We start from the raw sequence: 72,089 nt of genomic DNA on the forward strand, positions 1-72,089 counted from the left end.
AGATAATTTAAATGGCATTCTTCCGTAATTTTTCAAGATCCAAGTGAAGCAGTATCCTATCAGCTCTATGGGACATCAAGCGCCGATTATTTCCAAAGGAAAAAAGCAATTCAATCCCCCGGATGATAGCTAGAAACTAAAAGAGTCCATGAAACAAGAAAGCTGAATCCAGTTCGCTTTGCAGCTGTGGTCCACCCGTGATGCAGTTATGTAATCAACCTTGCCTGGAAAGCTTTGGATCATGCGATGTGCATCGCCCAAGATTGTATTACATTCTACTCAAGCATTGAATCATGATCTTTAGATGATCTGGCGTGCTGATCGGCTGCTGCATAGGGCTTCATTCGAGGGCACCGGCCGGCCACGGACCACGTTTCGGAAAATCAGGTTCATCTCGACTCCAACGGTCGTCAAAAGACGGCTTCCACGTGATCTGTAGAGGACTTGGATCCCAAGAAGCATCAAAAGCCGGTTCTGGCTGATCGTTGGGACATGTTACCCACTCAATCTCTTGAAACCGGCTTCTGTGGAAGACATGATGATGGTGATGATAGTGGTGGTGATGATGCATCGTGTGTTCCTCTTCCTTCTTCGACCTGAGCTCCGTTCGATCGGCCCGTCTCTGAGGTCCGGGAATTCGCTTCAAAACGCCGAAGAGGCCCCAAAGCGATGATCGTAACCCTGCTTTTTTCCCTGACGAAAGCTTTCGTGCACTCGAATCATCTGCCGAACGGGCGGACGAGTTGTGAGGCATTGAGAAAGTCCGTAAACTTGCTAGTCGCTCTAATGGAACATCTGGATCCAAGACACCACATAATTTACGCCCTTCGTCCTCGGGTCTGTCAAAGCTTCGATCCAGCCGTTGTTCTAAATCTTGAAGCTCAAATGCATCGTAAAGCTTACTTTCGCAATCCCACATACCGCCGGCCATCGAAGACTTCATAGACCGATTCGGACCAAGTGAATTTTTCTGGGCAGCTTCCGCTTTGAAGCGAGATTCTGGAACTTCGGCAACTCTCCTAGGCGACATGGGTCTGCCAGCCGTGTTCTCAGTATGCTTTCCGTGCATATACCAGGCCCAAGCAGCTGCTTTGATGCGAGGATGATCCAAGCAGTCGAGAGGGCTAGTCACACACTGAGCATCAACGCCACTGCCACAGAACGCAGGACGGCGCATTTCTGGGGAAGTCGAGTGTTGAACTTAGAATAGAAAAGAAGCTTCTAAAGGCCTGCGTATTTCAGTGCAAGTTGCGCTTTGATTGGCATAGAAACGGTGATCAAGAGAGGAAGAAAACAAACAGCTATGGCGAACAAGACTCACAATATATATACGTACACGTTTCTGGCAAGTCGATGATTGAGCGGGGCGGTAGACAGAAGGACTGCTGGCCAACAAAGTGAGCAAGCGGTGGTCTCCTGGCATAATTCAAGAACGGGAAAACGCAAGGTAGGTGTGGCAGAGAAGTAAAGAGGCCGAAGGCAAATGGCATAGCTTGTGAAAGCGGCAAAGTGTGAGGCTCACGCATAGCAAATTGTTTGTGCTTTGGAACTCACGATAGCACCGCGTGATGCCCGCCCATGGCTGGCGACGGAAAAACTAAACTAGAAAAACTCATCGCCACAGTTTTGGCTATATATATTTTAGGTCAAAAAAAGATTTGAACCATATTTTTTCTTAACCTCGTGATGAATGACTAAAATATTGCAACATGCATTGATACACTCATGTTAATCAAGAGAAAGTACCGTAAAAAAATTTAGTCATGCTAAACATGTGAAGGACTAGCCAATGAGATGAGGCTATGTGGAGTTGACGAGAGGTCACATTCCCCAATAACTAGGAGTATTGTGCTTCTCATGGCATCTTTCATCAACTCACTAGGAGTATTGTGCTTCTCATGGCATCTTTCATCAACTCAGGACTTTGTACACTCCTTGGAGATTTGCCCATGATATGCTTTTTATCTTAGTTCTCTTGCTTATCACTTATAAATTGTAAACTTGAAAGTGCATGACCAGGACTTTGTACACTCCTCGGAGATTTTTCGTAATATGCTTTTTATCTTAATTCTCTTGCCTATTACTTATAAACTATAAACTTGAAAGTGCATGACTGGATCTACCCATAACATGTTTTTAATTTTAATTTTCTTGTCTATCACATTACAAAGTTTGAATTGGAAACTCAAATGCATAGTTGAAATCTACAATTTTGATGGCACTTAAGAAAGATAGATCTTAAATAGATGTTGGAGATCTAAATTGAATAATATCCTTATGTCGTGTATTTATTGAAACTTACACGATTGTTTGTCTCAATTTGCAACATCAACGTTGCTCTCTATATATCGCTTAGTTGTTTTTGATGTCAATGAGATGGCTATAAAAATAATTGCCATTATAGGGTGAATACGATTTTAAAATGCAAGCCTAGGCTTGCTTGTACAATGTTTACACTTGGCTCAAGTGCATTATTAGTTGCATTGATGGTTGTCAGTCAATTTGACCGACTTATATCCTTGATTTGGAATAACATTGTTCAATATTAGAGCACATAATGAGAAACTTATCTGATTGTATTCTTGATAAGCTTGCATCTTGTTGCATGCATTTATTGATTGAATCGGATGTCGTATAGTTGCTATGGGGACATACTCGCTCTTTATTCCTATTTGTTTTGGCCAATGGAGGCTAAGTAATCTATGTTTGTCCATGGTTTAATATATTTTTTGCATAGGTTAATCTTTAAAGCTTATGTCTAAGAGGGGTGCATATTATATTTAAAATTCAAGAGGAGACTCAAAACTCATAATCTTTTATTTCACATACTTGAGCTCCACCACTAAGCTATAGAGTAGTATAGCGTCCCTCCATGTCCCTTCCTCTATAATGCCCCCTTCACAAGTGGTCCCTCCTCCCCTCTCCAACCTCACCTCACTTGGCTCCTTCTTTAATGCCCCCTACGTCCATTATTCGTTAATTGAAACTCCTTTCCTCCCCCCTTTATCCCTTTAAGTAAGTTTAAGGCCTTGCCATCTTCCTTTCGCCCCACAACTAATTATTAGGAATTTCCATTTTTTCAACATCTTGGTGACATACTTACTAATTTAGAATTAAATCTAATTTTAGCATTTTCTTAAGGGATGTAGAAAAAAAACTAAAAAAATGTTAGAGACTCGACTCGACATCCAGTCCATAAGACTTGTACATGCGGTCCATAAGACTTGATCGTGCCTCTAAAAATCATGGTTAATGTTTTTATTATTCATGATGGATAAAGACCAGTGATTTTTGGCAATTGAAGCCCAACAAATACATGAATAAGGAATGGCTTGCATGACCTTGTGAGTTCTCTCTTTGATAACATGAGTAGTTAAACCCGTCTATGATAGGTTTGGGTCCCATTTTCATGATGCCGCAAGTGTGCAATCCAACCCTTTGCAATGGCAATGCTTGTATTCCACCTATATCTATGAACTATAAATATAAAGATAAAACATATACATGCCACTGAATTTAATGGAGGGCTAGTAGGCACACACCTTTTTTTTCATATCGATTAGTGGCCACATTTAATTCAATTGAAACACATGTGTGTGTGTGTTTGTATGCATAAGAAAACCTTATAACACAAAAAGAAAAAGAGATAAACATCACCAACCTGATGTAATGAAGGAGGCAATGAGAGTTAATGGTGTGCTAAGGGTTGGTGAACCAACGATGATTACATGGGAGTACCTACAATGAAAACCCAAAAAGCAAGGGTTAAGTTGCGTGTGCATCTATATGTGTGTTACAGGCGTGCGCGTGCACACACACACATTATCGTTCTTTGTATGTCTCTTAGTGTAGATACATATATACATGGCACCTAGGTTGATGGAGTTTAAACATAAAAGATAAGCATATACATTAAAAAAATAAATAAACTTATTTACATGGCACATAAATCAATGAAGGGCTAGTAGGCAAACATTATTTCAATTTTAAACTTAATGGGTTAGGGGGGGGAGAGAGAGAGAGAGAGAGAGAGAGAGAGAGAGAGAGAGAGAGGGTGGATGGCTAGCACTGGCCTTTGTTGGTGTAGCGCCTTCCTTTGAGCTCACTTCGAGAAGTCCAAAATGAGTGCTTTGCCTCTTAATAATATAACTATCTAAGTTTCTATTGGAGGACTACTCTCTCACGTCCATGACATGAAGCAACTTATTATGTGGACCATGTAGGCTTATCTTTCATTGGTCGTGAGATCATTTTCTATATTTTTAAAGTATGTAGTCACCACAGACGTGTATGTCTTTGAAGTTAATGTTTAATATGATTAATATAACATTGTAGTCATTTGTGAATAGCTGCTTCTTTCTCTCATTGATGTTCATGTTCGTCTTGCAAGTCTTACACACTCTCAATATCACAATGCGGTGTTAGAGATTGCAGCAGTCAGGTTGCAGTTTCGAGATAGAAATAGAAAAAAAATTAAGGAGGGTCAATAAAAATGAGGGATAAATGCTTTAAGCTTGGCTGGGATTTTCTCCTGCACAAAAAAAGTGTGATACATGCTTAATTGTATAATGTGAGCCCTAGTTGCTATTTTTGGTGAATGTCGAGCTTCTAATTATCATGAAAAATACGTTCTTTATCCTTTGACAATACCGCCTTAATTATCCTTTGACAATACCACCTTAAGCTACTGAACAATTTTGCCCTTTAGATGTTCCGAACATATTACCTTAGCGTATCAACTTTGTCACCTTGCTCGACCTGTAGGAGCACTCGTCGATTGCAACAATGAAGGGCATCCTAAGAAGTGGTAACGTATTTTGATAGCTAGGTTTTAAAGCTATACTGGCTCGCCGATCTCTAAAATGTAGAATTGAGGGAGTGGAATAGAGTGTCTCTAGTGTACCATGTAACTAAAAGCTGCAAAGAAATGTCACTGCAAAATATGACAATTGATTTGTAAAAGAATTAGGATAGACAATATGTGATCCTAAACGTCATACATGAGCTGAATGGGTAACCTATCATGGGCATTGCAAATATGAAACAAATCATTAACTTAAGATGGTTTCTTTCCATGCACAAAAAGCAAAGCGTCAAATTTAAACAAATATTACACCACTACTCATGGTCTGCTAATTTGAAATATTTTGGGTCCAAATAATCGAGCTTGCGCACGTCGTCTTTGCCTTCGTACGCTAGGCCTTGAAAGCTCTACATTTGCCTCAAAACCGTGGCCTTTGATTAAGGTAACTTTCAACATCACTTGTAATTTGCCTTTGTGGATCTTAAAATAGCGCAGGAGAGGCTGAAAATCCTTGATTCGTTTGAGCATCGGTGGTGGCAGAGAAGGAGAACACTTGACTTCAAGGTCCTTCTGAGTCTACATAGAATTAAGTGTTTGATTTTTTGAGGATCAGTAGAGGGATAGAAAAAGGACGTTCAACAAAGAAAAGAGAATCATCTGAATTAATGTATGGAAGCGAGCGACATTAGAAGAGAGCGAGAGTCGGAGAAATTCTTTTGATTTCTTGGAATTATCAAAGGGAGAGTTCATGGTGGAGCAACAATGAATGTGGGTAGATTTCTGAGAGGAAGGTTATAGCAAGCAGCACAAAAGAAGAGAGTTTTAGGAAGAAATAATTCGGACACAAATCACCAAATCATAGAATGGAAATATCGTGTATGCGGCATCTGCTACTCATCGTCCTGTTCTGTATATGCGGCTTTTCTGTTGGCATGCGCTTCGACATGAATGCCAGTGACACCAAGTTTTTTATGGAAGAGCTGGCTGCTAAGGCTCGAGTGCTAGACAACCATCGTGTGGTCTCCGAAAACGCACCTAGAATCTCCATCAAGATTGGTCGATATTTGAGGTCCACATGTGTGAAGAGAATGTCATTGTCACTATTACCAGTGACTGCATTTATTTCCTCGATCTTTACTTTTCTTTTGTTCTCCTTAGGACTCTCTTTCTTCTTATTTGCATCCCAATTTGCATTCTTTTTCTTATTCTTTTGCTCTCCTTTTAGCTTGTAGCAATCCTTTTTCATGTGGCTCTTCTTGCCACAATGGTAACACTCAATGTTCCATACCCTGGATTTGGTACAAGACTTCCCTCTTTCTTGGGACTTCTCCCTGAACTATGCTCTGCCCCTTTGCACATTTAAGGTTGCATCCTGTTTGTTGCTATTCATAGACTTCCGTCTAATCTCCTTGGCCAACAAGCTACCCACATCATCATCAAACTTCAGTACTCCACCAGGTTCAGAGTTACAGACAGTTGTACGAAAGGTATTCCATGAGGATGGCAATGAACATAAGAGGAATATTACCTTAGTCTCTGCATCAAAATTCAACTTCAGAGCTTAAAGCTGGCTCAAAATTATATTGAATTCATTCAAGTGAGAAGCAATGGAGACCAGCTCAAACAACCTCTTCAGGAGGTAAAATTTATTAGAGGCAATTTCTTTCTCAGAAGTGGCACATAGTTTCAAGTCTTACAATAGACTTTGCTAATGCATCCAACTCATTCCAATCATCCTCAGACATAGATGCAATTCCTTCCAAGGGTTTAATCTGCTTATTTTGAATAAGCCCATCTCTTATCTGTTCTTTCCACAGAGAAAATTTTGTCCCATCAAACTTTTAATGCCGAAAAACTTTTTCAAACATGGAAGAGAATGCCATGATGCAAATAAAGAAAAATCCCAAATACTAGTACCTGCAAGAATCACACCAAATACCAGGTGTACCAAAAAATGTATGCCAGAATGGAAGGTAATATCACCAAACCTCCAAGGCTCAAAGTATCAAAATGCAACTGACTCATGTGCAGATACTATGCATCCATATGAGCAAATCTGACCGAAAAGAAAATGTCAACCTACAATGACAAAACAATGATAAACCCAATGCCAATAAGGGCAAAAAACCTCAAGCATAAACACCGTCCATAGGCATATGCATCAATAATATCTCATCCAAAAGAGCATAGCACAACCAGTGCATCCACTGAAATATGTCATAGCTTTCCGTCAGCATAGAATACCATCTGTGTGCTAAACGTCCATCGATAAAGCATATCCCACAACTCAATCTGGGCCTATCAACGCATCCCACAAGAATCTCAATGCATCCAAATGGCCTGCAAAGCATATACTCCAATCCAATGCAAACCACAAATGAGCGCACACGGCTTAGACTGCAACCAAAGTGATCTGCATAAGGTATATAAAAGAAATCATGGTCCTACGATAATGACCACTAGTGAAAATAGAACCTGAAATGCCTCAAAACATGGGTGTCACTGCATAATCAGACTTAGCAAGAATTCTACAATAATCTCTCTTCTATTGGAACTCCAAAATGCCAATCGACGGATGTGAAATCGAGACTCAATCCTTAGAATTTACCATCAAATAAACCTTAGGTAACTTAGACATTAGCAAAAATGCCATGTGTTACTTGTGTGAGAGAAAATCAACAACAACAAGGAGAAAAACAAGTACACAGAGATCTCTAACTCCTCGAATGCTTTACTAAATTGCCTCGAATTTTGCAAGTAACAGTTCTAGCCTGCCATCCTGGATCCACTAGAATAGATGGAACGAAAAATGATAGCGTGAAGGAGTGGGTCCAAACCACGGGCATCTAGATGTAGGAGGAGATCAGAGAGCACAAAAAATGATAAAATGCTTGCTTCCTTCCTTCACACGGGCTACTCGGAAGCTAGATGGAAGCTTCGTAGTTGCCTTACGAGTGAAATCTTAAATTATGAGCACACGAGACGGACTGACATAGATTCACGTAGTAAGCTTTTTCTTTGCTTCAAATATTTTATAGAGCTCATAAAATTAGTAGAGTCCTAAAATAGTGATTGCCAACACCCACGAGGTGGTTCACAAGAGAAATAATCTCTTAGAGAAATCGTCACACAGAAGTAAAAAATGAAATTTTGCTCAAAATACCACTCACAGCTTCAAAATACCACTTTAAGAGTTTCAAAAACCACTCTTTCAAAGATTTTTGCTCACCAAATGAATCAGAGGATCCAAAACCAGGGAATGGCTACACCCACGACTCAAAACGGCTCACCCACAAGCTCAAAATCATTATAGACAAAGAAAAAACGACTTTCTTGGCTACAAAACCACTCAAGCTTTACAAAAGCATTCTAAGGATCTAAAAATCACTTTTCAAAAGATTCCTTCTAGATCTTTGCACACCTAGGATGGAGATAAGACCACCCACAGAGCTCCTCCTTCCTCCCATAGATCTACAGTAGTAAGCTTTGGTCTTAGCTAGACCACCCACACTCTGATACTAGTTGAGGGAATTCAATAAGGAAAGCGAAAATATAATAGAGTGAGAAGGAGAGCCACACACAAGCTCCACTAGACCACCCGTGCTTCGATACCAGTTGAGGGTATTCAATACACATACACGAGCTTAACTAGACCACTCGTGCTCTGATACCAGTTTAGGGGATTCAACAACGGAAACGGAAACGAAAACAAAAGAGGGTGAGAGAAAGAGAGCCACACAAGATTTGGTAAGTATAGAACACCCTAATCTTCTATGTCATCAATATATATATATATGTATGTATATATATATTTGTGTGTGTGCTTGAGTATTACACATAATAAACATACTGACCTAGTGCTTTGAAGAAATTTATAACAAGAATCGATACCTCATACTCTAGTCCAAATGGAAAGCATTGTTTATACTCCCCAAGCTGTCATACTGGTGCCCTTTTTTACTAAATTTTTTTGTATTTCCTTAAAGTTGATAGGTTTGTGTAGTATCTTGTATAGTGTAACTGAAGTTCTAGATGTGTCACCCTCTCCTTTCTCCCTTGCCCTAACACTCCCGATTTTTGCACTTGCTTCTTTTTTGCCTTCACTCATTTCTGTCTTTTTATCTCCACTCTCTCTATCCCCCATGTTTGTCCTTTAGTCACCACTTGCAATACTTGTCTATATACTATCTCCACCTTCTCTGGTATCCTTTCCCCATATCTCCATTGCTTCTGCTGACTTGCCCCTATACCATCCCTCCTATCTCTGTTTCCTTTTGACTTGCCCCAGTATCCTTCCCACTTGGCCCTATGACCTTACTACTTGTCTGTATTTTCTTCTTTTTCTTTGTGTCTTTTGATACTCACAAGCTTGTTCCCTCACCTTTGGTTATCATACTTCTCTTAGATACATTTGCCCTTTATGGTGTCTTCTTTTATTTTTATGGTTACAGAACAAAAAGCATCCAATATTTGGTGGTTGGCACGATTCTCTAGGTCAACATTCTAGCCCCTAGATGCCATTGTATAATCTCCAACGACTTTCATTGTAGCATGCTTGTAGAAAGTTGGATATATCCTATCACCCGCTACATGAATGCTAAGGCAAGAGATGATATCCTTCTCATAAAATTTTCCGTCCTCTATTACTTTAACTTGTCCCACGTCTTCAAATTTTGCTCCGCGAAGGTTCATGAAACAATACACTTTATGGAGCTTCTAGAGCTCATTATTAAACAAGTCCAAATACCATCCTTTTTCAGATGTCACACCATCAAAAGGAGTGCTTAACAAGGATAAAATATTAAGAAAATGAATAAAATGATGAATACTCAAAGCATTTTTAAATCATTATAAAATATTCCATCTTCAATGAAAGCATAGAGGCTTCCTTCGTCTTCCAATTGTCACCTTGTTCAACACATAAAGAGAATCCCTTGCAAAACAAGAATTGTTGCATCCTTCGTCATTGGTCTAGGTGTCAAATGGATAATGTCTCTTAGACAACCATGCAAGCAAAGACTCCACAACAGAAAAAGAAGCTTTCAATGGAGGCATCTCCAAACACATGATCCTATACTCTGATATAGACTTGACTTTAGGTCTATTAACTAGAAGACCAATAAGCACTTAAAGCAGCTTCAAGCACAAGCACAATTTTGTTCAGTGGAAAGAAAACTACTGGCAAAGAAGTTTCCAAAGAAGTAAAATCCACTTCGACCTCTTAGTTCAACTTGAGGGAGAAAAAAAGAACACTACCTATCATTTGTCAAACAAGCTCAATTGACTCATTAATTAAGGTGACAGACGAGAAGCTCAAGGTGGAGACTAAAATATGCCATAAATACTAAAAGAGGGGGACACCACCAGGCAGAACATTCACCCATGACAAGCTCAACTATAACAGACTCAATTGAAGAGCCAACCGGACTGCAATCACAATCAACAATAAGGGGCAAGTAAAACTTGTTCAGCCAGAAGCTTCAACTCAAGAAACCACCTGGAATGGGTTGTTCAGCAGACCAAATGATTAAAATACTTTGTGCAATGGCAAACACTCTCCAGAACCTTGAACCACCGCATGAGGTTCCACGAACTGGCCAATGAGGAGAATGAGGTTTACTGTCTAAACACGCGCGAGGAAAAGGGCACAGCATCAAAACTGGACCTTCATCCTCAAACGGGCCGAAAATACATTTTGGAAGAAAGAACCTAACATTTCTGAGCCATTTTGCACTTCCATTTCGTGTATCTGCATGCAATTTTGAGTATAACAGCTCTGTCATCTGAGACAAAACGGACAAAACCAAGCATGCCCTCTTAAACACTTTGGGTGCTGGAACAAGCACAGACAACAGCAGCTACAGTGCGTGGGGAGAGGAGGAATGAAGAGAGGGCAGGACACCGTTGCCCAGCTGTTCAAGATGAGAGCGCCCAGTGAGGAGGGCCTGGGAGGAGCTGTTGGTAATGCAGTAGTGCTGGCGACAATATGCTGGAAACTATAATCACCTTACTATTATGGGACCCCCTTTCTCCATTACATCTCTTGAAACTCTCAAAAGATGATAAAAATTCACAAAAGTCAACAAATTTACTCCAGAAGTCCTGTATCCTTTACACCTGTGTCCAACGAAAAGGAGACATTTTACTCCAAGGTTCAAATTGAGGTAGGTACCACTAGCACATTCGTTAAGGCAGTACAAAATAGTTCTGAACTACAGAAGATTAGAACGTAAAGCAAATATACACAAAATGGGAATGAAAAAAAAGAAACCAACACAAAGTTTAAAAAGGACAGGTAAGAAACATCAGAAACAAACCAGTCGTGCAATTGCATGAAATTCAACACTAGTTATATAGCCAAAATTCAACCTGAGGCAGATATATTTGCCATCAAATTGGATTTGGAAACAGAGTTTCTCTTTGCAATGCATCCATGGCAAATTCTGTAATTAGTGTAAGCAAACCCCTTATAGGGAATCTGTACATGCAGCCCTGTGAACATTTACATAAACAGCTTACCAAAAACCTTTCTTGCCTTTCATGTGCTACCGTGCCTCATATTGGACAACTGCACAATAAATCGAGGTAAACCAGTCAATATACAGGGCTTCAATATTTACTGTAGTGTGAGTTGTTAAATTTATAAGCACTTCTGATAGCATGCATGTCCATATTGTGTACAACTAAAATGGACAGCACAAACACTCAACAGGTCTGACAACTAAAAAGCACAAGTTAAAAAACATGGGTAAATATAAACCTCACTTACTTCGACGTGTACGCTTCTTGTAAAGGATACGATAACCACATTCACGACATTGGATAACATCTCCTGGCTTCAATGCATTATCTGCACCACAATCTGCATTTCCAGATATAGTATATTAATGGCCTATCATATACTTTTAACAAAAAGTGAAAATGAAGCAATTGCTTATGATCAAGAAAAATTAACATGCAAAAGGTATGCAGTTCTTTGCTTCCTTCAATTTTATAATTTGTGTGCATGCATGCAATGCATTCAACGGTCATTCAGCTAAATGTTTCCTTCTACATCTACCAGAAGAATCTGTCTGCCAAAAGCTTATGCATATATCCTCAAGACATAAAATCATTTTAAAAGAAACAATCAGGCAAGGAATTCTGATGTCAGATTGTGAGCATGTACTCGTGCACACTGCAGGCACCCACACATGCCCTCATCTACACATGGCACGCATTCTATCCATGAAAATAATCATTGTGCTACAGATGAACTCTCTCGAATTCAATACAAGGACTAATCACCTCCACACAGATAGGACACAGGCTCAGGAGCAGGTTGTGCCATTCCTCCATCCATGATTTGACGTATGACTCCAATAATCAAAGTCACCCAGCAATGCCTGTACAATAAGCCAAAAGGCAGTACCAAATTGAGAAAGAGCTGCAAGAAATGCAAACAAGGCACTTGCGAAATAGCTATGCTAGCGTTCATTCATAAGATCGCCCAAATGATGTGCACACCATAAAATTGCAGTACAAGTAGTGGCTCTAACAAGGATGTGCTTCAAGAGCATGCATTCAATGTCTGACTAACACCCTTGCTGCTACATCCACAGGATAACCGCTCCCTTAAATCCCTAAATATATGTGGGCTACATATACTTGCCGTACCAGTCTAGTGAGTGATCAGATATACATTTGTAAGACTAGAATATATCCAATGGTACAAATTCAGATTTTTGTTCTTCTAAAGTCCAAAATTCTATAATGAAAATTAAAAAAAAAAAGAAAGGGAAGAAAAATGAGCTAACAAATTTAAAAGGTAGACATACCTAGAAAGCAAAGCAATACTTGTGTCATCATCAGTGCCCAAGCATAAGCAGCTATACTGGGTTTCTAAAAACCCACGGTGTCAGATATTGAAAATTGAAGTCTAGATAAATCTCTATACATGCTCGCATCCTACTTCCCTTGTTGGCAGCGGAAGACCTGCATACAGGCTAGAATATAACTTTGAAGTATAAAAAAGATGACATACTTCAAACACCCTACACCTGGTGAGACCCATGGCAACGCATGTGGCTGTTATAGATCCTGCAAACGTGGGCTAATGGCCACCATGGAAAAAGCCCTGCCCAGATTTGCTTTGGGCTCTGCCCTCACTTTCCAAGCTCATTGAGGCTGGTGGTTCATTTGCTTTGCTAGCTGGTAAATGCTTTCTTGATGCTTCAAAATGGTGGAAGGGATGGCCTTTTGTATGCCCCACCCATCCCCCTTCCTCAGGAATTCAACCCCCATGGGTCATCAAAAGTTGGTGAGGACTTCTGACCAATGCTGACATTTTTCTCCCTTTCTATTGCCCTGCAGTAGCCATTCATTCGCCCCTACTGCTCCGCACTACATGCAGGATTCACCAGACAAGCATACATGTCTGATAAATTCAAAAACCTCATGGTGACTTCCCCTGGCTGATTTTTTACCGCAGCTCCTTATAGCAAGGCGATTGGCCTGAGCACTCAAGAAAGAAAGTGTGTTGTATGCATGGCAGTTGGTTGAGCCACAGAAATATGGCCATCTGACAAGAGTTCTTTAGATAGATCAAGAGCATACGGACTTGCAGAGGATGCTGATATGATTTCATAATATGCTGACATAATTGCTAATATGGCCCATTAGACCTTGAAAGATCTTGACCTTTCCATAGTCCTAGAGCTTGGTAGCAAGCCCATCAAGCGTTGATGGAGGCAGACCTATTTGAGTGGTTCTGCTCCTCCTACACGAGCGAGGAAACAAGTTAATCAAAGGAGTAGTTGCTAGGGTGGCTCATGGCCACTTACCTCAATGCAGTAGCAAATCCCTAGTAAGACTCAAGGAGTCCCTTCAATGTCGTGGACAACTTGTGAATCTCGTACAATCTCATCAACATTGATGAGTTGCTCTCTAAAGTCCTTGCTCTGTATGAGATAGGCATCCATGCTGTCCTCTTCGTTCATCTTCACACTATCCAGATGCCTGCACAAATAGGCAACCCTGGCCTCATTCCAAATCTGATATAAATTGACCAAAGTGTCCCATGCATCCTTGGCTGTCCTACAAGACCGAACGTGAGGTATACCAACCCTCTTGCTGGACATAGCAATCATGGCATGTACTTGTGCCTCTCTCTGATCTAGACGTATCTGTAGCAATGTGGAAGGTACTACAGTAGCAATGATAGATGAACCAGAAGTGGTAGTACTAGCAGAAGCACCACTTGTAGTGTGTGCAATGGTGGCAATAGGTGCCTGTGCGGAAGAGACAAGTCTACTCTCTGATCCAGATACAATAAATTCTTGGATACCAACGAGTGGCGCACCAAGTATGGCCACATGGGATAGTTGGTACCATCAAGCTTGTCTTCAGTGGAAATCATTCCGAACAAGTCATTGTTGGCCATTGAAGATGAGAATCCCCAAAAAAAGAAAGTGCCCTGCAAATCCTCAAGGCTATCACTGCAATGAGCTTGCTGCAAATCTGCAAATGTCAAGCAAAAAATGACAGCAAAGTGCCTATAAAATATGAATGCCAAATGGACTGCTCAAACACTAAGCAAAATGCAATAAGTTTTCTTGCAAAATCTGCCTATAATTATGCCAAAATCTGCATAAATCTGTCCCAAATGTATGCACAAATCTGCTCCAAAGTACCTAAAACTGAAGTCCCCAATGCACAAGAGCTAATGTAAGTCAATAGGAGTGAAAGCCCCAATTTCTTGCAAGTTGAATGTGAGAAATTTGAAGGGCAAGGCCTTACCAGCCAATCGGAGAGCAAAAGACTGCAATTTTGGAGAAGGCGAATGTGCCAAAAGAGGGCAAATCCCAGAAAATTCCCAAATTTCAACTGTACCAGACAATATCATTGCAAATTTGCAATCTGATTGCAATGTGTTATTAATTTACCAAGAAGCTCGAAACTTTAATGGAAACTTGAAATTGCAGTTCTAATAGAAATATGCACACAATATGGACAGGAACGGCGAAACCGTATAGCCAGTCCAGGAGTAGTAACTAGCGCAGATTCTGCAATTGAGTGCTGGAAACTTTAATGGAAGCTTGAAATCACAATTCCGATAGAAATCAGTACACAGTACAAATAGAAACAACAAAATCATTCGGACAGTTGATAAAATATCAAGCAACATGTGGTGAAAGTTCCGTAAAATTCATACAATTGTACGAAAGTACAACTGACAATGGTCGAAAATCTGCGAAAGCCCATCGCGCATGTACAAAAGGTGGCCTAAAAGCAAATGGTGACGATTGTCTTCCAAAATGGTAGTGTTGAAACTGAGTGTGGAAAGAGAAAACATGTGTGCCTCACAATCTATGGAGCGCTCTTAGGTGGATGGAACCTATGTGGGAACATGATGAAGAGAGTGCTCATGACATGTACCTCAAGTCAATTAGGTTCCAAGATAGATTAGCTTGGACTCATAAACATAATCTTGAGTATATGTGCATTTCTCTATTCAACAATACATGATAGGCCTCTTATATAGAGAGAGCCCTTTGAATAGTCAACATTTGTGGGATCCTTTGATCCACATCTCTCCTTGTGGATATCCTTGATCCACATCTCCACATCATGTAGTCCACATCCTAGGGTGGCTACTTTAATACATTCCTATACCATACCTTAGCCTCTAATTATGTGCTCATGGCACCATATCTCAAAACCTCCCCTTGGTGCCATAATCCTTTGGCTACTGCAAGGTGGTCAGATGTGAGTTACAAATCTATTACCTCCCCTTAGTGCATACATTTCTACTTAAGGTGGTCAAGTGTGGGTATTACAAGATCAAATCCTCCCCTGGGTGCTTACATGACTACTCTCAGGTGGTCAGGTTTGATTTACAAACATGTGGGCTAAAGGTGGCAAGGTTTTTGCTTCTCAATACATGTTGTTCTTGTAATTTTGCTGGTTCTTCAATCTGCAATCTTCTTCCTTGTGTCCCAGCTTCTTGCAATGGTGACACTTTGGTTTGATGTTTTACTGAACAATGCTTTTTGCATTCATGCGTCGCTTTCCATTTGTTGCAAAGGTCTTACCAATTGATTTCTTTCAATATTGGCAGTGTCTAATTGCATACAATGATTCCGACTTGACAGATGCGTAGAGCTCGAAAAGCCAATCACTTTTTCTTTTTGGACCGTGTGTAAATTCTTCTTGGATTGGAAGTTACGGCTTGTCGAAGTTTTGTGAGAAAGAGGCCTTTGATGATGTGGCATAGGGATTCATATGCGAATTCCAAAGTGTGTCTAGCAGGAGCTTATGTGCTTAGGTGGCACTGAGTTGACTAAACCCTTGACCTAACCCAGCTTGTGGAAACTTAATTTTGGTGAGTTGAGTTAACTAGACATACTCAACTAAGGTTAGAGACACTAAACCATGGTTAGTTTCAATCTTGCCACGTGTCAATCAATGGTGACCTTAGTAAGAAAACCTCGAAAAAACTCTAAAGCGACGTGAAGGAGAACTCCGGTATGGCGACCTTGAAGACCATGAAGGAGAGCTTGGTGAGGGCACGGATCTCCAGGATGCTCTATGATGCAGATCTCAACGTCCAAGATGGCGCGGATCATGAAGCAGTAGTGCTTTCTGTGATGCTGACCTCCAAGATGTATAGATCGTTAAGCAAGAGACCTTGGAAGGCGTGTTGATAGTGATGGAGGTGATGGCGACAGTCCAAAGCTACACAGGTGGTTGGCGATGTATGAAGGGCTGGTCGGAGCATAAAATTTACAACTGCTATGAGAATGCAGAGACCCACTGGCCCCTCAGAGGCGAGGCAAAAACACAGAGCTCTTCGAGAACAAGTCCCGGAGATAAAGCTGCAAGGATGCGGCTTGAAACAGAGTTGGCACGATTAAACACCGAAGCAGAATCTGGACACCCCAACCGAAGGACTAAGAGTACCGCTTGGGCTCTCGAGTGAAGGTGCTGTCTGGATGCTCCAGAGGAGGCTGCCGGCGAGGTCCAATATAGAATGGGGCTCTGGCACCATGGCGGATTGATGCAGCCGCTTCTTCTTGATGTCTGATGGTGGCAGAGTCGAACAATCGCTCAGCACCAGCGAGGAAGACGATGGCGGACAATCATCTACGCTGGGACCTTTTCCACAGTCTCCGAAAATATCCTTGTACTAAATCAAAGGCTTTGCTCTTTGAATTTCTGGGTTATCTCAAGCCCGAAGATACCTTGCGAGAAGCCAAGAAGGTCTTCCACGTCCGTCGTAGCTTGCCTTCTCAAGCAACAGGTTTTTATGTGATACACACGGGCAGGGAAGGCCTATTCAAAGAACATAAAATGAAACTCTCTCTCTCACAATAAAGCTAGAGTCTTCGTAAGGCTTTAGAGGATAAAGAAGCTTAGAAGAATCCTCTTTCTGTAAAGCTCTCAAGAACCTAGAACCTCACTCAAGAGAAACAAACTCTCTAGAAGGAAAAACTCTCTCACGAATTTCTCATAAGAAGAATCGAAATGAGTGAAAACCTATGGACAGAAATTTGTCTCACAAAGAATACTCAAGAAAAACCACTCAATCTAAAACTAAAACTAACCTAGGAGAAAACAAGGCATGCCTACAACTAATCTAGGAGTCCAGACCTAAGCTCTGATACCATCAGAAAAGATGCATGCCTCAGGATCTATGGAGTGCTCTTAGGTGGATGGAACCTATGTGGGAACATGATGAAGAGAGTGCTCCTGACATGTACCTCAAGTCAATTAGGTTCCAAGATAGATTAGCTTGGACTCATAAACAAAATCTTGAGTAATATGTATATTTCTTTATTCAACAATACATGATAGGCCTCTTATATAGAGAGAGCCCTTTGAATAGTTAACATTTGTGGGATCCTCTGATCCACATGTCTCCTTGATTCACATCGCCACATCATGTAGTCCACATCCTCGGGTGGCTACTTTAATACATTCCTATACCATACATTAGCCTCTAATTATGTGCTCATGGCACCATATCTCAACATGGAGTCTGGAGCAGGTCATGTTGTAGGCATGGAGCCGAAATGGTTGTGACTGTAGTTTTTTGTATCCAAGCTTGCCTTTGAGCCACTTTGCTAAAAATTCCACCCCTAGACTTATGCTTGAAGATACAAATAGAAGCCGCTCCCACCCTTACTTCATCTAGGTTTTACAACAATAAGAACAACCTTATCACATTCATTGCTCTCCGGCTTCTTCTCCGATCCTGAAACGACCCCCCATAAGCCTTTCTGCATGAAGTACAAAGTAAACTTTTTGCCGTTGCATTTCAACACTCCATCTTCCACCATCTTCTCAGGCTTAGTCTAGGTATCCAAGTTCAGCTAAATCTTTCACACTTTTCAAAGACCTCTCAACTCTAAATCCTCACCAAGACTAAGGTCTCAATCCTCTCAAACCCTTGAAGACAACCTTGCTCAGATCTTCCGCAATTCATATGTTAACTTTTCGATCTAAAAGACCTCAAAGCTCTCAACTTCTCACAAGAAACTACATCTAGCCTTTCGTCAAGTGTCCATAGACCCTCACACAATCCTGCTCTAATACCAAATAACCAGGTTTGGGTCCATAAGCAGCGACAATTACCCTAGCAAGACAACTCCGGTGGCTTTTATGGGTTTCATGTCATTACAAGGATCATTCGCCCGATAATACGTGGTATTCATCAATATATGGGTCATTTTTTTTTTCCGAAAAAACAGTGCTAATTATATTACTTTGAGAACAAGATACAAGGGGTCAGCTTATAGCTGACGGGCTGCGTTCACGAATCGGACACAGCCCTAACAAGTAGCAAAATAGAAAACCATCCTCTCACGGAGGGAGAAAACGAGTATGAGCGAACAGCCATCGGGGTGGTGAGTAGTGCCACCGAAGGCCCTGCGTAGTCTGCTCGAAGAAGAGGCCCTGTGTGTCCCAAGTCCGGAGGAAGCGTCTCCGCTTCTCCTGACCGGCCCGGGAGTCTCCCTGAATCTGGTCCCACTGGCCTCTGAGGGTATGAATAATCTCACTCCAAATCTCCGCCATGATCTGGGCAGTCGATAAGGAGGTGCCACCGAGGATCTGCGCGCAGCGCGAGGTCCAGATGTGCCACCCTGTAATGCTGCTAATAATCTCCCAGACTGGCTGCCTCTCTCGAACTCCTGTATCAGCCTCTGCTAGGTGCTGTGGGATACCCTCGAGCGGTCCCCACGTCCCCTGTGTGATAAGGAAAGTGGGGTCCTGCTGACTTGCCTCAAAAAGGTGATGAAGACCAGGTGCAGTGCTGCACCAACAGAACGCGCCCCAAGTGATCAATCCTAGCTCTGGTGCTGCGCGAGTAAGAATCCCAAAAGTCCACCTCCACACTTCCTGGGCGCGAGTGCAGCTCCACAGGCAGTGCTTTGGTGTCTCCTCATCCGCATGGCAAATCTGGCAGCATCCGTCCTGGCCTATCTGCCTCAACCAGCTCCCCACTGGAAGACCTTTGTGGGCGAGAAGCCACAGGAAGTATGAGATCTTCCGTGGCCGCCAACTCTCCCACAAGGCCTTCCAGAATGCCTGTAAAAAGAACCTGGAGAGACCCTGTGCGTACCAGCTGGGTCGCTGGGTGGGGGGGCGGCTCTGCATCCTCCCGAGAACTCGCCTGCCCAAAGTCGTACTGTAGGCGAAGAAAGAGGTCGGCCCCTGACCTGTCACAATCTCTGGCCACCACCACTCTCCTGGGTCCCAATCAAGCTCTGCCAATGCCCGCCCCTCCCAAAGCCAAAGACGCCAGAGCTGCACCTGGTCCTGCTCGATGCTAGGGTTGGTACGCCAGACCTTCCCCAAGAGGCCTACGATCCGAACCCTCTGCCACGGGAGTAGGGGGTCGATGAGCGCACCCTCTGTCCTGAGTCGTCCCTCCCCAGAAACCGCGAAGAAGGAAATAGAAGAGTCATCCAAACGTCCTGCGATCACCAGTGGAATGCCACGGGGGGTGAACTGTCCCAGCCATCGGGTGTCACCAGGCATGATGATCTGGGACTCAGGTGGGGCCAACCAAGCCGCTGGGATCGCTCCGTCGATCTCCCTGCGTCTCGCCTGGGCTCCACGTGCACCTCCAGCTGCGTCTGCAAGATCTGCCATCTCTAGATGTCTGTACGTATCCCTCCAAACACGGAGGGATCGGGCCGGCCCCCTCATCCAACCGTCCCACCTGATATGTGATCTCTCTCCCAACTGAAGGCCCTCGGCATCTCTGACCTGACTGTTCCAGATAAGCGGCTGGCGATCGATCTCCTCCTGACAGCTGGGAGGGGACTGAATGAGACTGAGACGGAGCCGCCTCCAAACCATGAGGAGGCTACGAACGAGAGGGGAGCGGGGCTGAGTGAGCGGGGCGGAGGTGAAGATCCACCTGAAGGACGGTAGCCAATCTCCGCCTCGACGCGGGACACAGGAGCCGACTCCCTGCTGAAGTAGCGTCTTCCACGTCTGCCCCCCTGGGGTCAAACCGCGAATGACAAGCTTGCCTAACAAGGCCTGACTCTGAAGCTCTGGATCAATGACCCCCAGGCCACCCTCAGCCTGTGGAAGAATGACTGTCTGCCACGCAACCCTGGCTCTGATATCTCTGTGACCATCCTCCCCAGACCAAAGGAAGTTCCGAACCAACCTCCTGAGCTGTGCCGCGCTGGATCTCGAGAAGCACCAGCAGGAAGCCACATACCAAGCCGTGGCTAGGAGGACCTGGTTGACTACCAAGGCACGACCTGCAAGAGAGAGCTTAGCAGTGCTCCAGAAAGCCAGCTTCCGTCGGATGGAATCTAGCACCGGGAGAAACTGCTGAGCTGGTGTGATGTCTAGGCCAACCTGGAAGCCAAGGTATCTAGCTGTCTGTCCACGTGGAATCCATCTGAAGCCCAGAAATCGCCCCCACTGAGAGCACGCCCCAGGGTCTGTGAGAAAACCAACGGATTTGTTCCAATTGATTTTCGCCCCAGCGGCCGAACAGAACACCTCCAGGGCCATCCGCACCCTCTCTAGCATCCGCTCGTCGTCCTGGACATAAAGGGCTGTATCATCTGCGTACTCCGAGTCCAAGAGCTCCGTGTCCTCCCGGAGTGGAAGGCGAATACCCCTGAGCCCTGTGGACCTCGCCCGAAGGTAGTAAGTCATGGCCTCAGCGAAGAAGAGAAACAAGTAAGGAGCCAGGGGGCAGCCCTGACGTACTGATCTCTCCAAGCTAAAGCGCTCGCCCAACCTGCCTCCAATGATAACTCTGCTAGACGCTGACCTGTACAAAGCTGAGAAACCCTGAATCCAACCTGCCGGGAAACCTAGCCGCTCCAGAGTCCCCTCCAAAAAGGACCAATCCACGCGATCATAGGCCTTCTCGAAGTCGAGAAGTAGAATGGCAAGGTGTGATCCGCTGTGCTGAGCCCACTCCGCCGCCTCTGAAAAGGTGAAGACGTTATCCAGGATACTGCGATCCTGGACAAAGCCTGTCTGAGTGTCATGGACGAGGTCTGGGAGTAGAGGCCGAACTCTGGCACTGATCATCTTGGCGAGGATTTTGTAGGCAGAGGTAAGGAGAGTGATCGGTCGCCACTGGCGAATCTCCTGTCTATCTCCTCCCTTCGGGATGAGGCAAATCAGTCCCGAGGAGAGGCTCTCTGGCATCCGACCGCTGCTGAAAATCCCCTGCAGAGCTGCAAGGAGGGGCTGATGGATCTGGTCCCAGAAGGAGGTAAAGAAAGCTCGGGATAGCCCATCCTCACCTGGGCACTTCTGTCCGTCAATAGCCATCAAGGCCTCCAACATCTCATCCGAGGTGAACGGCGCCATCAACGTCGCCTGCATGCTAGGCTGGACCAGGGATGGAATGTGCCTCCACACCTCCTCACGGGCACGACTGGCACGAGGGGCAAGCGGCTCCTGCTGGAAGAGGGTCCTGTAAAAGTCAGTGGCCAACCCCAGGACCTCCCCCGGATCCGTAACGATGTGACCATCCGCTGTCCTGAGACTCCGAAACTGATCACCTGCAGCTCTCTGGCCATGCGTCCTGAAGAACTCCCTGCACATCCGGTCACCCTTTCGGGCCCAAAAGGAGCGAGAGGCGTGAAAGGAAAACTCGGAACGACGCTGGAATATCTCCTCCAGGAGGGCTCTGGCTCGAAGGGCCTGGATCCGTAGCTCCTCCGAACCCGGGGAAGCCTGCTGGAGTCGCTGAATGGAGGCGAGGTCCCTCCGAAGAGCTCTCTCTCTGCCCCACCAATCCTGTCGAACCTGTAAAGCTGCGAGCTGGCAGATCTGGCTAGACTCCTGCAGAGCCTGTGCGACTGAGTCTACCAGATCCACGCCCTCCCCCCAATCTCTGTCCCAAAGACTGCATATGCTGCTGCGCACGTCCACTCTCGAGAAGATGGAGTCGGGAATCCTGCATGATCGGGAGGGGAGGGTCTGGGCTGCCGAATCTAAGGAGAGGAGCACAGGCGCATGATCGGAGAGTGTCGTCCCTGGAACTATACCCGCCTGGCCGCCTCTGCTGATGGCCCAATCACTGACATAAAATCTATCAAGCCTCTCCAGGAGTCTGCCTCCTTCCCTGCGGAAGCCCCAAGAGAAGTCCAGACTCCCGTGCCAACGCCGGAAGGACGGGTCTCTCCAACTGTCCCTCCCTCCCGTCTCGAAGATGAAAGAGTCCCAAGCTGACTGCTCTGCCTGGGCCATACCTGTGAACTCCGGACCTCTGCCCTGCTGGTCCTCCAAGGTCTCCAGGTTGTTGAAGTCTCCTCCAACAATCCAGGAATCCATGTCCGGAAGAATCCCTGTAAGTGTCCTCCAGAAGGTGGCTCTGCAACGGAGGTCTGTGGGGGCATAAATGTTGAGGATGCCTATTTTGGACCCCTCCAAGTCCAGGCCTACCCAAAGGGCTCGGCCAGGAATCAACGTGCCGTGACCGAAAACTCCCTGGGCTAACTGCTCGCACACGGAAGTACAAACACCCCCACTCCTCCCCTGAGCGCCGATCGAGGGCTCCCAATAAGTGTAGGACCGTCCAGGGAGAACCTTCCCGCAGCTACGGGAATGAGCCGCAGAAAGCTTGTGCTCCTGGAGCAAAAGTACATCCAAACGACCAATCACTGCAGGCTGAAGTTCCTGCCGCAGCATGAGCTTCCTGGGACCACGGGTGCCAGAAGAGTGAAACCCGTTCACATTCCAGGATACGAGGTGTAAGCTCATGGAGAGGGATGGGGGGCTGCGAACAGCTGTCTGCTCGCGGTCGAAGTCGAAGAAGAACCAGACATATCGGAATGGAGGCGCTGCCGCTTATGAGAAGGTTTGGAGGGGGAGACGGGGTCGTCCTGCCCGTTCTTCAACACCTTCAGCAAAGGCGAGAGGCCTTTGGTGCCATGAGCAAAAGCTTTCTCGATCCAGCTCGAGATCTCTGAAGAGGTCATCCCATAGAAGGTTCGGAGTTTCTGCTGGGACCAAGCTCTGACATCCTGGGGGAGAGGCCATGACAGGGGAGGTCGGAGGATCACAATCAGTCGGAAGCGTTTGGCGGCGCAACGCCACCGCAAGCGCACATCGCCCTCGGACCACTGAGTCTCGAGGAGCTGCCCACCGGACGGGCCTATCCAGGAGCACACCTGGGCGTGTGTCTGCTCTCTGAGAGCCTCCCAAACCGAGTCGTCTGTCCAGGACTCGGTGCCATCGCTGAGGAACGTGAATGCGAAGCTAGGGCCATCCCTGGGAGCCAAGGCACCAATCCTCCCATCCGCCCCTTTGCGGAGCAGGAAAATACTGATGTCGAGACAAGCCGGGAAGGTCCCAAGGTCGGCCACATCCAGGTAGTCCCAGGGGCCAGATCTGTAAAAGTCTCGAGAAAGCTCTCTCTCCTGGAGCTGAGACCCAACTGAGTCTGCCACTGAGGGGCTAGCGGGAAGGGGAACCTGCTCCACTGGTGGTGTAGACTCCGGGTGTCCTGCCAACGAGGGGGGAGGGGGAGGAGGCTGAGGGACAGGCAGCTCTGACTCCACGGAGGCGACTGGCGGAGAGGGTGGAGGAGGTGGAGCGGGGGCTGCACTCGGCTGGAAAGCCGGTGGTGCAGCTAACTCTGCAGGAGAGGCGAGGGGGACCAGGGGGGGGGGATGGGGGTGCAACTGGAACTGGGGCTGAGAGGGAGGAAGAGAAGACTGAGGAAGAGGAGGCGGGGACTGAAGCTGCGGGTCGGGCGACGGGGGGGGGGGGGGAGACTGGGGAGGGGGCTGGGGCGGGGAGGAAAGGGGCGGGGGAACGGGAGAGAGGGGGAACTGAGGCTGTGGAGGGCGGGCTGCCGTCGAGGAAGAAGCTCTCCCAGACCCCTGGGGCGGCTGCCTGACAGGTCTCTGGGGTGCTGCTGCAGGAAGGGTAACCTCTGCCTCCTTGCCTTTATCCGAAGTCTTCTTGTTCTTTCCCCTTTTCCTTTTAACCTCAGTCCAACCGCCCACTACCTCTGGGCCAGACTCCTACTGTCCCGGCTCCTCCTGGCGTGGCTGTCCGGGGAGTGGGGGTGGAGGCGGAGGGGTCGGGGGCGGGGGCGGGGGGGGTCGAGACGAGCTGGCGAAACGTGGACAAGCAGCCGCCAAGTGCCCAAAGCCGTGGCACCGCAGGCACTGACCTGGCTGTCCGGTGCGTTCATGCTCTGGGTGATGCTGCCGGCACCTGTCACAATCTCGATCACCGCAGGGAGAGTCGCAGGATCCGCCACAGCCACTCGGACTCGGGGGGCTCCTGCCGTGGTCACCGCGTCGGCAAAGGTGTCGTGCATAACCCAGCCAAAATGGGAGCCCAAGTCCCTGACAATCGGGCGCAACTCTGCAGCAAGCCCTGGAAAAACAAGTGTCACTGGGTGTCGAGGTATGCGGAACCGAGCATCGAACTCCGCTGCGCTGAATCCACGGTACCACGGGACTATCATGATAATCTTCCCATCCACCGAGGTGGGGGAACTGGCAATCAGGTTGCTCGCAGCTTTCTCAGTGGAGAGTTTGAGCCAGAAGATGCCCCTTCCCATAAGGGCCACCTCCTCAATATGCCCATCCTCTAGCAGGAGAGTGGACTGGAGCCAGTCCCTGATGGCTACCCTGGAGGGGGAGTGACCAATGACTCTACCGTAAACAGAGGTACGCGCAAAGTCAATGGCAACCTCCTGAACACGAGATGATTGTCGCTCTGTCAGGATAACGCGGTAGGCATCTGGAGAGGGAGAGTCCGACTGGGCCTCCGGATCCGGGCGAGGGGCCGCCATACCGCCAAGACTAACTGCAAGCTTCCGATGAGGAGTATGAACAGGCTGCCACCCCAAAAAGGGGGGACGAAGCGGGGGGTGGAGCCTGGGGGTGAGGCGGGTGAGGCGAGGTGAGGGGGCGGGGGGGTCGGAACGGAGGGCGGGGTGAAGGGAGCGGGGTGCGGGGAAAAAACGGGGGGGCGCGGGAGGGCGGGGGGGGGGCGGGGGCGGAGAGCGGAATGGAGGCGGGGGGCGGGGAGAGCGGAATGGAGGCGGGGGGGGCGGGTGAAGTGAGAGGGGTCGGCGGGTGGGTGAGAGCGGGGGAGGGAGGGGGTGAGGCGAAGCGAGGGGGGGGGTGGGGTGAAGCGAGGTGGGGCGGAGGGGGTGGAGTGGATGAGAGCGGAGGGGGGGTGAGAGAGCGGCTGCGACGAGGGGAAGGGGGAGTGGAGGCGTGAGGAGGAAGCGGCGAGGGTGAGGTGAGAAGGAGCGAGGGGGAAGGGGGAGTGGAGGCGGCGGGGGTAAGGGGAGATGGGGCGGCGGGGCGGGGCGGGAGAGCAGTGAGGGGGGCGGGATGGAGCGGAGCGGAGGGCGAGAGAGCAGCGAGGGGGGGGGCGAGAGCGAGGCGAGGCGAGGGGAGGGCGCAGCGGGGTGGGGTGACCGGCGGGTGAGGGGGAGGGGGGCGGGGGGCGAGGGCGGAGGGGGAGGGAAGGGAGTGGAGGTGGTCGCGGCGGGGGGGGAGGAGCAAGGGGGAGGTAGAGCGAGCTGCGGTAGGGAGGGGAAGCTCACAGGAGCTTATTCTTGCATCTTGCAATTCTGGCCATCCAGTGTCTACCAAAGAAACCACTATATGGGTCATTTTAGCTTTTCGCATCACTTTGTAATCTCGATTTGAAACCGGTTCTAGTACTTCTCTTGTGCTTTCCTAAGCACTCCCACTAGAATTAGGATATCTTGCTCAAAATACTTGATGAATTTCTCCTTATTATCTAAAAGATTGAATAAGGGATTGAGACTTCAAACTCCTAGGCACTCAAGCTATTTCACTCCCTAAACTCTTAACCATTTATGATAGAAAATAATTCATGCAACTCTCTCTCTCTCTCTCTCTCTCTCTCTCTCTCTCTCTCACACACACACACACACAATCCAAAATAAACATGTAAACATTAAATGAAAAAACTTGAATGTAGCTAGTCCATAGAGTTATTGAGCAGATATGTGCACGAAATGCAAGAGAGGGAGGTACACAAACTCTGCTTTAGTCCATTACAACAATGGGGCAATAGGCCCCTATTTTATAGCCTAGGGACAAGGCCTCCTGTCAGCTGTAAGAACAGGCCGATTGGCTTGGCCGGCTGGTTCGCTGATCTGGTTGGCACGACTAACCATACCCAATCCTCCAAGCTCACCCCCACACTCCTAGCAGAAAAACAGGGGAAGGAGGAGGAAAGAAGCTACTATCCTCGAGCAAGCACACCCACAACAAAGGCCCTCACTCCCTATGGTATAGACAGGAGATGAAGAATTCTAACAGTCTCATGGCAAAGCGGTCAAAGATTTCGAGATTTCAATGGGATAAGAGAGGACCTCAACAGTAGAATGTATTAAGGGAGTGACTGCAGCCGCAAGAACGAAAGCCATCTCATAAACCTTTAAAGATAGATGTGTTCCTATGGTCAGATGAAGCTTACCCCAGCCGTGAAAAATGCTTTGACAGATGCAAAGATGGACATTGATAATAAAGAGGCAAAGAGGAATGCATGACTCTCATAGGGGAAGGTGAAATATCTCTCTACACAATAGTTACTGGTCTCCTTGGTGGCTCCATCCAGATTTGTACTTTCAGCTTTCTGCTTCAGGCGACCATTGCAACCCAATATCACTACCTTATCTCACCCAGTGTTCTTTGTTTCAGAGTATTGTTTATGCAAGTTAGGTACGCATGAAACTAGAAGTCTACTAATGTTACTGCAGAGCCACAACGCCAAGGCTCTTTGCCGTATGTGAACTCCCATGTGTGCTTGGGCTACCTTCCTACACCAAACTGCTCCAGATAGCACAAAGCTGAACGCACAAGGAAACCAGGGGGGCAGAGTGCTGCTTCGAAGCCCTCAAGGAAGTTGCTAACTCTGAGACATGGTAACCTCATGTCCCCGTTGCGGCCCCCTTGCAGGCTGCCATATGTGTGATACTCTTATGGGCATGCCATGTGTGTCACTGTAGAGTGGGCTGCTATGTGTTATCTGTAGGGTTCTGCCTAGGACTCCATCTGACAAGATGGAGCATCTAAAAATTTTCCTAGCTCCGGTAGCCGATCTATTGCTCATTGCTAAGTTGCATCGTGAGAGCGAGAGCTATGCTTTGTCGCAAACAAAATCTTGAGAGAACTGTCCTAGAGTCATAAAGTACTTTTGTATGCAACTACATGCTGTTAGGTCGCTTCCATTCTGATTGCGAGAGAGTTATAACTTAGCCCAAAATGCTTTTTTAGACTATTACGCATGTAAAAACAAGTAGGTAGCATGTCCACACTACATCTAGACATGCGCATGTGACATACGGTGCACTCAGTAGACAGCTCACATAGACTCTTTGTAAAGGCTAAGTGTAAAGGCTCAGGTATTCAGTTTCAAGTCTCCACGAACAATAAAATCGGTCACTTAATCGACCAGCTCATACAAGATAGTTACAGAAGGTGAAGGAAAACGGTGTTTTCTATGAGGCTCTCATGTTTCGGTCCTCACGGATAAATAAATCCTTCAAAATCTCTCTCTCTCAATTTGGACAGAAGGCAACAATTATGGGCAACTTATTAATCCAGGTTAAATGGGCCAAATTATATTATTTCTCGCAGAAGAAAAATGGCGCATTCCTACAAGCTGTTCAAGACGCAAGAGAATTTATGAGATCAAAACTGTTTGAAAAACAGATACGCACATATCGGACCGGTCGGTAGAAGATATGTAGTAGCATGCCTTTCTATGGTACGGCGGGCTTAGAATGCCTTACCAGCTTCCTTGATTTTTGAAAACTGAATGGGAGAGGGCAGCATTTTTTGCCCTAAAACTTAAGCCTATGCTGAGGCTTGAATCTAAACGAAGAAAAAATGTATAGACTAGAAAATTGCAAGTTCTTTGGGTCAAATGGAAGACGAAACTGCACATTTGTGCATACAATATACGAGTAGCTATCTTCATCCAAGGTCAGTAGTATTTGCTTATGCATCGACTAAATCATCGAGTATCTTCACCAAGTTATTATCCAAATCCAAGATAAGCAACGCACACATTTAACAACGTTAACCACTTCAACATCTCTTACCTTTAATCCGGATCATCTGCTGAGCGAGCTGAACTGAACTCTAACTGGGCAAGCACTTTTATAAGTACTCGCTTTTGCCTTGTTCCTCACCTCACCAAACCTTGGTTACGCGCACACGCTCATCTAACTATACCATGGTAACTATGCTACCATGTCCTCCTCTTAGAATCACCATAGATCTTTTGATGGATCTATGTGAGTATATAGGATTATTCAAGAGTTTACGGTTAGCACCCACGTGGAAATTTTTTCTGGAGCCATGCTAGTTTAATCCGTGCACTACAGCTCAGCTATGTCTATGTTACTTGTGTTGAATTAGGAGAGAATAAGCTTGGTGTTCAAATTGTTAGCTACATAGATTAGCATGGGAAAACCATGGATTTGGAGTTCCCACTCTAAGCCCATTCAAAGGCAACTAATTTATAGAGTGGTATAAGCCACACTTTTTCCCATCCTAAACATGTCCTTGAGGTTTAGGATGCCTTTGCCATTAGGAACAAGATGGATACATTTTCATCCTATTTCCCTTCTTGTGCTAAGACCCTTTACGTCCTAGCAAATACTTTGTACCATCTCGTTTTGCGAGCGTATCCTCAAGGAGGACATTTTCTAAATGGTACATGCTTCACCAGAGGACATTCTTGTTTATGGATGGTGTCGAAGAACAAATCAAATTTAATTTGATGCTCACATTTCTTTTCACATTGTCTCTTTTGATGTGATTGCATATGCCAAATGTGGTGAAAATAATGTGTAATAATTTGGTGTTTCAACCTTTGGTGTTTGGTTTATGTAATTATGATTATTGTTGTTGATGCACATGGATTTATTGCATGGCTCTTTTCATGGAATGTCAAATTGCTTTATCTTTTGAGACTGACTTGTTGTAAGATCTGACTCATGTTTAAAAAAGCAAAAAAACAAAAAACAAAAATATATGACTCTTGTTGAAGTATCAATGTTTTAAATTCACATGAATGTTTGCCTTTGAAAAGTTTAATGGTATACTAAGTAGTAGTTTGTTCTAATTCCCCTTGGAGTAGACATGAAAGTTGATGGCTTTCATTTAGCTTATCATGTTTGTGATAACAATTATTTACCTTTTGCATTATCTGCATTGAATTTCATACATTTTGAGGTACTATGGAAAAAAAGTAGTATTTAAACTTAATTTTAGAAGTTCATGATGCTACAAGCAGCTTTCAAGCATATAATCAAAGTAGAATGCACAATAAAATCATTTAGGGTTTTGACATCATTCTATGGGGTATCATAACATACCATAGCATACATGTCGATAAGGACCCGAGAACCAAATGGCAGGAAGGAGTCACATCAGGTTGCCCTCAATGGCCTCCAATCAACATCTGCGACGTGTATCCCTAGCCTCCTTTGCATCTCCCAATGCTAAATCCTTTTGATCCCCCATCTCCAAGGCCGTCTTCCTCCCAAGCTCCTCTGATTGATGCCATTGGTCCTTCCTCTACTACTCCCGGTGCTTCCTCTTCTCCCTGATCATGGCATAACCTTGCACAGCAACATCATGGATTCAACCCTTGTGCATTAGCATTTGAGTAGTGCCTGGTACTAGCAACCAACCTTGAACCATTAGGGCCTATTCAAAAAGCCAAGGCAAAATGTTGGCCCTTGGGTTAGGCCCATATAGGCAAACTTACCAACACAGGTGCAAGAGTAGGTTGGTGAATAGAGGCGAAGTACTTCATTGGCTAAATTTCAAGCCGTGAGCATCAGCAAAACACTTAAAGCGATGACCCCGAGTCTGAGGAGGAGGTAACCTGGAGCTAAGGGGCCAATGGTGACCAGCAAACCGAGTGTGTCGGCAATAGAAGTTGGTTTCGTTAGTATACTTAGAAAGAAGCATTGTAATAGAGAGCAGAAGAGATGAGTGACATTGCGGTTTAAGATCTCTCTCTCACATAGCTTGTTAGGATAGGAGCTTGCTTGTTTGAGTGCTTAATTCAAGCTGAGGCGGCTTGGTTGTGAACAGATTTCCTTTATACAACTGTGGCTTTTCTTCAGCATGTTTATATGGTTTGTTTTTATCTTTTTAATTGTTAAGAACTTGATCCCTCGTCATCATACGATTTTCCCTTTCAATCGCAACCCTGACCTCCAAGTTGTTTTGTTGGCATCTTCTTTCATCACACCCAAGCACACATGCACATAGCTCACCAAGGATTGCAAGAGAGAGCATCTTCAACTAAGAACTACATAGATTGTGGGTTAATGGTTCACAAGCACTAAACATCAAGCATTCGTAAGTTAACTATTGGGGAGCGAGCAAAACCAAAGCATCAACACATATATCAAAGCCAACATTGCTCATGTATCTCAATTGCTTCTCCATCCTTGCATGGTTTGAGTGTGTACATTTCTAGCCATAGTGTTGAGGTTCCTTCCAAGCATAGTTGTTGTTATTATCCATGAAACATCATTATATTGGAGAAGAGAGAGTCTTCATATGTATGCATTAAAGCTCTATAATATCCTATGGGCCAATTTCTACACCCTTAAAATAGAGTCATGAGATATCGTTTTGCATGTTTTTAGTACATGCTTAGTTGGAGACTCATGACCCTAATAAATCCTCTTTTGGTATAGTTTGTTGAAGCTTTTACGTCTCAGCACAATCTTGGCATAGTTCATACTTTTGAAAAAGCTATCTTAGTTTTGGTAGTTTCCAAGAACCAATAGTTGCATGTTGGTCTTCATCAGCAAAGAATTTGGGTAAATCTTCATCATGTAGTGCCTTTTGAAACTCTATGTGAGCATTTTGTTGCATCTCCATTCTAACAAAATTCTATGTCTGTAGCTTTTTGGCATAGTTTTGATATGCTACCTTGTTTGAAGATTGTATGTAAAAGGAGTGTAATATACATATAAGAGAAGCACTCGAGAATGGTGATGTGAGTGTGGAGAAGTATACAATAATGATTGGGTGTTTGTAATAGAATGGGTAGGCATATGTGTGAGTTAAGTAGTGTTATACATTATGAGGAATTTTTTCTTGGTCTCATCATTACCTATGGAACATTCAAAGATAAGTGCAAAGTTTTTGGTTTAAGGCCTCTTGAATATTGTCCATGAGGCTTGTCACTACCATCATTCTATCCTCTTTAGATTGGGCCTATATAGGGTATCTTTAGCTCATACCTCCTTTCCGTTGAGAGAGGGTTTGTTGGGAGATTTAATGTACAAGTAGTTTGATGTAAATATTAGAGACAAAATCTAGGGTGGTATTGTGAGTGTGGTGGGGTATAGAACAATGATTGGGTGTCTGTGATAGTGTGGATAGGGATAGGTGCGAGGTAAGGTAGTGTTGTACATACAATGATCTAAGCAATGAGGTGTTCTACACCTTTGTAAATCCTACTATAAGGATCATGGTGATGTTAATATATTCATGCTTTCACCTCTAGCCAGAGCATTGTGTACATGATCAATCCTACACCTCTCATTCTACATCTTACAAACCGTGCATCCTATCCATCTTTCTACAGATTGTCTCCTATCATGCTTCATGAATCCAGCTCCCATTGGTGACTTGGATAAAGCATTGAAGCTCTACCTTCCAACATCCTAGTCAAGATGGAAGTACTTTTTCTAGTACACAATTATGCCTACTTGTATTATTATATCTTCACTTGGAATGTCCATGACATTCGTACTTTGATTACCATCTAGGACTCTAGCGAGATATGTTATCTTCCTGGTTTAATAGCTAATTATTATTTATTTTGCATATATTTATATGCATCTTTGAGGTTTTTGGTATGTTTTGCATACCATTCATCACCTTTGTTACAAAATTGTGTCCTATCATGCCTCGTGAATCCAACACATACTCTGATAGTGTTATCCCATTTGTGACTCGAACAAAGCATTGAGACTGTACCTTCCAACATCCTAGTCAAGATGGTAGTACTTTTTCTTAGTAAAAAATTATGCCTACTTGTATTATAATATCTTCCATTGGAATCTCCATGTCATCCGTACTTTGACTAGCATCTAGGACTCTAGCAAAATATGTTATCTTTCTGGTTCAATAGCTATTTATTTTTCTCCTTATATCTATTTTGCATAGATTTATATGCATCTTTGAGGTTTTTGGTATGGTTTGCATACCATTCATTGGTGTTGACAATATGGAATCTAACAATTGCATTAATCTATTCAAGTGGATCTCTTTTAGTTTGGCATCTTCTTGAAAGTATTTTTCCCTAATCAAGATTTTAGTGTAGTTGGCATCTTGTTACACGTATGCCATGTGATTGTGTTTGGAATTCAAGTTCTTTTTGCATTCTTTGATAACCTCTATCTACTCTTGCATGATCTCTATGTTGGCTATGACTTTGTTCAGTTGGGTTAATTCTAGCTCTTGATCCTCCTACTAATAACATTGAATCCAAGGTATCCATACTACCTATGCTGAGCCTTGAGGATCATCTATCTACATTTATTTAGGAACTTTTATGTCTAGTGTTGTGAGGGTAAGGTTGAGTTAGTGAGCAATTCCAAGATCTTAGGAATTACTAGGTTTCATATGTCTAGCACTACATCAATTCCCATCTATCCTTCTATTGTTGCACTTGAGGATGATAAAATTTCCTCCTAATTTCCTTTGCAAACATTATTTCTATGGTTTTTGTGCCATGTGGTGATTCCCTTGGAACTACAAATGGAGTTAGTCGCTCTATTGCAACATTCCACCTGCTAGTCATCACCATCATATGTTGATGTTGACAATCCCAAGTTGTTGAGGGATCTCAGTGAGCTTCTTTTTAAAGATATTTCCTTATGTTTGAATTTAAATTCTATAATTGTTGGCAAAGGGGTGGGGATTTTTTTTGGAAAGGCTTGTACATTCCCATTGTATGTTTGAAATTTAGACTTGCATTGTGACCAATGTTGCACTTTCTTGCTCACCAATAGGTTTTTTGGTTGTATTTGGATGCGTTGTTTTTTAATACATTTTCTATTAAACTTTTAAGTGAATCTCCCTCTATTCCAAAGCTTCATTCTCTTGTATGAAACATAAGCTAACATTTTGGGAAATTAGCATCCCTAGGCCTCTATGGATACTTTTCCCTTGGTGGGGAAATTGGAGTCCTTGCTCATAACTAATGCGTTGAGGTAAATTCTCCAAGACTTTTTGCTTATAAAGATTGCACCATATAAATCTCTCTAACCCTCATGCTTTGTGGTAAGATTCAATGGATCCTTTGATGCGTTTGTTGATTTCTAGAGTCAACTCTTAGGATTTCTAATATCTCTATCATTCAAATAATTGCATGTTATTTCAAAGATGTGATAGGTTGCTTTGGATGGCCATACCAATTTTGAGAAATCTTGAATTGTTGTATTATATGAGATAATGGGATGATTTTGGATTTTGATGGCATCTTCCATCTAGATTTTATGGGAAACTCACTTGGGATCATCTGGACTTCATCATTTTCTATGTTCTCATTTTTCTAGTCTTCCATTTGTGTATCTAATATTGTTTCCCCGATTCAACTTTCAATGTGTAACAACTAACATCATTTGCCTCTAGATTGGAATTCTTCTTTGGGGCAATTTTGGACTAGAATTGATCTTCCAGGGAATTGTGTGATGGGGTCCTATAGGAGAGGTTTTGGTCCTTTTATTTTGATCATGTTTACTTGTGGGGGTTCTTTTGGACTTTCACATTGTCTACAAACACCCTTATCCTATCATGGTAAAAAACATGATCATGAATAGAGCATGCTATTTTACCAAGTTTGAGTATAAGCCCTTTGTGATTGTTTGATGCACAAAAAATCTTATTTATGATATACCTCCCTATATGTTGTATGTAGGTATCGAAGTCTACTACCCTTATGAGAGGGTGGTGGTACATTTTGATCTCCCCCACTATATGCTATGTAGTGTAATAGAGTCTAGTGCAAGACTATACAGACTTGTGAGAGAGCTGGTATTATCATTACACTATCAAGTGTTTTTCTAGGTCTTTACTCTAAGGAATGGCACTAGTGCCATTCTTCCCATTGCATGAGAGAATGGCATTAGTGCAATTCCCACAGCATGAGAGAGTGATACTACTGCTATTTTTTGTCAACATCTAGCCCCACAAGAAAGTGCATTTCACCTAATCATTATCTTTTTGCATTTCTTTGATGTATTCTCTCAATTTCAATGTCTTTTAATTACAAAAGCATTGCATCCCCCACCAAGATGGATATCTCACCATCATTTCATCTTTGTACGGAATACAATCTTATAAACAATCTATTTCACTATGAGATCTCTGTAGATACTTGTATATGAGCAAGTTTTGGATGTATTTCCTTTCTTGGAATGGAAGTTAAAAGACAATAAAGGATCTTCAGGTTCCCATTTCGCAAAAAAAGAATAGTACTACCATTGTATTATTGGGTTTCCATCCTTTTTAGGGGGAGCTCTCAACTTAGAAATGAATTGCAAATAAAGAGAAGAAAGCATACATTGAATTGGAATAAGCGTAGGTAAGAAGCATCGGGGGCAATGGGGAGATCTCAACTTAGAAACAAATTGCAAATAAAGAGAAGAATATATACACGGTGGATTGGAAATGATTGCTTCTATTACTTTGCCAAATTGGTAGTCAAGATACAATCGGCATTTCAACACTTTATGCACATGAGTTGCTCTAGCAACAAGACGACCCGAGGATAACCCGAAATTCTAGGACTCTAAGATCCTATATACATGACTTCTAAATTTCACTCTCTCTTAAAAACCAAAGTTGCGACCTAAATCTGCTTGGAAGGAGAGAAAAATGGGTGCTCTATCATTTTTGGCTCTTTCTCTACCTTTTTGGAGTGTAGAGAGCAACTCCAAAAGAAGGAACACATACTTTCCATGTCTATATGTTTGTTACAAAAGGCAGGGAAGAGGGAGAGATTGAGATAGATGATATTCAAAACTACAAAGCTATTTTTGACATTTTTTTTCTTCACTGGTATAGGAGAGAGAGAGAGAGAGAGAGATTATATTTTGAACTGCTATTGTTTTTTTTTGTTTGAGGGGATGAGTGAGGGAGAGAGAGAGACCGAAAATAGTCGTTTGTTCCTTCATTAGTGTAGGAGGGATAGAGAGAGAGAGAGAGAGAGAGAGAGAGAGAGAGATTATATTTGAAACTGCTATGTTTCTTTATCTATTTGAGGGGATGAGAGACAGAAAATAGTCGTTTGTTTCTTCACTAGTATAGGAGGGATAGATAGAGGAAGGGAAAAGAGAGAGAGAGAGAGAGAGAGAGAGAGAGAGAGAGAGAGAGAGAGAGAGATTATATTTTGAACTACTATATTTTCTTCTATTTGAGGGGATGATTGAGGGAGAGAGACAGAGATTGTATTTCAAACTGCTATATTTTAGAAGTATTTGAGAAAGAAGGAAGAAAAAGAGATCCTAATCAAAGAGTTTTGGGAGGGAGAGAGAGATATATATGATCCTGATAATGTTTTCTTTCTTTGTGGAAAAACAAAGTAGGAAGAGAGCATATCTTAAACTAAGTATTTCAAAATAATTTGCTGTTTGTTCGACTGAGGGGTATCTTAAAAGAGAGACTAAGAGAGAGAGAAGTATTCTATGTTTTTTAAAATAATTTATTGTTTATGTGAGAGATTTAGTTAAAGGAGAGAGAGAGAGAGAGAGAGAGAGAGAGAAGAGAGGACATAAATTTTGAGGGTCTGCGGAAGTAGAAAGAGGTAGAAAGAGCTAAATTTAATCATATCGTACAAGGGCAGAAACTATGGAAGTAGAAAATGATAGATATCTAAGTAGTTTATAGTCTGTTGTATTGAAGAATGTTAAGGATGAGCATGGGGAATGGATTATTCTTGGATCACAATTCTTGGATCACAATGCAACACACCAATCGTTGGTGATACAAAGTGGGTCGAAAGGATGCAATGGACATATCCAAACATTGGAAGGCAAGGATCTTAGATTTTGAAATTTCTCTTGGCAGTAACAAGGTGATCAGAATTAAAAAAGGATGGGATCTTCTTCTATGACTCAATGTTCATTGTGCCAGATGAAAAAGGATAGTACAGTAGATTAGAATCTCTTCCCTTGCCTTCTTTTGATAGTCCAGAATGGCTGCTTCCAAGAATGGAGATAAGTAAATCATATAGAAATACAATGTTTAATAATTTGAGAAATGCTATGAAGCCAACTACTGGTTCAAGAAATGCTAGGTTGAGTTAGTTTCTTCCATTTCCATGCTTTGTTGATTTCTTTGCAAGTTGTAGGCAATTAAGGAAAATAAAGATTACTTACACTTACAAGAGCTTAGAATTGAACTGGTTGTCTGAGCTATTTGACACTGGATGGATAATAAGAACATGTCATGCTGAAGATTTGGTACAATGTGGATTGAACACTTCAGATGTGACATTTTGGTGAGCACACCTTATAATTCTTATTTGTATAAAAAATGATAAGGATAGTATGTATTAACAGATCCCAAATTTTGCAGGTATTTCATTGGAAGGCAAAATCTATGCATGACTTTTACATGTAGAAGGTTTAGATGGAATAACAAGCAATGGGAAGCAATGGATAATGATCTGCGTGATGGGACTCACAATCTCGTTTGTCAAGGTATTAATTTTTCACGGCAAGGACATCCTAATCTATTGTTGGAATTTGAAGAAGAGTGGACCATGTGATAGAATTGCAGTTGGCAACAGCAAGCCCTGCCCAAGACTATTATTTTAGACTTGATAATCACAAAGTTAGATATAGGATGGGACAAGTATCCTTTGTAAGAATTGTTGCCCCCCCCCATACTCTAGACATAGTAGAGACATGATGGAACATATTTCATAATATCCAGTTGCTTGGATCCTTAGTGCTTCAACAATGCACTTGGCAATGAGACATTGTTACATGTATGAACATAAATCATAAATAATACAAAGTGTTGTTTCATTTATTGTTAACATTGTATTTATTAAGTTTGCACCTCTATATTGATGGCTCTCTATGGTCTATGAATGATAAAGTGATAAATATTTGTAATTTTAAATCTATGTGGATATTTGTATATTTGTATTGTGAACAAGAGAGAGAGAGAGTGAGAGAGATAGATAGAAATTAGAGAGAGAGAGAGAGAGAGCAATAAGGGACACAAACAATGCACTTAGCCATGAGACATTGTTAGATGTATGAAGAGAGAGAGAGAGAGAGAGAGAGAGTGCAGTCAAGGACACAAAGGGAGGGGGAGGGAAAGATGGAGATGGAGATGGGGGCAGAAAGAGGGAGATGGAGAGTGGGACACAGAGAGAGAGAGAGAAAGAGAGGGAGAGAGAGATAGAGAGAGTTAAGATTGAATTTATTCATTTGCACCTCTAAGTTGAGAAAGAGAAAAATAAGAAAGTTAATTAAGGTCTTCGAGAGACTATGAGACTGAAAAAAACCCAAATACTACTGATCCAAAGTGTGGAGCCGCTAACGAAATACAAAAAATTATATATGAAAAATCCAGTGTCCAATGTCCGTGACACAGAGAGGTAAGGGCAACAAGGCAACAAGATGACCATCGGGTGAGAGAGAGAGAGAGAGAGAGAGAGAGAGAGAGAGAGAGAGAGAGAGAGAGAGAGAGAGAGAGAGTGAGAGAGAGAGAGAGAGAGAGAGACTTTCCAAAAACACAATATTAAAAAATTTTGGACTTTCTTGCTTCGTTTGGACTTTTTTTTTGAACTGGTCACCTCCACATAATATCACTGGGTAGACTCATAAATTGGGTATTTTGGGAACACTAGATCTGTAAGTTCCACATAATAAACCTAAAAATTCCCTAAGGTTGTGAGTGGTGACCTCTACTAGATACATGATGGGTAAATTTGCAAAACAATAGATCACCCCCACTCAAATATGGCCTAATAAAGCTTAAAATTTTGTGCACCTCCACTCAATATGTAATATATGGAAAGAGTTGGTTGAATTAGATATATAGGGGGTGTATAGATACACCATTTGATTGTATGGAAAAGAGTTTGTTGAATTCATCAATATATAGCGGGTGTATAGATACACTATTTGATTGAATAAGATATTTAAAGGTCACAGTGTAAAGATACACCATTTTTTAGGAACAAGGCATACAATATATTATCCTATGCTTCTGAATCTTGTTCAGAGTCATCAAATTCTGGTATTGCAAGGCTGGGATCAGGAATTGTGATACACTTTTCAACATCATAGTCATGCTTCTTTTATTAACTTCAAGTCCTTGATTTCTAGTAATGAATAATGAAACTCACTTCCATCTCTATCAAGCCCTCTTAATTTGGAATCCATTCATAATTCTTTTGCAAGCAACCCTCATATAATTGTTTCATTGTATATTTTTTGGGGAGACTTTTCAAAGGCTTTGGTTCATGCCATAAAGCTGTGAATGTTATAGGCATTTCCTTTTGATCCCTTGCTATATGAGCAACTTTGCCACCTAAATTGGGCCACCTTGTTCATCCAACTCTGAATCTGCATTAGATTCCCAAATTGCAACAAACATACCCTCTTTAAACTTATCAGATGGTACAAACTTTGGTAAGGGTTTATCCTCCTTTCTACCACAATATTTCCAAGGTAAAAGGCATTGCTCAGCTTCTTCCTCATCTATTGCCGTATTTGTATCCAATGTGGATCTTGGTGCCATAGCTTCTTCTGGCCAAAAAGATTTAGAGTATTCAATGCTCATATTTTTCTTGTTTTTGAAAAGATTTGACTAGTGCCTCAACTGACTTGATTATCTCCCCATTCTTTGTTGCCTGCTCAGGATATTTTTGCATCATACTTTAAAGATGTTTAATAAAGGCATCCAAGCCTTTCATTTCATCTACGTCAAGTGATTTGTTCTTTGCAACAACAAATCTAGTTTTCTTCAATGAAGTTATTCTCTATAGTAAAGCATATGGCTCACTCCATAAATGATCTCCATCCACTAAGTAGTGCTTCCATTGCATCATTGGAATATCGTTATGTATGCTAAATCAGAAATAGTGTGGATTTGTGTGCCCTATTAATGAATCATCTCCCCTTTTTAAATGTGCCTCTATGAATGCTCTCCAATCTACAATTCTCTCCAAGATAGCCACTTATGATTCCTCCTTTCGAGAGCCTCCACTTTTTTTCCCAATTCAAGACATCATATCCTCCAATGTCAGAACATCCCTTGACTTTAACTCACCAAAGATAACACTAAATATTTGTCTACGTCTTCATGTGTATGGCCGACAAGAAGAAAACCAACTTTCACTTCTTCAAATATTTTCAAACCAACCAGCATAGAGTATAAACCAAATATATATCTATTCTTGTTTTCTCTCCAACAATTATCGGCTTTTATACGCAAGGTGCAAGGTAAACCCCACATGCATCTCTGACCTTTTGTATTGTTTTCATGATGGATGTTTCCACTTGGTTACTATCGTGTTCATGCAAGCAATCAATCCATACATCACAAAATAGTAAAAATCCTTTATGAAGAAGAGGGGTCCAATTGATGATGTGGTTCAGGGGTTCATATGCTACACACACACTGTGGTTAGTAAGGCATTACTACTGAAAGGATTTGTATGGATCCTGAAAAGGTAAGGTTTATATTGGAATGGCCACATCTTACAAACCTATAAGTATTGTTGGCATTCTTAGGTTTTTCTGGATTTGTTGGCTCTTTCCCACAGCTTCCGCAGGAAGAGCAGGGTATTCTCAGTATGCAGGGTTCTGAGACTTTTTGTCACCTACAGATATATCGGGGTTGTCGTTTGTAGTACACATGTAGCTTAGGACCTCGAGTCATATTCCGGTGAGAGATGTAGACTTAAGTGTGGTAAGCAAACATAGTGCATGCATGTATGAAAGGATCGTGCATCATCATGGTTGAGGTAATGAAGGCTTTCGCCTTCATTGGGGGTTGAGGGGTTTAGGAGGAGTTTAAGGGTTAGAGGGAAGTTCACGGTTTAGGAGGAGATTCCAAGGTTTAGAAAGAGGTTCCAGAGTTCAAAAGAGGTTCAAGGGTTAGAAGGAGGTTCCAAGTTTAGAGAGAGGTTCCAGAGTTCCAAGGTTAGAAAGAGGATCCAAGGTTCAGGGTAGAGTACATGGTGGAGAACTCGTTTTCCTCGTAGATCATGGGGGTTAAGGGTTGAGGAACTAAGGGTTTAGGGGGAGCATAGGAGTGGGAGAGGAAGAAGGTGTAAGAGCATGGGGGAAAGAAGAGAGAGGAGGGAGGAGGTGGAGGAGAAGGAGGAGCAGGGAGGAGGAGGAGGAAGGAGGAGGAGAAGGGGGAGAAGGGAGGAGGAGGAGAAGGGAGGAGGAGGGAGGAGGAGGAGGAGGATAAGGGAGGAGGAGGAGGGAGGAGAAGAGGGAGAGGATGGGTTGCAAGGTTGGAGGAGAGGGGAGGAGGAGTTGTAGGGTTAGGACATGCTTTGGACGTGGAGTGTAAGAAAGCATGGACACTTGAGACAATTGCTTGGAATACCAAAGTAGAACTCAACACAATGCCCCAAAGAGTGTTGGTTTCATTCCATTATGGGGTATTTATACAAGTTGGAGAGCTTCTCTCTCTACATGTAGGAATTGTAAAACATTCTCTCTCTACATGTAGAGCTTGCATATAGAAGTTGCATGTAGGAGTTGCATGTTGAACTCGCATGTTGCATGTTGCATGTAGAACATGCATGTAGGAATCGCATGTAGGAGTTGCATGTAGGACGTACATGTAGGAGTTGCATGTAGGAGTTGCAAGTAGAACTTGCATGTAGGAGTTGCAAGTAGAACTTGCATGTAGGAGTTGTAAGTAGAAGTTGCAAGTAGAACATGCATGTAAGAGTTGCAAGTAGAACTTGGATGTAGGATTCCTAAGAGAGATTATTCCTAGCCTTATGCAAGTACAAGCGGAGCTTTGCTGCTACTCTATACACATTTTGTACTACTAAGTCCATGTTGGCACAGAGACAACATACTCCCGAATCCATTTTATTTCCTGTCCTCCAATTATGGTTTATTGCGTGAGCACGTAGCTGGGTTGCTATGGCTTTAGTCGAGTGGCTGTGGAACTTGTGTCGTGCCAGTCGATCTTGCTATAAAGCCTTGGCACCATACAATTTTGCCTCAATTTCCAGGTAGCCTGTATCCACCATATGTTCAAACAGAGATATGTGGCGTGCTTCTAAGAAGATCACTTTTTGATAGAGTCGGCTTGTAATCTGAGCATCGACCCGTTCATTGGGATTGAAACTGAGTGGAGGAAAATGGGTATCGAGGTAACATGGGACCTCCAGAATGAATTCCAATGTTTTGCAAAAGATAGCACTTTGGCGAAGGAAGTGATCAATGTTGCTGTGCATTATTTGCTCATGCTGCTGAAGTGCACGGATCATTGTGCCTTGGATATTCCATTCTACACCAGAGAATGGTTCGATCATTGGCCAATTAATGGTGCGATCTTCATCCAAAGTGTGTATGTTGGCTTCCCATTTTTTACTGCATAGAACTTGGGATGGGTTCTGAGACATGGAGGTGCTCGTAGGTACTCTTTTAAGAAGATTACATCAAAGAGCTTGGGACGGCGGTGCCAATCAGGTTGTGGATCCAACTTGCTTATCCAACCTTTACTAATTTGATGCTCACAAAGGTTGGTAGGAAAGTTGTCCAAGGTCCACCATCCACCTCGAGTTTTCATATCAAGATATTTGATTCAAAATTCCTTGATGGGGTTACTGGGAAGTGGTATCTCATCAAAATCATACCCATCATTGGAACTTGGCATGGGAGTATGAATTGGATTATCTGGATCTTGATATTCAAAATCAAATACTGTGTCATTTTCTACTGATGGAAGCACAAGTAGTGTTAGAGGTAGGGAGAGAATCTAGGGAAATGGGGGAGAAATATGGAAGAGTATTAGTTGTGGAAGGGGGAGCAGAGGGGAGGGGGGGAAGAACTGAGCAAATGGTTTGAGCAGCTTGGTAATCCTCAAGGGTAGGATTAGCAAGGGAAGGGAAGAAGCTAGGTGTGAGGGGTTCGTAAGTTTGTGACTATTGGGTTAGTTGAAAATGGTGAGAGGCATGAGCAAAGAGACGATGGAGGGAATAGATGTTAGGATGGAGCTCGAGGAAGGTTAAAAGGGTGGCAACAGCAAGGGTAAGTGAGGTTATGAGGCTGGTAGAGAGAGTGGTTAGATATGGGAACTTGGATTTGAGATAGGCCCTATCATCTTTCAACACTTCTTTTTGCTGGTGCAATGGGATCATCAGTTGCATGGGTGGAATGTCGGTTATGTCATGCCTTGCAAATAATAGTGATGGCCTTTGTAGCAATGGCAACAAACCAGCAATAACCCTGAGGGGAGGACTACCCATGAGGCATACATATGCAATGAAAGCATCTGTCCTGAGTGCTATAAACCCGGCATGTGTAGACAGGCAGAATATATTTTTCTCATCTTTGGACAAGTCGGCAAATTATGCGCAAAGTTTTGGTCCGCATGGAGCGTTCCCATTTGATTGTTGGATGAGCGGACATGATCCTGATTTGGAGTTGCTTCCATTGGATAAGCACACATGCGTTGAGGTGATCTTCCACTTGTATAGTAGCCACAAGCTCTTGGTACACTACCATTGTGCATTGTAGTGGGGCTTCATTGGTGTTGTCTTCCATTGCCTCATTGTTGTGCACTAGCAATTGGATTTCAAGATGATTATCTTTTGGGAATGCATCTCCTCCATTTTTTCTTTGTATTTCTGGCAGATGGATGTATATGCCTCCTTAAGCTTTTTCATTTGCAAGGTGACCTTTGCCTGTTGAGGAATGTCTTCAGTGGTATTGGACCATTGGTCCAAGACTTGTGCTTATGAAGTGTTGGCCTCTTTAGCGGCGGTAGCAAGTTGGGCCTTTAAGATTCTGCATTCTCTTGTAAGCTCGTCAATGTTGAAGGCACGTACTGCCAAAGACTGTTTCATGTCAAGCTTGTCTTTGCAATCCTGGAGCTCTTCTTCTTTGTGAATTAGAGTGAGTCACAAGCTTGTGCCACTACCTCCGTTTGCTGAGCATGTGCAGAGATCAAGGAGTTATAGTAGGTCTGTAGGATTGCCATTGCTTGTACTGCTGTTGTCAATTGTGTTTGACTTTGGTGGAGGTTGGAGGTCACATCCCTCATTGCCTTCTCTTGAGCTTGGAGAGCTTGGTTCATGTGCACTTCTTCTACCTCCTTCTCATCTATCTGTGCCCGAAGTGCCTTGACCTCTATGGCGATTGCCTAGAATTGGTCTTCGATTTCTATTGTAGTCTGTCTGTCCAATTCTCTTGCATATTCCTCCTTGGCCAAGCTAGTGAATAGTTTGAACATTTGGATCATTTGGCTAGCTTGATGTTGAAGAATGACAGACGGTGATGAGGACTGATGATATTGCTGATATAAGTGGTGCCCATGTAGCCATCCTGATGATTTTGTAGTACTTGTGGGAGGTTGTTCCAATGGTATTTCAGTCACTTGTGTACAATAGTCAGACTGTTGATCTAGCACTAGCTCCCCTTGTGGGTCATCGACTGGCATGGCGTTGATGGGCGATTCTAGTGCTGATGTAGCCTCACGCTCTGGTGTCGATCTTTCCTCAGGCTCTAGTTGCTGCTGCTGTTGGAGATATATTGGTTGCAGTTGTGCACCAAGTTGTAGCATCTCGTGGGGCAATTCCTCAATTTCGACCTCCAGAATAGGTATTTCTTCTAAGGCATCTGCACTTGCCAATGTGATAGTAGGAGAAGTTTGTCATGGCTCCCATACTAGTGAGAAGAGAATGTCCAACTCCTCAATTGGTTTTGGTGACTGGGGCATAGTCATTTCTCATTCTTGTAGCTCTTTTTTGATGATTATAGCCAATAAGTGTGGAATTTTACATTTTTGGCCTGATGAACCATCTAGTTTTTTTGTAAAAGAAGATGATTTAGTGCTGGATCCATTAGCTTCCTACTCAAAAAAACAAATGTGCGGAGTGGAAGGGATTGATTCTTGCCACACTTAACCCCTAGGATTATGGATAGGAATTGTGCTGCTTCCCTGAGGCGATGGATAAGGATAGTGCAAAGTAATATGCCATCCCTATGGATCAGTGTGCCCTTGGCAAGGAGAGGCTGTACTTCGAGAAATTTAGCATCGGTAGGCCGTGTAGGGTATTTGGCACCTTGTGTTGGGAGTGAGAAAGCCCTTTGAATGATTATACTATCGAGGATAATGTTGAGTGGGCTCTGATGTACAGTGATGGTACCGTACTTGCCAACCTGTGCATTGTTGGAGTGGTAAGAATGGAGAAAGTCCCTAATGTATGTGGTCATTGTAGGACTATCCTCCAAGGATTTTAGGCTCTCATGCAAATTGCCTAGACCACTTTGCTCTAAGTAAGATGTTGCTTCTTGGGAAAGAGCATAAGTCGATGTAGGTGGCCAAACAAGTTCCAGTGACTGGGCCCCATCAATGGTTGTGTAGGCCAGTGGTGACTAGGGTGGCATTTGTTCTTCTTGGTCATGCACTGAATCCTCCTTGAAGCTATCACTCTGGACCACAAATGCCTATGGTCACTGTGGTTGAGAGGATGTAGATGGCTACGAGCTCTGGAGGGGGTCTTGTGGTTGAGGTGGTAGGCCCTTTCTGTGCATCCTCTTTAGTGGCAACATTTTTTCTGAACCTGCATCCATGTGCATGTGGTGTACCATTGATCATTAGATTAGTTGGCATGTAGGTAGACCTTTGTGTGTGTTTGTGAGAGATCTTATTTTTATACATGCTTTGAGAGTGTGGAATGAAAGTGTGTGGCACAATTATTCATGCAATCATCTATGTGTCTAAGTGAAAGCATGTGTGCCGTGACCTAGAAGCTAGGTAGGGACTAACTATATGCTTTTTTTTGTTGCTGGGATTTCATAGGGCAGCTAGAACTCAGGCATCACTTGTGAGCCCTAGGTGAAAATTGATTGATGCTACCTATATGTGCAAAGACGTACATATGCAAGTGAATGCTCATGATACAATCTAATCCTAACTAAGGAAGATAGGTTTTCCAAGTCTTCATTTTTGTTAGGGATGGCTTGCGTGTTGAAGTAGTAGCACTTCAGTCAGCTCCCATTTATTGTTGTGTTAAATTGGACTCCATCCAATGTTTCTAGCAGCACAACTCCAATGAGATTCATCTTTCTTACTCGGTAGGGTCCTTGACCTAGATACTTCAGTTTCCCCTTGTGTACTTTGGCATTGTATAACAAGACCAAGTCACCTTCCTTGATGCCTTTAGCTTTAAGATTTCTATCAAACCATGCCTTTCATTTCGTTTTTCTATTGTCATGGCATGGTATGCGACTAGTCTTGTCTCTGTATGTATCTCCAATTGATAGAGTCTTTCTTTTAAGGATTCATGGTCTCCCATGCATTCCTGTACTACTATGCATAGGCTTGGTATTACAAATTCTAGTGGGACCACAGCTTCAAGGCCGTATACCAATTGAAAAGGTGTGTTTCCTATACTGACCTTGAGTGTGGTTCTATATGCCCATAAGGCTGCATTCAGTTTCTCTGCCCAATCAGAATGCTGTGGTTCTACTACCTTGGTGAGGATAATGCATAATATTTTGTTGGTGGATTCGGCCTGACCATTCCCTTAGCGGTAGTAGGGTGTGCTTTTTCTATGGATTACCATAAAGCCAGACAAGAGTTCTTGGATTACCTCATTGACAAAATGTGTGCCTCTATCCGACACAATTTCAATGGAGCATCCGAATCGGGTGATCACATTCTTGTATAAGAATCTTGCTGTGCTTCTGGCATCTTCCTTTCTAACTGCTTTATAGCTTCAGCCCATTTTGTAAAGTAATTTGTTGCCACAATGATGTAGCATGCCTATGTTCCCTTTGCTTTGGATGGATAAGACCCACATAGTCAATCCCCCATTTTTCAAATGGTTTTTGTGCAACAACTATTGTTAGGGGATTAAAGTCTTTGTGTTGTGGTTTAGTAGTCCGTTGGCATACATCACAACCTTTTACATATTCATAGGCATCTTCCCACAATGTTGGCCACCAATAGCCTACAAGGAGGACTTTTCTTGCTGTGGCTTCCCCTTGGGAGTGTCCACCTGCAATGCCTTCATGGACTTCACTCAGGATTTGCATGATCTCATGAGGCATTACACATCTTCTTAATACCTAGTCCTTGCCCATCTTGTATAGTTGTCGTGCAATGAGTTGATAGGGTGCAGCCTTTAAAAATACTTTTATGGCATCTACTACTTTCATTTCAGTGGTGGTCTTCTTGCCATTAAGTACCCAATGATATCTCTATACCAATCTAAAATAGCATCTATATGAAATAGTGTGGCATCTAGCAAGTCATCTTCTACTCTAGTGGCTTCTTCTCCCGACTGGACACGAGACATGTGATTGGCAATGTAGTGTTGGGCACCTTTGTAGACCACTATTGTGAAGTTGAATTCTTGAAGCAAGAGGAGCCATTTGGTTATTCTTCCTGTTGTACATGGATGGTTCACAAGATAAAGCAATGCTTGATGGTTGATGTAGAGGATAAAATCATTTGCCAGTAGATAGTGCCAAAATTTCTTAACACTATACACCATTGCTAGGGCTTCTCTTTCTGTGGTGGTATACTTGATCTCTACATCATTGAGTTGTCGACTAGTGAAGTAGAATGGGTAGTCTTTCTTATGTTCACTAGGTTGACAAAGCACACTCCCAATTGCATACTTGGATCCATCAGTATGAACATGAAAATCAATATCCCAATTGGGGGATATAAGGATGGGTGCTATGATTAGGCGCCACTTTAAAAGCTCAAAGGCTTGGTTGCACTCTTCTGTCCATAAGAATTCCTCTAATAACTTGTAAAGTGGTCTAGCTATCATGGCACTGCAATATAAATCTTCTATAATAGTCGGCATGTCCCATAAAGACCTGTACACCTTTGGAATTTGTAGGAGGAGGCAATTCCATGATGATTTTGATTTTGTCCATGTCAGTTGGCAATCTCATGTTGAGAAACGATGTGTCCCAAAACAACTCCATGGGTGACCATGAACTAGCATTTTGTTGGATTTAGGGAGATGCCATACTCCATGCATTTGATTAGTACTACTTCAAGACATTTGAAGTGGTGTTTTTTTTTGAATGGATGCACAAATCATCCAAGAACACCTGTAAAAACTTATTCAAAACTGACTTGAAAGTTGTGAACATGACTCGCTGGAATGTGGCCGGGGCATTACAAAGGCCGAATGGCATGAGATATGCAAAAATACCCCATTTTGTAGCAAATGCTATTTTTGATTAGTCTTTAGGAGCAATTTGCACTTGGTTATAGCACTAAAGCCATCCAAGAAGCTATATATTTCGCAACCTACCACCTTTTCCAACACTGTTTCTATTAAGGGTAGGGGATAGTGATCCCTAATTGTGCCAACATTCACATTCTTTAAGTTTACGCATATTTTGAGCTTCTTGTTGCGCTTAGGCACAATGACAATGGGTGAAACCCAATCAGTGTGCTCTATCTCATAAATGAATCCGACATCTAGGAGTTTTTCCAGCTCATCTTAAACCATGGTGCCATACTTAGGATTTGTACGATAAGGTCCACATACCTTAGGGTGAGCACCTTCCCTTATAGGTATTGTGTGTACTGCCATGTCTGGTGAAATTCCTTTCATCTCTTTGTATGACCATGCTAGGCAGTCATGGTATTCCATTAGGAGTGATTTGAGTTTGGTTTCGTCTTCCTGTCGAAGCTGTTTCCCAATGAAAATCAGTTTTTCTTCCTCCCCTTCAAGGGTGAGATTTATTGTGCGTGTTTTTGTCGGTCCCTCATAGATTGGAGTTTCTCCAATGCTATCAGTTTCTTGAACTTCATATTCTCTTAGTGGTCTTGGCATTGCTATTGGGACACTGCCACTTATGTAATTCTTGAAGTACTCCGGCACTTCTCGAAGATCGGCCTCTGATGGTGTTGAACTAGCCTGACATGTGCCATGTGTACTAGGTGGCATAGTTTCATTTACCAATTTTTAAGGCTCTTTTTGACTTTCTTTTTCTGAAGTCTCTTGATTGAGCTTCATCTGCACATGTGGCTTATATTGCCAAAACTTCTTATGTTGGGAACTGTGGGGTAGCTTTTCCACTAGTAAGGTGTTCCCAAGTAAGGGTTCATTTCCTGCACATACTCCTTCCAGTCCCTCAGGAGACCATTCAAGTGGCAGTGGTTTTGATTTTGAGGGAGCTGGCTTTGCAAGACACAATTCGACGATCCTTGTTTGGACTTGTTCGAATTCATCAAAGTGTTCGACCTTGGCTTTTCTGTGATTTCTTCCTTCAGCTTTCTTGCAGGATCTTTTGTTGTTATTCAACTTTGGAGGTTCAACTTTTGGGAGCTTGATTGCCATTAGGGCATGTAGAATGGATAAGTCATTATCAAAGATTTGATCTTCAATTTTAGCATTTTGAGCCTCAGTTTCAAGGTCCCAAGGAAAATCGGAGTCATCATTGGTATGGGTACCTTCTTCAGATCCATTATCCCACTTGAGGTCAACCATAAAGAATGGCACCTCTAGATCGATTGGTTCTTCATGTGTGAGTGGAGGATCTACCTGTAGTACCTTAGCATCTATTTATGAGAAGATGGGGTCTAATGAATGGTAGTTGTCGATGGTTGCCAATGTTTGTATCCAGTTATTTACATTGCTTTGTGAATCACCTAGTATGGCATGTTGTTGCAAGAGAGATGATTTGCTTGAGATTGTCATTGAAGATGTGTCATCCAACGCTCTAGGCACAATTGTTTTTATAGCTCTTGTCCCCACATTCACCCTAACTACGGTGTGGCAATTCTAGATTGTTAGTCTATTAGTTCCCCAGTCATGGAGGACTGATGCTTCCTGTAACCAAGGACGTCGCAGTAAGATTTTATAGGATTTTTTGGGAAGATCCAAAATTGTGAATTGAAGGGAAAAGTGGTCTCCTGCAACCTTTGTGGAATGCCATTCACTATTCCTAGGGGTTTAGCTCGTGAATCATCGGCAAGGCGTATGTTAAAATTAGCCTTTTGCATTGGTGGGAGACCCCATTCATCGTAGAGCTCCTTTGATAAGACATTTACACCTACTCCACCATCCACTATGGCTTGGACTTCATTATATGCCTTGTGGATCAAAGGCACAATAATGTTGCATATGTCATCTCTCTCACCCATCCGCATAGGGATATCTTCGATGTCGTTCATAGGTGGAGGGGGATTTGTGAGTTCAATCCATCCTTTGAAACTCTCCCAGATATTGGGACAATTCCATAGGAGGATTCTGATGGGAATTGACACAAGGCAACTCAAGATGCTAGAGAGTGCAGCTCCTTCAAGTTGACGTGGCGGTACATTATGTTGTGGAGTCTATTGTTGGAACAGAGGCTCAAGTATAGTATCAATACTTTGTGGGGCCAAGCCATGGATTGGGTCTTGAGCTTGTTTCTCAGCCTCAAATTGAGCTTGTTCCTTTTGTACCCATTGTTGAAGTGCTTGAAAATGAGCCTTCTCCACTTCTACATTTGGCAGCCTTGTTCGATCTTGCTTAGTTGGAGAGTGGGATCATCTTGTAGTCTCTTTGTTTGAAAGCACCTTTTGAATTCTGTTTGAAGTAGGTCCCATGTGGCTTGCTCTTCCACTAGGAGGTCTAGGTACCATTTAGATGCTTCATTAGTTAAGGCCATGGGAAACTAGGCCACCTTGGTTTCATGGGATTGATCTCCACCTGCTCGGCATGCGGCATCAAAATGATGGAGGAAATGGGCTAGATCTCCCCTACCATTATATTTGGGAAGTTTCAGTTTTCCTAGGGAACACCTACCTTGATTGTTATTATTTTTGCAATTAAAGAAATTGTCAGCCTCTGCATTGAGGTCAATATCCCCATCATCGTCTCGCGATGGCGTCCAGCCATGTTGTGGCATGGAGGGGTCAAAGGGATTTCTTGAATTTCAGGGGGGGAATCGAGGTAGAGGATTGTTGGAGGTGGTGGTTGTAGCGGAGTTGTATGCAAATTTGGCAAGCGTTGGAGTCAGAGGTGTTAGCCGGGGCATAGCTACATGTAGATTGGGTGAGAGTTGCAAAGGGTGTCTCTGCCACAAGTGCAGGTGTTGATGTAGTTGTGTTTGGAGGGTTAGAGTTGTGTTAGTGTTGTAGGGACCGTCGTGCTAATAATGTGCCTAACATTGTCCCACGTGTGTAGGGAAATGTGCCGGTGCAGATAGATCATCAATCGGAGGTCACGACGTAAAGATACGAGCGAATTAGTACAAAACGAAGCCCACACAGGGGCGCAAATGAGTGAGTGCTAGGGATGCCAAAATGGTGTGAAATGGGCTGGAAAATTGCCCCATAGCATGGAGTTTCTATGTGTGAATTTTGAGTTCAAAGAGCATTCAATTTGGGGGTCAATTGAGTAAGTTAAGGTGTGTTAGAGTTAGGGTGAAATTAAGTGTGCTTTTGGACTTTAAGTGTGTGTGTGAAGAAACTTGCCCTAAGACTATGTGAAGATGCCTTATTCATTAAGGAACTAAACCTAATTTAGTTAAATTAACTAATCTGAGTTAGTTTATTTTGGTTAGACGAACTACAGTTAGGTTGGACTAACCTAAAGATACTTGTGTCAAGTCTAACTAACTTTAGCTAGCTAGCTCTATCCTACAATTAACACTAACCTAGGTTAGTTATTACCTTGCCACGTGGCAAGATCTCTCTCTCTCTCTCTCTCTCTCTCTCTCTCTCTCTCTCTCTCTTCGGTCATCGTTTACTCAATGCAGCTTCCGTTGTTTGCTTCTGTTTGTCCTTCAAATCAAAAATAGTGATTGTGCCATGTGAGATGTGAGTCGTGTGCATTTTGTTGTGTGTGTGGTTTGCTTATGTTGTGAGCTTTGCTTGTATCTATTGCAGATTAAGGAGGGAAGGCTTCTTTAGAGTCTTTTCTTGCTGCTACTATGGTATTGGAGGGAATATGAGTTGCTTGAGAGTTGAAGAGAGGCAATGAAGTGCCTGACAAAGAGGCATGATGCAGTATACAAACAAAGGCAGGCTTCTCGCATGCTTCAACAACCACTCTAGACTCCCACAACCAAAACCAATGCTGTTGTTAGTTTTCCCTATCTTAAAGAATGCTTTAGCGACCCTTCAAGAAATCTTTCAATGAAAACTAGGCTCGATGGCTCCGGCTACAGATGAGTTGAAATTCGTGTTGCATCCTTTGATTTGTCAAAGATTTTAGTGGAAAACGTTATTACAATGATAGTGAGGGGGTGGATGTCGAGGTGCTTAGTGGGTGGATGAGTAGGCGACTCACCAAAACAAACAAGGTGATTGCAAGGAAAATATGGAGGCAAATCAAACAAACGTGAGAGAGAATTGTTGACAACTTGCAAGTGCATTTGAAAAGTAACAAAATGTGGAGGCAAATAAAAGAAGCAAAGTATGTTCTGAGAGAGAATTGTTGACGCCTTGCAAGAAATTGATTGGGACGGTTTGTTGTGAAGGAGCAAAAGGGAGCAATCAAGGAATGGTGTTATAGGTAGAGGGGAGAATGGCAATGGTGGGTTGGATGAAAGTGACAGAATTATGTGGGCAGAATTGTGGTGAGTTGAGGCGAATAGATGGGTGTCTTGAATGACAAACAACAAAATGCAACATATGGGAATCATGAATAGAGGAGGCGGTTAATGGGAATGACTAATAGAGGAGAAGGGGGACACAGAGACTATGGGGGGTGCCGACGAAATAAAGGGGGAGAGGTTAAACGTGATGAGATGTGATGCACATAAGCCGAGAGGGGAGGGGGGTGGATGAGGGGCTGCTATAGAGAGGTGTGCTTTTAAGGGAAGCTGCTGAGAGAGGGAGTTGAGAGGCATGAGAGGAGTGTATGGCGAGGGGGTAGGCAGGGGCTGCTATGAGGGGTGAGGAAGAGAAAAAGAGATGGTCGAACAGAGAGGGAGAGGAGAGATTCGGTGAGGGGCAAGGGAGTAGATAGGATGAACTATTTATGGGAGAATGAAAAGGAGAGGACTGAAAGTTTTAAGCGAGTGGAAAAGAGATGGGGCTGAACATAAAAGTTAGGAGGAAACTGAAAAAAATAGAAGAGCATATGATGAAATAAAGAGGAGGAAAGTGGGGAAGGATAGTAGGGAAGATGGAAAAAGAGAAAAGGGGGAGGGGAAGCGAATATGAAGAAGAGATGGGAAACTCAAAACAATGACGGAATTTTTAGAGAAAACAGAATGGAACTTTGTAAAAAAAGTGGAAAATGAAAAGGAAGGAGGAAGAAGAGGCAAAGGAAGGGGGGTCACAGAAAACTTGATGGACGGAAAACTTGACAGAACTCAAAAGGGAGGGGGAGATGATCACCTGAATGCTCTCCAAGTCTTTCTCGATGTAACGGGATTGTTGAGGACGAATGGACAGTGGATGGATGGCTAGGTTATGCTGTGAGATGGGCTTGAAGTAACTCACCATGTGAGGATGGGAGTAGGGTGGTGGTCAATGGAGAGGGAGGAGTGTCTTGCATAGGGCTTGGAATGGGGAAGAGGATGGAGGCTAGATGTGGAAGAAGAAGGCTGAGAGGGATGGGTGCACTTTTATAGGGAAGGAGGGGGAGCTATGGATTTAGTCAAACACATGTGCACCTTTGAATTTGTCCACGTTTGAGTAGTCAAATACATGTGCAGCTTTGAATTTGTCCACGTTTGAGTAGGGAGGTGGTTTCAATTTTTCTTTTGGGTTATGGTATTTAGAACCTTTAATCATTGATTGCCCATAACTTTTGGTGGTTGTGTCAGAATGTGCTTCCATAAAAATGAGAAATGTTCAGAATTTCAAGCTCTATACTCTAACAACCATCACATGGTCTCATGTATTTCCTAAGGTGCTATTTTTCTAAAAACCATGCATTTTTCTAAACCAGTAAATGAAGAGTTTCAGCAAGGACTCGTTGTTTTATTTTATTACTGGAGTTGGAAAAATTTTAGCTCTCCTAGCCCTTTAGTGATTTGAAGTAATAGTCCATTTGTCATGCGCACATGCTTGCACATGTTTATCTTATCTTGAGATGCTTTTCTCCTCGGCAACGGCACCAAATGTTGGTTCTTTCCCACGTCTTCCGTAGGAAGAGTAGGGTATTCTCAGTATGCAAGGCTTTTTATCACCTACAGATATATCAGGGTTGTCGTTTGTAGTATACATGTAGCTTAGGACCTCGAGTCGTATTTCAGTGAGAGACGTAGCTTAAGTGTGGTAAGCAAACATAGTGGATGCATGTGTGAAAGGATCGTGCATCATCATGGTTGAGGTAATGAAGGCTTTCGCCTTCATTGGGGGTTGAGGGGTTTAGGAGGAGTTTAAGGGTTAGAGGGAAGTTCAGGGTTTAGAAGGCGGTTCCAAGGTTTAGAAAGAGGTTCTAGAGTTTAGAAGAGGTTCAAGGGTTAGAAGGAGGTTCCAAGGTTTAGAGAGAGGTTTCAGAGTTCTAGGGTTAGAAGTTCAAGTGTTGGAAGGAGGATCCAAGGTTCAAAGGTTCAAGGTAGAGTACATGTTGGAGAACTCATCTCCCTCGTAGATCATGGAGGTTAAGGATTGAGGAACTAAGGGTTTAGGGGGAGCATAGGAGTGGGAGAGGAAGAAGGTGTAAGAGCATGGGGGAAAGAAGAGAGAGGAGGGAGGAGGAGGAGGGAGGAGAAGGAGGAGAAGGAGGAGAAGGGAGGAGGAGGGGAAGGGAGGAGGAGGAAGGCAGAGGAGGAGTAGGGAGAAGGGAGGAGGAGGGAGGAGGAGGAGGAGGAGAAGGGAGGAGGAGGAGGGAGGAGGAGAGGGAGAGGATCGGTTGCAAGGTTGGAGGAGAGGGGAGGAGGAGTTGCAAGGTTAGGACATGCTTTTGGACATGGAGTGCAAGGAAGCATGGACACTTGAGACAATTGCTTGGAATACCAAAGTAGAACTCAACACAATGCCCCAAAGAGTGTGGGCTTCATTCCATTATAGGGTATTTATACAAGTTGGAGAGCTTCTCTCTCTACATGTAGGAATTGTAAGACATTCTCTCTCTACATGTAGAACTTGCATATAGAATTTGCATGTAGGAGTTGCATGTTGAATTCGCATGTTGCATGTTGCATGTAGGAATCACATGTAGGACTTGCAAACAAGAAGAACTTGCATGTAGGATTCCTAAGAGAGATTATTCCTAGCCTTATGCAAGTACAAGCGGAGCTTTGCCGCTACTCCACACACACATTCTGTAGTACCTAAGTCCATGTTGGCACAGAGACAACATGATTTTACAAGAGATTCATTCAAGACTATGTTAAGATTGTTGTTTTGATGATGGATCAGCTTAAGAAGAAGGGAAATACCTTCATATGGGATGAACCACAAAAGAAAAGCTTGCTTGCAAATGTAAAAGTAACTATAGCACCTAGCTAGACTCCTATCTTAAAGTTAGTGGATCCCAATGAACCATTCGTGGTTGAAATATATGCTAGTGATTTTTTTATTTTTTATCTTTTTTTGGGAAAAAAAAAGTAGTATATTATGTCTCAAGAGACTGATAATCACATAAAGTTCCAATTACAATGGGTTCCACCAGTACATCTGAGAAACCAAAATAGAAAAAGGGAGAGCAAATGAAGATTGGCACTATACCACATGGCATAACTTTGACCAAACTGAAACTCAACAAACTTGTAATTGAACCAAACCCTGTGCAACCTAACCAAACCTTTTGAACTCAAGGCTAACTAAACTTAATCACTGTGCTAACTAGGGTTAAAATCTATCTACTACCATGTGGCTTTTTCTAAGGTCCAGTCCAAAGACCTATGAAGTGTAGAGCAATGGTGAGCAGACGGTGTGGTCGATGGAGGAGCGCACAGGGCCATTGAAGGAGGTGACTTGGAGGGGAAGCTGTGTGCTCTTTGGAGCTTTTAGTGCTGGAGTGCTGCAATAGCCTGCCGTTTGTTGGTGTTACTCGTGCCTTGCTAGTGTTCATTAGTCTACAGTAGAACAGTGATGGTGCAGATGCTCGCTTGGAGGCTTGCATCTCGTTGGAGCTTGGCTCAAAGCTTGAAGTTGGTGTTGAGCATGATAGAGAGCTTGGCTCAAAGCTTGAAGTTCCTGCAGAGCTGTCCTTCATCGTGTTGTTGCTGCAAGATGGAGTTTTCTATCCATGGTGGAGATGAAGCTCGTGGTGAGCTCACTATAGCTCTACTCTATGTCCTTTGTCTTCTTCATCTCCTGCTAGCAATCTTGACCTCCCATAGCAATCTTGAATGATTTTTTGTTGCATTTCTGTTGTCTCCTCCAATCCGAATTGCAGTTTTCTCAAGGGGTTGGTGTGTAGCATAGGTTGATCGATGCTTCAAAACATCCTCCACATAGCTTTAAGCCTGAAGTCGTGTGTTGCTAGAGAAATTGGCTGCAAGGAAGACTACTCATTCTGCTACGATTCTTGTTTCTATAGGAGTGCAAGCATTGATGTGCTAGGCACTATTTGCTTCAGCATCAACCTTGAGAGTCTACTACTTGCATTGTTTTGGCTGTTGATTTGCCAGTCATTGTAGCTTTAGCCAAGTTTGTTTGTTCATTGTGCACAGTCAGATGCTAGTAGAATCTGAGTATGTAGCTTAGCTCTTCTTGTAGTTAGGATAAATAGTGTGACTTAGACTAGAGGTCTCTCTCTCTCTCTCTCTCTCTCAGTCACAAGAAATCACTAGGAGACGAATCAAAATCTCTCTCACAAAAATTCTCAAAAAAGAAATGAATGATAGAAATTTCTCTTTGAAATGAATGGAGATCCTCTCAAAGAAGAAATGAATTGAATGGAAGGAGATTAATGCAAATCTCTCAACAAAGAATGAACTCACAATCCCTCAAGAAGAAACTCTCACAAGAAGGATGGTGCCTCAACGAAAGATAAAACCATGCTCTGATACCATGAGAAAACATGTGTGCCTCAGGATCTTTGGAGCGCTCTAAGGTGGATGGAAACTATGTGTAAACATGATGAAGAGAGTGCTCATGACATGTACCTTAAGTCAATTAGGTTCCAAAATAGATTAGCTTGGACTCATAAATAGAATCTTGAGTGTATTGCATTTTTCTCAACACCTCCCCTTGGTGCCATGATCCATTGGCTACTGCAAGGTGGTCAGATGTGAGTTTACATTCAATTTTTTTAAAAAAAGTGCAAAGTGCTTGATTGATATTACTTCAAATGAAACTCCCTTTTATAGGAGTGGGTACTTACATCCATATGCATGCTCACATGTGAAATATCTCCTCCATGCCATGTGGTAGCTTGTTTAGAAACAGATTACTTTGATGAATCAAAGCTAACAACAATATACTGTGATAATCAATCGGCTCAAGCCTTGGCCAAGAATCCAGTATACCACTCTAGGACACAAAGCACATTGATGTTAGAGAGAACTTCATCAGAGAAAGAGTGTTACTTGGTGACATCACACTACAGCATTGTGATAGCAAAGAGAATGTTGCAGACATCTTTACCAAACCACTCGGTAAAGAGCTTTTCGAGAAACAGCGACAAGCTCTTGGTTTGATGTAGAGGAAGGACATTCCCATTAAAGGGGTGTGATGGAATGTAATGTTCAGTCCTTCGATTCCCCAAAATCAACATCATGAGGGAAGGCCTACTTCATGATGTTCATCTTGAGGGAAGGTGCTGAGAGATCACGCTCAACATCATGTAATCATATGTGATCATATGTGCATAGCACTAATCCAATAGAGTGCTATAAAGGAAAGGGTTAGATGCCCTAACCCTAACCCTAAATGGGTTTGTATATATTCTACATTTTCAACTAAATCTAGTGTACGATTAGTCATTTGTGGTGTGCTCTCTAGTTGTACCCTCTCTCCTCATCTCCACTCTTCTCCTCTCCCCTCTTCATATTTTGTCATGGTATCAGAGGTGCCTTCCACTGAGGCACCATCCTTGTGAGAGAGATTGAGTGATTGTGAGTTCTCTTGAGTGTTCTCCGTGAGAGTTCACTTCCGGTGAGAGACTCCCATCTATTGATAGGAAATTTCCGTTCATTTCAAGAGAAATTTCCATTCATTGAGAGAGATTTCCGTCTATGTGAGATTGAGTGATTCCTTGTACTATTCTTCAATTTCAATTGAGAGACAGAGATCTCTTTGAGAGAATTTCGGAAGAGAGAGATTTTATTCCATTCATTTTTAAATCATGTGGGGGATTTGAGTTGGGATTTGAAAGGGACTTCTATTTGATCTTTTGTGTGAGAGAGAGTTTGAGCTCTGGTTTATTATAGTGTGAGAGATAGATAGATCCAGGAGCCTATGCTTTGAGAGAGAGATGAGATTAAGGGTTGAGAGAGAGATGAGATGAGCTAACATTTTTGTAGTGCTACCTCCAATGAAGAAAGCTACACCCACGGCCTTCTAAACTCTAGTCGCCATTGGTAGCGACTTCCTTGAGGCATTAGCAGACCAGCTGACAGTATTCAATAGCTCCATAGAGCTCCAAAGCGTAGCACACATGGCCAACCTTAGCCAACACCAGCAAGGGCCCTTCATCTCCGTAGATCTGCAACGAGCCCCTACACACAAGCTTTCAGCTCCTCTAGCCACAATGCGCTCCAACACCTAGCAAAGGCTGGACCTCCACTAGAGCTCAGCCACCCAATGGCTCTAATCGGTAGTAGCAGTGGCTCTAATCACCAGGCCCCTACAGACGCTCTACAGAGCTCACGAGAAGCCCATCTCTCTTTGATTGACGATAGCCCAAGGCTCCACGAGACGGGTGACGACCTTTGAGACTGGAATGGTCGATCGATGGCCTAGTTTATTCACAACTCCTAGTCCAACGACTCGGTTGCCTAGGTCTCCACAGCTCATGGCTGTCTAAATACATAGGCATAGAACAAAGAGCAGAGCGACGATGCTCCACATGACTACTGACGAGCTTCTCCAAAGCTCCATATGACCTACCATCCGCCAGCTCTTAGGCACTACAGCAACAATGAAGGCTCCATCTAGGACCGTGACAAGCACCTTCTACACGACCCTCATGAGCAATTCGACCCACACCAAACAACACTAACAACTAGCCTCCCAATATTCAGCACCTCCAAGTGGCTCTTATGACTGAAGTTCAATGTCGCCTCCAGCCCATAGAGATTTTAGAGCATCTTCCAAAGTTTTTGGCTAGCCACACTGTGACACATGGTAGACCACACCTTATCCTCACCTAGGGTCCACCCAACCCTAGACTTGGCCATCAATGTGCCATGTGGCACCTTATTATGCCATGTCAGCATCTGGCACCTCGCATGCCACATCATCACCTAGCCTTGTAACCTCACCACATGGTAGATAAGCCTACAACATGCCACATCATCATGCCATGTCGGCATGAGTCAATACCCATGTCAGTAGTTGACTAGTCAAAGTTGACTCATCATTGCCATTGCCACATCATCATTGCCATGTGGCATTGCCCCCTTACATTCACACACAGTGCTCCATAGGCACTTCATGTGTGGCTGATTGCCACATCACCACAGTACTCCATTGGCACACCTCTTGCTAATCATAATGCCACATCATCACTGCATGTGACTCACAATGCCACATCAAAACTGTGCATTTTCACTCTTTTTTGCCCCTCCACCTAGATCAAGCCGTATCTCTTGATCCAGGACAAATTTGAGGGAGCTACAAAAAGGTGAAATGATTGATTTTTCAATGCAAGTATCATCACTTTTAGGCCTCGTCGACAAATCCACTTCATACATGCACATCAGCCTCTATATCGAGCATCTGACCCAGCACATAAAAAGAACCAAAGAAAAGAAATTATTTGTTGTTCTTTCGTCGATTGATGGTTGGTATAGATCTAGATCAAAGTAGACTAGATTGCCATAGAGGGGATGCTTTGAATTTCTCTCATCACATTACATAAAAGCTAATGTTCATCAGTTCAGTGAGCAGACTTCAAAGTGTTTAGAGGCATTGCCGATGATTGATCAATGGATCAGTGGCAGATAGCACATGATTTGATTTCACACATACATGCCATCATTGTAAAGCCTATTTGGCTATTTCACGGCATTGTGCACATCATTTCAGCCTTGTAAAGCCTCTTGGCTATTCCTGGCATCATTTGACACAAAACTTGTAATTCAAATCAGACTATATATTGTAGTTCTACCTTCACTGACAATTCAGATTTCACTTGCCATAGTCAGTGTTTTGTAGTTGATTCAGACAGTGATTTTCACGACACTTTGAGTACATTTCTTGCACCATGTCTATGACTAGCAACCTCAATCTGGAGGCATCTGCTAAGCTAGACAACTCCAATCATGGCACATGAAAATATCGAATGGAGACCATTCTTGTACTTTAGAACAAATGGGAGTATGTCGATGGATCTACACCTAGACCATTGGATGATCTAGCCAATAGTAGCTCTACTCCACCTGTTGTCATAGCACCAGCAATGGGATCTATAGTAGGATCTCCAGCTACACAAATAGTTTCTGCACCTGTAGCAGATCCTTCCATTGCTCGAGCATAGCTAGAATGGGATAAGAAAGATAAGTATGCATATCATTTGATCAAGCAGAATGTGCAAGATATCATGCTAGGATAGCTCAGCACTGTCAAGACATCGAAAGAAGCATGGGATATGTTCCCAGCTCTCTACGAGTCCAAGAACACTTTCAAGATTCTCACACCGAGAAACCAAATCAACTAGAGTTTTTGCAACAGTAACGAAACTGGTCATGCTTACGTACTTAGTATAAAAAACTACCAAGTCATCCTGAATGGACTAGGGATATGAGAATCTAGTCTAGAGTATTGCCATCCAATGGCAAATTCCAACACTGAAAGAACTTCAGTAAATTTAACTTGGTGAAGGACTCACAACTCAGGCCATCAAGCACGCAAATGTAATTATAATGATTAGGCATTCATAGCTTCAGACAAAAGTAGAGGCAGAGGCAAAGGCAGAGGTAGATCATTCTGGCGAAGTGGTCATCATCAGCAAAGTCAACATCAGCATCAACATCATCCTCATCAACATCAGAGTCAGCAAAGAGGAAATCATTCCAATCAAGGAAGATTCCAAGGACGAGGGAATGCATCCACCAACATGTCAAACATCCACTACAACTACTGTCATAAGTTTGGACACTATGAAAGAGATTGCCGCAAGAAGCAGTATGACCGAGGCGGTCAATCCAACAGTAATCAAGGGAATTTCTGTGGAAGAGAAAATCATTGTGGTGGACATTCTAGTCACAGTCATTTTGCAAATGGACATGGGAATATGTTTCTTGCAAATAAGGAAATGTAGAAAAGTGATACAGTGTATCTAGGCACTGATTTCAATACAAAAGAGGATTTCAGCTAAAAAAGTCAACCAAGCAGATCCTTGGTATATCGACAGCGGTGCATCATCTCACATGACAAATCATCAGGAATGGTTCACATAGTTGAAACCATTAGAAGGTCAAAATAATGTCATCTACAGAGGAGATAATACACCGAATCCAGTTCAAGGGACATGCATTATCCCTATGAACAATTTCACTGGTACGAAAGGATTGGTGAAAGATGTACTCTATGTTCTGAAGCTCACCAACAAGAACCTCTTGTCATCAATAGGTCAAATGACAGAACACAACTACCGAGTCGTCTTCGATGAAGATGAATGCACTATCAGAGACAAATCCAAAAGATATAAGAGATCTGATGATCTGCCTATAGTACCTGTCATTGGCTATAGGCTTTTTTGAATCTTTTGTAAGTTTCAAACTCTGCTCCATGGGAGTGGCTTCAATCTTGCAATCTGCCATATGAAACTTCTTTAGGAGAACGTCAACATACTTGAGCTGACTCATGAAGGTGGTGTTTGAATCTTCAATTTGTATATCCATTTGTTTGTTATGGCCTTCTTTCCTTGTGGAAGGTTGCATAATTCCCAAGTATCATTCTTATACAAAGCATCCATATATCAATTCATAGCAGTTTGCCATTCTGGCTTGTCCATTGCATCTTTGAAGTACACTGGTTCTTTTGTAGCCATGATGGTAGTCATAAGAGCATAGTTAGTGGTTTCAACCTGAATTGCTTTTCCTTTCTGAGCATATGTCAATCTGGCTGGTGGTCTGCTTTCCCTAGTAGACCGTCTAAGCTGCTGTGGCTCTGCTTGGGGTGTTTGTGGCAATTCTTGTTAGATATTAATGCTCCACTCTCGTGTAGCTACATGGGAACCAGCTAACTCTACTTGTAAGCCCCCCATATGAGGAGAAGGCATTTGAGTAGCTAGGCTATTCGGTAGGTCCTAGTTTGGACACCAGATGGGGGCCATGTGTGGCCTGATGGTTGGATGGCTTCAGATAGAGTTGGCACACTGCCAACTAGGCTACATGCAAGTGTGGGAAGGCATCCCATGACTAACTGCTTGAGGGTAGATGGAGCATTTCTCGGGGCAGTCCACTCTTGGGTTGCGGGGCCCGTTTGGAGCCCTAGACGATCCCAAATGCTCTGGGCCTGACAGTGACCGTAGGTCAATTGCTCTATTCTGTGCCATGGTTCTAACGTGTGGTTGGTGGCCTATTTTGACCTCCAGTTGGCCGTTTTGGACCGACTGGGTCGGTCTCCCAATTGGGTCTAACCAACTACGATTGGTGGCTATATAAGAGCAAGCCCGTGAAGCCCATATTTATCACTGGCTACAACAACCCTGATTCCTTAGCATCCAACCTCTGTCCTCTACTGTTTCCAGCATGCCATTGAAGCTTCTCACATAAGAGTGCACGGTTGGGAGGCAGCGCCATCTATTGTATCAGTTTTACAGTAATCAAATTTTTGATTCTCCATACTATCTGCTTTTCTCTCTTGCATACAAGATCCTGTTATCTGTTGAGCATAGACGTTGTATTGTTTTCTTACAATTCCTGCTCTTGTTCATCAACCTTTCCTATAGATGACTGTGAAATCAGTGTGTCTATCTCCTATGTGTTTAAGGTCTTCCATTCTGATTCCTCATCGAAGATTACATCTTTGGAGATAATGACCTTTCGGTTGATGGGATCATACAACTTGTATGCTTTGCTTTCTTCACTGTAGCCAACCATGATGCATTTACATCACTTTGCATCCCATTCCTGCGATGATCATCATGTATGTGGGCATATGCTATGCAAACAAATATGCAGAGATTCCCGATGTGTGGCTTGTGTCTAGTGAATGCTTCATAAGGTGTCATACCCTATATCGGTTCGGTAGGAAGCCGATTAAGCAAGTAGTTTGCAGTGGCTATTGCTTCTGCCCAATACTGATTCAGAAGATGCTACTCACTAAGCATTGCTCTAGCATTGTCTACTAAAGTACCATTCTTCCTTTCAGCTCTTGCATTTTGTTGAGGAGTATCAGCACCAGTGAATTGCCTTCGAATGCCACGCGTAACTTCTGCAAAAGTTCATGAATGCTGAAGACATGTATTCATCTCCTCTATTTGATCTCATGACTTTGATCTTTCTGCCTATCTGGTTTTCTACCATGGCTTTAAAATTTCAAAATATGAAAAACACTTCAGATTTCTCTATCAAAAGATAGACCCAACAATATCTACTGTAGTCGTTGATGAAAGTCTAGTAGTAAAGTGATCCATTGATGCTGCAGGTTTGGGCATAAGCCCATACATCTATATGTATCAAATCAAGAATATCTCATGCTCCAGAGGTGCTGCCAAAATTGGTTTGCTTTTGTTTGCCGAAGCAGCATGCTTCACAAACTTATCCAAGAAACTGTAGCTTTGGAATCTCGATTGCCATATTTTGATTCCTGAGATCTAGCAAGCTCTTGAAATTGACATGACCATATCTCTTGTGCCATTTTGCAGATAGTGGCATCTGTTGTGGTTGAGCTGACATGGCATGATTATCTAGTACTATAGCTAGCATTCTATGCAAGCATCCTTCCTCGGCACCTTTTCCTACTTAGCTGTCACATGACCATATATTTGTTATGCAGTAAGATCACTAGCACAATTTATGGCACATCCAAAACAGTCTCACTAGAATGCAACCAAAAGAGTCTTGAGATACATCAAAGGTACAAGACAGTTTGGCATAGAATACGGAGGAATTCATCCAAGGTTGCATGGATACTGTGATAGTGACTATGCCAGAGGTCATGAGACCAGAGATCCACACAGGGATATGCATTTTTCCTTGGTCAAGGTGCTATATCATGGTTGTCCAATAAACAACCAACTGTTTGTTTGTCTTTGACTGAAGCAAAATATAGGGCACTCATTACAGGTGCATGTGAGGCTATATGGCTCAGAAGACTATTGTAGAAACATATGCATTTGATAAATCAAAGCCAACCTAGTCAATTGATGCTCGTCTCCAGTGGCTATGGATTCATAGTTTCAGTAGTATTGATCGGCAGAGGGTGGCTGTTCATCCATTAGCATCGGCGCTTTGCCCAGCAGTTGGCGGTAGGATCTGCTGTGGAGTTCTTGGATGAGCATCGAGAGCTGACAGTGCAATCCATTCATCAATGTCTCTTTTTGCCTATGAATGGAGGGATGATTGTGCAACCAATGTGTACACCGGCGGTGATGGAGGCAGAGTTTGGAGCTCTTACTAGGGGCTAAAACAAGCTGAGTGGGTGTTTGGATGCTCAGATGAGGGACCTATATCACTGGATACTCGAGTTGCTGTTCTTGGAAGCCAAAACATACACCATTACTCCTCAGACTCGAGGGATGATAGACGTTGATGAGGAAAGGGCAATGCCATGGGCTCGAATCCTGAAGGAATGGATTCATGTAGAGGCTTTACGGGTGGCAACTCATGTGGATAAGAAGCAGGCAGTGAATTCCAAGATTGGGTAGGTCCTGGAGATTTTGTTTCCCATACATCTGGAGTCTACAATGCCTCGATGGTCGACTGCCTTGGTGCTCACTCTTGCACCTGAGGGGCCTACACAGGATGAAGCTAAGGGATCTTCTGGTGGAGTGGCTATGAAACAATGAAAGAAGAAGCCTCGCCTTAGCCAGGGGGTGGTATCTCCCCTTGCACCCTCAACTCCTTCACATACTAGTGGTGTGAGGGGCATTTTCACTAGTGGGGTGGCAATGATGCAAATTGTTGTGTCTACACCTATGGCATTACCAGTCATGGTGGAGTGGGTGATGGTGACCCTCATGTCCACTACAGTGATGATCCCAGGCAGTACTCTGGTGGTGGGAGGTTCCCTTACACAGTGGTGGATGGAGTAGCTTCAGTAGAGTGCAGCAACAATGATTGCGGTGACTACTACAACATCAGTAGCAGTCTCTAATGGGGCGAGGGTGTCAGCAGTAGAAGTGTTAATAGTGGTCTCGGAGTCTGCGAGTGTGTCTCCAGTGTCTTCTATCATGTTCAATTTTCGATCACAGCCTATGCATGTGCAGCTGCAATTTTGTTTGTATTTGCTCACACAAATAGCTTCACAAATTGGTGCAGCGGGAGAACCTGCTAGAGTGACCAGTTTGGAGGTGGAAGTCATGCAATTGCGCATGGAAAATGAGTCTCTACGAGGTCAATAAGAGCGGGTGTGGCAACTAGAGGAATAGATATAGTCCACCAGAGTTCAAGTGGCAGAAGCACATTTGGAGGCCACGTAGTAGCTACATGCAGAATATGTGTCGAGCATTGAGCATGAGTTGCTACGCCGACATACTACCGATGCGCTAGCAGAGTATTTGCGGGCTTTTTGGGGAATGTGAGTGTTAACATGGAACAGATGGGTTCGCTCCTTCTCCTGAAAGCTCTTCAAGGTGATGTGCGGGTGGAATGGGATAGGCAGGTGGCAAGATGGAGTGCTGCTATTGTTCCGCAGACCTGTCAAGAGTTGGTTCCGCACAAACAACAACCTAGGAAAGGCGAATGCACTCAAGAGAACTACAAGTGTGATGAAGAGCAAGTAGCAAGCAAGTGGTACATGCAAACAATGGCTCAAGAGTTGTAATTCAGATTGCTGATATCCTGCCCTTACGACAGTGAATTGCATGGTGGTTAGAGGCTAGGACCTCACAGAAGACTATTGTCATCATGTCGTGAACCCTTCTACCACTTGTCCTCATGCGATAGCTCGGCCACCTCCACCTCCATCCAGGAAATTTGCACCTCATTAGGGATGGGGAATGGGCATTGAAGATTGCCGTCATGATGGTATGCACGAAGCTGAAACCCATTAATTGGATGTGGAAGTATGTGCCCTAGGAGTCGGCCACTACGGACTACGAATGCACATTTCATCAGATTCAAACTGAAAGAGACTTACCTGCATCATTGGAAACATTTTTGAAAGTGCTCCACGTGCTCATCAATTGTGCCGAACACCCTAAGGTCATCCAGGAAAATCCTCATGAAATTTGTCAAATAGGACCCAAAGATCTCCTGCATTGCCCCACTAAAAGGTCGAGGGAGCATTTTGCAATCCGAACCACATAACTGTGTAGACATAGACCCCCAGGATGTGATGAATGCTATTTTGGGCTGGTCTTCCGGAGCTATTCGGATTTGGTTATACCCGCTATATCCATCCAAGAAATACACCTCATGCCCTGCCACTTCATTGAGCATAGAATCCATATAGGGCAAGGGAGATGGATCAGGAACTGTGGCCACATTCAGCTTGGGGTAGTCGACACAAATCCGTAATTTCTTGTTTTTCTTTGGCACAATGACAATCGGGGAAATCCACTCTAGATTTTCAATTGGTGTGATGAATCCCACCTGTAACAAGTGCTCCAGTTCTTCACACACGTGGTTGGCCATGTGCGAATTTATACGATACCTCTCTATCTTTGTCGGAGTGACATCTGGTTTGAGGTTGACCCAGTGTTGGTAAAACTTTGGATCCAAGCCCTTCATATTCGCATAGTCCCAGGTGACACATCGAAAAATTCCCAAAACAGGGCAATCAATTCGCTGTGGAATTTAGTTGTCAACAAAGTGTTGACTTTGACTGGTTTAAATGCACATCCGCTCTGAGATAAACCGTATCCAAAGCATCCTCCTGGACTCACGTGACTCTACTCATTCGTTCTTTGAATTCCCTCTCCTATTGCAAGAGGTCCCGTATATCCAATTCTGCTGCTACTTGCACAGACTCCTCCTCTAGACTAGGGCTGACTGCATCCACCAGGCAACTTTGATGCATGTAATTGTCTGTAATGCCTTCCACATCGATGGTGAAGATAGGAACCAACTATGGATTTGCCTTGAGAAAGTCTTCCTCCTCATCATCCTCCAATCCATGTGCCATGTTCACCATCTCGGCCAACACAGGTCGGACTGCATCTACCAATGGTGCCGCCACTCCCATTGTGACTCACACTTTCTTCTTTCCTCTTTGCACTGAAATGATGTTCTGCCCCCAATTTTGCTTGACTTTTGCTTGCCACAACCAAGGCCTACCCAAAAGGATGCTATACTTTGGTGTTGTGGTTCCATGTTGAGCACCACAAAGGACACCATGAATGATATGCTTGCCACATCTAGAACAACGGCCCGTAAGATTTCGAGTGGTCGAACTTGGCATTGATCAACCATGTGGACTAAGAATGGTGCTGGCTCCCAAGACATCTAGCCCATTTCTTGGCAGGTCTTCAAAGTGATAATATTGACCCCCGAACCATCTACCAGCACCTGAGCAAAAGGACAACCTTGTGCCTTTGCGGAAATCATAGGAATTCTCATGTCGGTCAAAGGAACTGCCGAAACTGGGCATGAATCAGCTTGATAGAGCTCCACCTCTTTTGGTTCAAACTCTGTGTGCAGGTAATGCAACAATTGCTGATGGAAACCCAAAACTAGATTAAGCAATCTGCCAAATGAAATTTGGATGGTGCCTCCAAAATGCACTCCAGCCCCGACTCCCTTTGCAGAGAATTTTCTCACCTCTTGGCTTAGTTAGTGACCAACAACGGAGTTGCTTCGACCGCCTTCGGACCATTTCTTGGTAAGTGTAATTTAAACTTGGCTTGAGTCTCCGCCTCTAATTGAGCAACTAGTTCCGCAAATTGCATCTTACGTACCTCATTGGGCGTTGTTGAAGAATCTAGTAAAGACATCAATGGTGGCTCCTTCATCACCAACTCGCAGACTTGGCATCGCACGTGTTCCTGAGCTGACCAATCCAGCATCTTGTCACCGTTCTTGGGAGTTGGTCCTCACAGCTTGGTACCAGCTCGGGTGATTATGCTAATCTCTAGGCACACCAGCGGATCATCATCAACAATGTGTACCATCGAAGTGCTAGGCATTTTCCTGGATATTTTTTGCCGCTCTACGCATTGCCGATCCCATTCTTGGTCCTCCAGGCATTCGTTTTGCCGATGGCCTTTGTCCAAGCAAAATAGACAGGTTTTTAGGCAATTCTGACCACGACCCTCACCTCCACATCTGCATCCACGGCCACCGCCGCCTTCACCTCGTTGGAATGTCTGTTGCTGGCACTAGAATGCTTGCTGCTGTAGCTCTTCTTGCACAAAAGATGTAGTTGCATCTTGCTGACTGACCAATCGCTCTCTGGTCATGTCCATTGTAATGGCCGTGTTGTGTGTATCAATCAAGCAAATCACACACCAATTCACATTAAGAGCACACTCGACTGCGGAATGACCAAGATTACGGCAATGAATACACCATATCCCCTTCAAGCCTTTAGGTATGGATCCTTCTCCAAAAGCCATTGGCATGCCCTTACCCCCTTTAGAGGCTCTCTGGGTCTTTGTCTTTGCTTTCGAGTCAGAATCCTATGAACTAATACCTTCAGACCTTCCGTTCGAACTGGTCGCATCCGAACCTTCCTCATTATCATCCGACTTCTTTGATTTGGACATTTTCTTCTTAGATTTGCTCTTCTCAGATTTGCAGTTTCTAGATGTCCTCCCGTGCAGTGATTCCTCGAATCATTGGTTGTGCCATGACCACCACCAGCATTGTTTGTGTCCAATCCACTGTGGCCAATGCTGTCCGCAGATCCCGTGCAGCCCCCGAAATGAAGTAGTCATTGAGTACCTCCTGGGCAAGGCTTTAAGCCACAAGTACATGTTGCAAGAGTAAATTGAATTTGGATGCATAACCTTCCACAACCTCATTGCCTTGCTCCAAGCTACACAATCTCTCCAGAGTTTGTGGAATCATTTTTTCTTAATAAAACCACCTCAAGAATGCATTGTAGGCCACATCATATGTGGCAAAATGGTTCACTGCATACCAACCAGTGTGCCTACTTACCCAATAAGGTTGACTCAAAAACTGCCTCTTGTTGGAGCGGTACCACATCTCCCAGGTTGTTGATCTGGCCATACACCTTTTCGAACATCTGAACATGCACATCGGGGTCGTCTAACTTTTTCCTTGAAAACTTGGCATACTTGACATTACCCACCACAACTACAGCAGTTGTCATAGCCATCACAGTGCCTCCAATGTTTGGTGCTCCTCCAGACGACCTTCCTTGATCGAAGAGATTGCGAGAAGCCACTGAAACTGCGGTTGGAGACGAAGATGCACTCAGCACCTGGCATGCATCAATTGAGACTCGTACCCGCAACTTTGGTGGTGAAATTGATTGCACAGGTGGACTCTAACACCACCGATTGACCCCTCCTTGAGGTTCTTGTGGACTGTTGTCTCCATGCTCAGGATCACTGTTGTGCCGTCATAGCTGCGTCGTCGGTGTCAAGGGATTAAGAGGTCCTTTTGAGCATGTGCGCATGCATGCCTACTGGGAAGATAACAACCACAAAATGCATTGCCACAACCACCGAATGATGTTCTTCATTGGAATTTTTGCACTCGCTTGACCATAAGCAGGATGCTGGGGGTCAAATCGCATCCAATAGAGTTCATCTTGAAGTCCATGGATGTGCCTCCTCACTGCAACAATCTCCTCCCAAATCTCCTGCGGAGTGAGTGCAATTGCATGCAAACCTCCATGTAAAGTGCCTCTGCAATGATGGCAAGGAGCAGATGACATGATCGCTCAATTGCCTGATCGTGAATTCCTTGCATGATGGTAAGAATGTGCATCGTGATTTCCCCAATGTGTAGCGTCATAAATACACGAAGACGCTATGGGAAACAATAGACAAACGATACATGTAACATCCATGAGAATGGAATATAAATATGCAAGATAATGATAGAACACTGAAGAAGACTGTATTTCGGAGCAATAGCTCACACAACATCTTTGTACACAATGACCTCGGCATGCTAGTAATAGCATGCGTATAGAACCGTTTGACAGTTAGAGAAGCAGCCATTGAAGACTACAACTGCTTGGAGATCTGAACCATCAACCCTTGCGGCTAACCTACCCTTGCACACCCCTCTAGGTCACTGGTGCTAACCCACAATGTTATGCAATAACAAAGGGGGATGGCTACTCCCTTATTTTGGGGAGGCCCTGGCTACTAGGTGTTGGAGCCATTCAGGATTGAAAACAAGGATGGCTTATTATGATGAGGTATGATGATAAGGTAGTGTTTGACCTAAAAGATCAGGTGCAATACAGTGAGCTAGAAGAGATAGAAGAAGGTAGTGAATATGATGCGAAAACATCAGAAAAGGAAAAGGAGTATTCTAAGATTGAAGAAGAATTTGAGATAGAAATCACAGGAGTGAATTTTTGTTCAATCAAGCAGGAAGCACATGGAGTACAACCTGAGGATAGGTTTGAAAAGGATAGAGCTAAGTTGGATAAGATAGTAGCCAAAGATCTTGAACAACAAGAGAGAGAGAGCAATACATCAAAATGTTGTCTAAGTTCCCAGAGTTATTTATTATAGAATATACACAGATTAGAGGGGCGGAAGTGATTCGACATTATATAGAGCTAAAGCCCAATGTCAAGCCGGTAGCCCAGAAATTGAAAAGATTAGGTGTCATTCAATAAGATGCCTTGTGGAAGGAGGTGATGGAACTTTTGAAGGCTAGTTTTATTTACCCAATGGAAAATAGTGAGTGGGTATCTCCTGTGGTTGTGATTCTTCTGTGCATGAGACATCCACGACACGGCACCACCTGCAAAGGTTAACACATAACCAAAAGTGGATCTCCTGCTATCCACATGCCTTGCATAGTTGGAATCTGTGTACCTAATTACACGCATCTCTCCTCTACCAAAGCAGATACACACATCCTTGGTACCCTTCATGTATCTCATGATGCACTTAACTGCCTCCCAATGCCTCTTTCTTGGATTAGCCAAATACCGGCTAACAATTCCCACTACAAATCCAATGTCCAGTCTAGTAGCTATCATAGCATTCATAAGACTCCCAATTGCTGATGCATAAGGAACCTTGGCCATCATGGCCCTCTCCTCATCTGATTTGGGACTATTTGCTTGACTTAATTTCACATATGGAGGTAATGGAGTACTTACTACCTTCCCCCCCTCCATATTGAAATGCTGCAATACTTTTGTAACATACTCCTTCTATGAAAGGCAAAGGAGTTTCCTACTCCAGTCACGCGTGATGCGCATACTAAGAATATGACCTGCAAGTCCCAAATCCTTCATGTCAAAGGCCTCATGCAACTTGGCCTTCAATGCATCAAGCTCATAAGTGTTCTTGCTAGCCAATAACATATCATCCACATAAAGTGCTAGGAATATGAGGCTATTATCCCGAGCCCTTTTAGTGTAGAGGCAATGATCAATCTCACTTCTTCTGAAACCCTGGGACTGAATGAAAGCATCAAACTTGTGATACCATTCTCTAGGTGCTTGCTTAAGGCCATAGAGACTCTTTTTCAGCTTGCAAACCAAATGCTCTTTGCCCTTTTCTTCAAAGCCTTCCGGCTATATCATGTAAATTTTCTCATGCAAATCCCCATGCAAGAAAGCTATCTTGACATCCATCTACATAAGCTCCATATCCTCTATTGCCACAAGTCCAAGTACACATCTAAGTGTGGTCATCTTCACAACCGGAGAGAATATCTCATCAAAGTCCACACCCTTCTCTTGCTTGAACCTTTAGCAACCAAATGGTCCTTGTACTTAGGCACATCATCACCTGTGACATTCATCTTGTAGACCCATTTACATGGCAATGCTTTCTTTCCATGTGGCAAAATAACCAAGTGCCAAGTCTTATTATTTATGAGTGAACTCATCTCTGATTGCATAGAATACTCCCACTTGTGCTGATCCTCGTGCATCATAGCCTCTCTGTAGCAAGAAGGCTCCCTGCAATCACACATAGTCTACCCTTGGAGCAAATCTCTAAGGCGGACTAGACACTCTAGATGTTCTTCTCAAGGGCATTTTAGCTTGCTGTCCTGCTTGCATATCAGCCACATTTGGCTCATCATTGCCACCAATAGATGATCCATCATCTGCCCTTGATTGTGTACCTGTGGGAGTACCTGGTGGCACCATTTCCTGCACATTTGGTGCATGGACAGCTTGCTGTCTATCAACATATGCGGGTGGATTCACATCTTGGAAAGTGATTCTCCTCATTTCCACATCCCTCATGGGTGTCTTATGCATCTTCTTCTCATTGA

General features: G+C 43.5%; 2 protein-coding genes across 3 annotated transcripts in view; both read right to left on the bottom strand.

Annotated features, from left to right (window-relative positions):
- The window catches only part of LOC147881317 (uncharacterized), a 1,627-nt gene extending 216 nt beyond the window's left edge, over positions 1-1,411 (bottom strand). Inside the window, exons 1-2 of the mRNA XM_087370236.1 lie at positions 1,337-1,411; positions 1-1,151 (exon numbers count right to left, since the gene is read on the bottom strand). The exon at positions 1-1,151 is cut by the window's left edge and continues 216 nt beyond it. Of these exons, the coding sequence (XP_087226362.1) occupies positions 341-1,069 (729 nt within the window). The 5' untranslated portion in view covers positions 1,070-1,151; positions 1,337-1,411 and the 3' untranslated portion in view covers positions 1-340. The remainder of the gene's footprint in view (positions 1,152-1,336) is intronic.
- An 8,669-nt stretch (positions 1,412-10,080) lies between these two features.
- LOC147881318 (DNA-directed RNA polymerases II, IV and V subunit 12-like) lies at positions 10,081-28,269 on the bottom strand. 2 transcript variants are annotated; one of them, XM_087369818.1, is made up of 5 exons: positions 28,077-28,269; positions 12,092-12,189; positions 11,574-11,666; positions 11,324-11,372; positions 10,081-10,921 (listed from the first exon to the last, which is right to left on the bottom strand). In XM_087369818.1, exons 1-4 carry the CDS (start codon positions 28,262-28,264, stop codon positions 11,350-11,352), a joined length of 402 nt encoding a protein of 133 aa, XP_087225944.1. In that variant the 5' UTR covers positions 28,265-28,269; the 3' UTR covers positions 10,081-10,921; positions 11,324-11,349. The 2 variants fall into 2 exon arrangements, with proteins under 2 accessions (XP_087225944.1, XP_087225945.1); XM_087369819.1 differs by lacking the exon at positions 10,081-10,921 and having other exon boundaries at positions 11,122-11,372; positions 28,005-28,133.
- Between the last annotated feature and the right edge of the window lie 43,820 nt (positions 28,270-72,089).

This window comes from Dipteris shenzhenensis, chromosome 31 (assembly GCF_047967505.1).
Source record: "Dipteris shenzhenensis isolate YYH24624 ecotype China chromosome 31, Dip_SZ_1.0, whole genome shotgun sequence".
Taxonomy (NCBI): domain Eukaryota; kingdom Viridiplantae; phylum Streptophyta; class Polypodiopsida; order Gleicheniales; family Dipteridaceae; genus Dipteris; species Dipteris shenzhenensis.

What these genes read in the sequence shown, in the direction of transcription:
- LOC147881318 (XM_087369818.1), bottom strand. Translation starts at nt 28,264, where the DNA reads ATGAAGATAGCTACTCGTATATTGTATGCACAAATGTGCAGTTTCGTC. An exon ending in TGTGTCCTATCTGTGTGGAG is followed by an intron (nt 11,667 to 12,091) that starts GTGATTAGTCCT and finishes CTGGAAATGCAG; the next exon opens with ATTGTGGTGCAGATAATGCA. An exon ending in CAAGAAGCGTACACGTCGAA is followed by an intron (nt 11,373 to 11,573) that starts GTAAGTGAGGTT and finishes TTTATTGTGCAG; the next exon opens with TTGTCCAATATGAGGCACGG.